This window comes from Solanum lycopersicum, chromosome 4 (genome assembly GCF_036512215.1).
Source record: "Solanum lycopersicum chromosome 4, SLM_r2.1".
In the NCBI taxonomy this organism is placed as follows: Eukaryota; Viridiplantae; Streptophyta; class Magnoliopsida; order Solanales; family Solanaceae; genus Solanum; species Solanum lycopersicum.
The window spans coordinates 25932896-26004984 of record NC_090803.1 but is presented as its reverse complement, the minus strand read 5'-3'; the positions used below and the strand labels follow the sequence as shown (position 1 = coordinate 26004984).

At 35.6% G+C, this 72089-nt stretch overlaps 3 protein-coding genes and 1 long non-coding RNA gene across 4 annotated transcripts; 2 read left to right on the top strand and 2 right to left on the bottom strand.

Moving 5' to 3' along the window:
* Window positions 1-31344: 31344 nt before the first annotated feature.
* Window positions 31345-32076, bottom strand: LOC138348034 (secreted RxLR effector protein 161-like). The gene has a single exon (XM_069296641.1). It carries the CDS (start codon window positions 32074-32076, stop codon window positions 31345-31347), a length of 732 nt encoding a protein of 243 aa, XP_069152742.1.
* Window positions 32077-35609: 3533 nt separating this feature from the next.
* Window positions 35610-37810, top strand: LOC112941348 (uncharacterized). Its single transcript, XR_003246488.2, has 2 exons — window positions 35610-36135; window positions 37608-37810. It is a non-coding gene; the product is annotated as an uncharacterized lncRNA (long non-coding RNA).
* Window positions 37811-39823: 2013 nt separating this feature from the next.
* On the bottom strand, window positions 39824-40720 carry LOC138348033 (uncharacterized). The gene is made up of 2 exons (XM_069296640.1): window positions 40138-40720; window positions 39824-40032 (listed from the first exon to the last, which is right to left on the bottom strand). Exons 1-2 carry the CDS (start codon window positions 40718-40720, stop codon window positions 39824-39826), a joined length of 792 nt encoding a protein of 263 aa, XP_069152741.1.
* A 744-nt stretch (window positions 40721-41464) lies between these two features.
* LOC101256275 (uncharacterized) lies at window positions 41465-71080 on the top strand. Its single transcript, XM_004237196.5, has 12 exons — window positions 41465-42330; window positions 45443-45599; window positions 46176-46253; window positions 46590-46664; window positions 46788-46907; window positions 49244-49408; window positions 53353-53878; window positions 54101-54257; window positions 60742-60851; window positions 67232-67344; window positions 68428-68785; window positions 70556-71080. The coding sequence occupies exons 1-12, from the start codon at window positions 41822-41824 to the stop codon at window positions 70861-70863; spliced, it is 2676 nt and encodes an 891-aa protein (XP_004237244.1). The 5' UTR covers window positions 41465-41821; the 3' UTR covers window positions 70864-71080.
* The last annotated feature ends 1009 nt before the right edge of the window (window positions 71081-72089 follow it).

Genomic DNA, 72089 nt, shown 5'->3' with positions numbered 1-72089 from the left:
CATTTACCCTTCCTACGGGCATCAACCATGTGATCGGGCGCCGATTAGCGGCGTAGGTCAAGGCTATCATGACAATTTTTTGTCAAACGTTTAGGCACTCCTCAAGGACCCTTAGGGTGGTCCTGGGGGAGTCCTACCTGAAATAGTTGACCTTAAACATTACCATATAGATTCTATGGTCACCTTCAATCATTATAAACTCCAAACGACACATCAAAGCTTTGAACAATGCACTAGCACACAAAAGACTAGTTTTCGGACGTCTTGGTAGTTTCTTGACGTTTAGACTCTAATACTTCTAAACCAAGTTAATTAAATTATTTTAGTTCTAGAAAAATAATTTTAATAATTTTTAACTCATTATTCATAATGTGAAGTTCTAGCTTAGGTCCTCGGATTTTCAAGGTGTTTGAGTTTATATCATAGTATACTTGATCATAATTAGGATTGTAGGAAAGAGGAACAAGACTCGACTCCAAAATTCATAAATCAAGTAATCACCTCCACCATAAGTGGATTAACAATTAAATATAAGACTATATAATAAGTAAACACCTCCACCATAATTGGATCAATAAGTCAACATTGAACTATAATTAAATTGAAAACCTTCATTCATAGCCTTCAAGGCTTTCTTCAAGATTCAACCCTAGTTTCATGATATTCATTCATTATATAATATATAATAATAATACAATATTGAATTACATAGAAACATACTAGATTCTTATCCTTCATTTATCAATCAAAGCATACTAGGGTTTAGATTTTACAAAGAAGGGAGATTCATGGTTCTTGTGGGAATTTGTTCAAAAACAACAAACAATACTTGAATTCGTCCATACACATTCATATAAATTATAAATAATCAATTTATATAAGTGGAAACAAATTTAGAAAGAGACCCACGAAATTGAGTGAAAACCTAAATTTTGGGAACTTTGAAATCCATTTTTTAGAGAGCCTCTTGGAGAAAAGATCACAAGAGTAAAGAGCTTCAATACCTTGATAATTGATGGAGAAAAGTCGAGTTCATGGAGCTCTATATAAACCTTGGTTTTCTTATTCAATTGTGCTCGTAGGGAGAATATTTTGAGAGAGTGAAGAGTTTTTGTCTTGGAGTTGCGAGTTTAGTTGAATTGACTATAGTTAGTTTTAAAAAGTTAATTAGTTAAATAATCACCTTGTTAAACCCTAATTAAAACTAACTAAACATAAGACCACTAAACTAAAAACAAAAATTGAAAATTGGGAAACATCTACGCCCCTCCACATATGGACCGTAGGTTGAGTTACTGCCCGTACTGCATCTTTCATAGTTCAGTTCAGAGGCTCCCTTTTTGGGATCCAAGATTCCCAAAACTAAGTTCCCATCTACGACCATGACCTACGTCCGTAGACCAGTCTACTAACCGTAGATGGGTCTCGTACATGTTGTTGTCTTTTGAAAACTTTTTAGGTCCTAGTTTGGGTCCTCCTCAAGGACCCTTAGGCTGGTCCTTAGGAGGGGAGGTCGTACCTTGATGTTTGGACCCTAAATATGTAGTTCTACATATTTATATCCTTTCTTAAAATATTCCTTCCTTCATACGGCACTTCAACACCTCCTTACAAGACCTAAGACCACACTAGTCCAACTTACTAGAATACGAACGTCACGGTTGTTTCTTGATGTTTATGCACTAACACTTCCATACTAAATTAGTTGCATTACGTTAGGTTTAAAAACATCATTTTCATTCTTTTTAAGTCAGTAGACATAATATGAGGCTCTATCTTAGGTCATCATATTTTTGGGGTATCACACTATCTCCTCTTGGGAACATTCGTCCCCGAATGTCGACCAAGATACTAAACCAAGTTAGGAAACTCTAGACCAACAGCCCAACCAACATACATATCAGAATGTACAATAAAATTTAAATGCACAATTCTTCATAAGCACTTATTCAAAGTAAAAGCTTCAACTCCAAATCAAAGCATATTAAAGCAACACGAGGAAGTAGGACCTACATTTACCAACTCAACATGCATTCAGAGATCATATATCATGTTCATGGGAGGAACTACCTTCTCCAATCAATGAAAAGTTCAAGATTACAATATGGACTCAAAATTTCACTTTAAAATACAATTTATAATATTCATAAATTCACCTCATAAATCAAATATGCAATTATCATATTAATCAAGAAATATCAATAAGAGGGACATATAATTCATGAGGAACAAAGGTAGCATTACATGCTTCTTCACATGGACACACACCACAAAAAAAATTATGGCAAAAACTCATACAATACATATAACCCCCAATTCACTACAAACTCAAGAGAAACTACTTACCTCAAGTTTGAATAGAAGTAGGAGGGAAAAGATGATGATAACGGGACTTCATATCAGCCTCAGCCTCCCATGTAGCACCCTAAACTAGATGGTTTCTCCATAGAACCTTAACGAAAGCTTCCTATTTATTCCTCAAGCTCTTCACTTGTCGGTCTAAACTCTCAATCAAAACCTCTTCATAAGCAAGGTTCTCATCAATTCCCAATCCTTCTAAATGAAGGATGGATACCGAATCAACTATGCATTTCTTGAGAATTGAAACATGGAATACCGGTTAAAGCGAAGCCAACTCATTTAGCAAGTTTAACTCATAGGTAACCTTTTCAATACACTTCAAGATCTCATAAGGCCAACATATCGGAGACTAAGTATCCGCTTTTTTCCAAACCTTATAACCCTTTTTATGGGGGAAATATTCAAGTACACCCTATCACATACCTCAAATTCAAGATCCCTTTTTTGACAGTCGGCATAGGACTTTTGCCAACTTTGGGCAACTTTCAACCTATCGATAATAAGTCAGACTTTCTCAACGGCCTCATAAATAATTTTGGGACCAATAAGGGCAAACTCACCCACTTCAAACCACCCAACCGAGACCTAAATCTCCTCCCATAAAGTTCTTCAAATGGATCCATGACAATAGTTGAGTGATAGCTATTATTGTAGGCAAAATCTATCAACGGTAGATGGTCATCCCAAATACCCTTGAAGTCAATGACACATGCCATCAACATAATCTTTGATTTCATACAAGGCCCATTTTAGAAAGCCTTACAAAAAGTGAGAAGCAAATTGAGTGCCCGTATCCGAGATGATGGATAAGCGAACCCCATTCGTCCTCACTATTCTACTTATATATATATATATATATATATATATATATATATATAAGATTGGAATATGTATTGTAATACCCCGTATCCAAAAAGACACCAAAATCATTTTTTCAAAAATTACAAGTGTAACCTACGATCACCATCTATGGAGTGTAATCTAATCTACGGCCCGTGTTGTAGGCTGTGGTTCACTACTGCAACCCCTCCCCAAAACCCAGCTCAGAAAATCGGTTAAGTCTAAACCCGCGATAGACCTACGATCCGCAAGTCAGACCACGATCCATGGTCTGTGTTCGTGGATCGAGACCCCTGTTACCCAGCCTCTGACATGAACAACAGACGAATATCACGGACCAACATTCGATCTACAGTTCATAGGTCAAACTATAAGTAAAGGTTAGAAGTCAACTAGGGGGAAATTACTGACTGTGTCGATTTCAAATGTTTATAAATCTCTGCATAAAATAAATTAATTGTTCCATAACCTATGATAGATAATTAAATAATCTTTCCAAAACCACCAAGTTTGCTAAATCTAACCTCCGAGTAAAAAGTTATGCTCATTTTAGTGAAGGCCTATCGAGCGGACTTGATCGACGGACCCAACCTATGGACCATAGACTAAACAACGACACATCAGTCCAGTCCATCGATCACTCCATCAATGATTAATTCAGGGTTCTTTTGTTCTTTTCTTATTTTTTTTAACCCCTAATACGTCGTTTAAACCCTAAATCATGATATTTTAGTCAATTTAAGAGGAGAAACATAATTAAAACTTACCTAACTCAAATCATTGATGAAGTCTTCAATAATTAGAAGAAAGAGAGAATGCAACAAGGTTCCATCAGTTCCTGCCCCCTAATCTAAAAGTTCCTTTGTGGAATTCATCACCAGGTATGTGGGATTTCACTAAAGGGTTCCTTTCACCCATTGGGCCCCCAGTTTTCAGTTAGTTTCTTGATTCTCTTATCATGACTAGACTTAGGGTTTAGAATTATTAGGTTCTTAGTTGTTAGAATGATCCAAATCAGATTAGTATGTTAACATTCAGTTTATCGTAAGAATTTTAGAACCCTATCAATGCATTTATTTAGTTCTTAAATTACACATACTATGTTAGATATTTCATTTATTCAGTCATACATGTTGAAGTTATTAATGCATCATTATCAGATTAATTGTTGCATTCTCAGTTTGCATATTCAATTGAGCTATCTAGTATTTATAGAAACTCAGTCATAATTAGTTAACCACTTAATTCATACGGAGTATAATAATACTGAGTTAGACTAGGGTTCAGCGTACCCAAATAGTCCAAGAATTACTGGCCAAGTAGGTTGTAAGTCCCCTCTATGGGCATCAGTTTGGTGATCACGCCAGTATGCCTTTATACCTCTGGCAGGGTAGATTTGGTCCTCTCGATGGGGCGTATACATCTTACTCCATATTTATCTCACGTGATATTATTATCGGTTATTAGTAGCTCCCACAGTTCAGTCAGACTCTATCGCACTAACCATATTTACAGTTCAGTTAGTATTCAGTCTCCGCATGTTATAAACTTGGTCATTGCATCCAGTTATCTCAACATCATGTGCATTATGTTCTGAATATTATACTTGTTTTTATGCTTGTTCAGTTACGTATTATTTCATCTTTACTCTATCATGCATGTTTAGTACCCTTCAAATACTAACGCATATGTCCGCTACATCTTATCGTGATAAAGGTTCAGGTTCTCAGTATCTAGATCACGCTTAGATCAATTCTTGATCTCCATTTCAGTAGAATCAGTTGTGAGTCTTCATTCCCCGTGGACAACAGTCATGAGCTTTTTTAGTCATTTTAACCCTTTAGTTTTAGTTTTCCTAGACTTATGTCACATCCCAGGATTTAACCCCTATATGTAACCGGCGTAGTCATCCTCTTTGAGGACTAGGACTAGCCTCTTAGCTTACATCATCACATTCATAAGTCGAATTTAGCAGAAAATTTAAAACTTTTATTATTTCTAATTGGAGGTTTACATAGACCTCTACATACACATAATATATATATATCGAGTACACATAGACCCTTTGTATAGGAAGGTTACATAGCCTTCTACTTTTATTTCACATACATATATAATATATAAAATAGTCTCAAAGATTGTCTCATCTCATACCATCTAAAGATCATAGCAATTGGGGCATAGCCCTACATCAATGTAAAGAATTCACATATAGGCTTATACAAATCGTACTCAAATGAAAGTGGAATAAACATAAGAATCTTAGAAAATTAAGCGAATCCATAAGCAAGATATTAGCCTCGCCCTCGAAAAGTGAGGACCTACCCACTTGGATGGTAGAGAATATCCAAGTATTCTTCAAGCAGTCTCAAATGAGCCTTCAACAACCGGAATCCAAATTATTTGAGAAAAACGGAAGAAAATGGGGTTAGTACGCCACTTGTACTAATTACGAGACCACAAAAAGGGACATTTTACAAAATAGGCATTTTTCCCTTAAAACCCAATGTACACATCCAACAAGACCATACCAATCAATAGTTCATAACTATTAAGCCATAGGCAAGTTCCTCACGATACAACAACTTCTGAATCTAGACAAGTACATACTCAATTAACTCCTTCTACAAGTCATATTTAATAATAATCATAAGTAAGAGTACATTTCATTATAACAAAGCAAGACAATTACTCATGCACTCCTATCAAGTCAACAAGTGCAATGACCAAGCAAAGCCACATAACCTTAATCAAATAACCCAACAAGAATCATGACTAACACCCTACTTCATATAATCACGGCATTTAGATATACATTTCATCTTACTTTATCAATATAAAACAACACGTACTCATAAGTGAACTAGTCAACATATAGTATCAATAATGTGCAAGTCCTTCATATACATATCATAAACCATCATAAACATAAACATACATAAGAACGGACTCCCCTAAAGGCTAACTATTGAAATGCTTAGGTAGAGTCCCATACCCTTACCTAGACCAAGCTAGACCCCTTAGGTTATCCTAGTTAGAGTTCAATACATTAATTCATTTTACCTTTTGGAATCATTTTGCTCTAACCGACATAGAGCACATGAGCTAGTGTGGAAACCTTACACCGAAGGAAGGCAGACTACTTGCCAAGGTAGTACCAAAATATAAAACATAGCAACTATGTGGATCCACTAGCTAGTATTCCTATGGGGACAACATAGTTAAAGAACAAGGATGGGACCATCTTTATGCTCCGTGCATTGTAGTCTTCAATCTCAAGAGTACTTTAGTTCTCCTACCTACCCTATGTGGGAAGGGACACTCCTCAATCTAGTTCACTCGGTGCTAAGCTAGAGTTCCTTTTTGAAATGTCTTTAAGACTTTAATTATCAATTATAGCTTAGTTTAGGTCATAGGGTCTACCCCTTGTATAATCATCATCATCAATATCTCAATAATAATTATATGAGTAAAAATCATTTCATTACAATTCATATAAGTGAGGTTAACACACTTACATCTCATAACATAATAATGCACATTGATAGTCATCACCTTCCTTATAACACATACACTTTAATCAACCTCACAACATAGTCAAGACATTTTAATTCAACATCATACCATCCAATCAATCCTACTTCAATATAACATCATGACATAACCACAATTAATCACAATTGGAAGTAAAGATAGAGATCATAAGACATACCAAGTCTCCTTCATAGTTCATTATTGAGGCCTTACCATAAACCCTCAATTCAATCCAATTTAGATGTAACACATCATAATTAAATAAGAAACATGATAACAATGCTAGAAGAGTCACTACCCCATAATTCAATTCTACATACAAGCTTAAGACAAGATACTTGTGTCAATTCTCATAACCTAGATCACTTCTCAAGAAACTAGTATCAAAGACTACAATTAATCTTACCTTTCTCATTATTGGTGTAACAAAATCATTTAATAGTGATTTAACCAATAATCAAGTCAATTGAATCAATCACAACCCAATTCTCATAAAGATCAAACTAGGGCTAAGGGTTAAGGATCATGCTCTTCAATTTAGATCAAACCATCACAAATTTTATCTAAACCATCACAAATTACCATAATCAAGTTAAAATACATTATAATCTATCCATTATATCCTAAATAAAACGTAAAAAATTAATTTTATAACATAAAAATTGTAATTGAATGAAACCACTTGAAAACCCAACTTTTAGAAATACTTTGAAGGAGACCTTTGAGGAAAGAAGTCTCAAAGGTGAATTATATCCCATACCTCAATGTTTTATGAAGATTTTATAGTCAAAGAATCCATTTACAGCCTCCAAAACCTCCACCTAGATATTCTTCAATGGTGTCTTCCAAATAGAGAGAGAAAGAAGAGAAGAAAGAGAGTTTATTTTGTGAAGTGTGTTTAGACTAATAATGGTTGGGGGTATTTACGTTGGGGCTTAATTAAATTAATTAGATTCCATTAAACCCCCAATTAATCATCTAACCCCTAACTAATTAAATTAAACCAACTTTAAAATGTGCAGGAAAGTTGCACGCATGTCGATGAGACCTCGACCGATGGGTCATTGGTCCATCGACGACCAGGCTTTCCTTCCGTACTGCACAACCGTTGTTCTTGTGAAAGACTATGCAATTGGGGTTTTTCATCAAAAAAATCTAAGTGTTGTTCAATTGTTAACAACGACGCACCATCAACCCACACACGGATCATTGACTACATCGTGTTTACACACTGCCCACGCAATGTTGACACCAATGTACAAGGGTTCTCCTCAAGGGCCCTTGGTTGGTCCTTGGGGAGCCGTACCCGGACGTTTCGGCCACAAATCATCTTAAAAACCTACTAACTACCATTCCACCAAATTTTATGAATTTCAACCTCCTAAAAGCTAGTCAAATAGGCTAAGGCACTCTAGTAACCTTTAGAACTAATTTCCTAATGTCATGGACTTTCTTGGATGTTGTGGTTCCTAAACTTCCTAAATGACCTACATTTATTAGAATAAGTCTTAAAACAGTGTTTAGACCCATGAAACCTATGTTAGGCTTTAAGAATTGTCTTGGATTTTCGAAACGTTACATTATCCCCCCTTAGGAACATTCATCCCCGAATGACACTAAAATTCTTTTGAAGGAAGGAATAGACTGAAGACTAGTAGCCCAACCAACAACAATACATAATGACATAATTCATATCATTCCAACAAGGAAAATTTCAAAACTTTAATTACCACATATAGGGTTCAACATTACTTGATGAGGAATATCCTTCTCACAACAACAACATGAGCTCAACATGCATTACATGAGTCAGTTAGCACAAAGTTCAACTTATCAACATGCTATGTATTATTTCTTAGAGAATCACTATATCAAAATTCACAGCATAACTCAAACAACCAAAAAGGCAAAATTTCAAGTTTTATACATCGAATTCACAGTAACTCACTGTAATGTGATTCAAAATGCACATTTTTGCAAGACTTCACCAAAAATCAAGAAACTTCAATTTTCTAGTCATATTTATGTTATTAAAAATAATGAATAGCGTTAATTATCAAAAAGATGAGGGTAATGTGATTTCATGTCGGCCTCGGCCTCCCATGTTGCACCGTCAACTAGGTGATTCTTCCATAACACTTTCATGGAAACCACCTATTTATTTCTTAACTTCTTGACTTGCCTATCAAGAATTTGAACCGGAACATCCTCATAATAGAGGTTATCCTTGAAACCAAGACCCTCAAAATGAAGAATGGACTCGCGATCACCACTACACTTTTTAAGCATGAAAACATGGAAAACCGGATGAACCGAAGCCAATTCACTAGGAAGTTTCAATTCATAGGAACCTTATCAACCCTTTGCAAGATTCTATAGGGACCCACATAACGAGGACTCAACTTCCATTTTTTTCCAAATCTAACCACCCCCTTCATAGGTGAAATTTTCAAATACACCTTATCACCTTCTTCAAACTTCAAATCCCTTCTCCTATGATCGGCATAAGACTTTTGCCAACTATAGGTCGTTTGCAACCAATTCCTTATGATATGAACTATCCCCAAAGTCTTATAAACCAAATTAGAACCAAGAAGCGAAGGCTCTCCCACTTCAAACCACCCTATAGGAGACCTACACCTCCTACTATACAAGGCTTCATAGGGAGCAACAGAAATGGATGAATGAAAACTATTATTATAAGAAAACTCCACCAAGAAAATGCTTATCCCAATTTTACTTGAAATCAATAATACAATCCCTAAGCATATCCTCAAGGGTTTGAATAGTACATTTTTCTTGACCATCCATTTGGGGATGAAAGCGGTACTCAACTTCACAATATTACCCAACCCTTTTTGGAATGACCTCCAAAACCTAGGTGTGAATTGTGCATCCCTATCCAATATAATGGATAACGGAATACCATGACGACACACAATCTCATATATGAAGATTTTAGCATAATCTTCCGCCAAATAAGTAGACTTTACGGGAATAAAGCAAGCCGACTTGGTCAACCTATCCACAAACACCCTATAGAGTCATATTGTCTTTGAGTCAGAGGCAAACCCACTACACACTTCCAAGAAGGAACTTGGATTTCTTGTAGTAAGCCACCCAAATTTTGATGTTCGGCTTTTACTTGATGGTAATTCAGACATCTAGCGACAAATTCCTCTATGTCCTTCATGCCTTCCCACCAATAAATTTCCCTTAGATCATGGTACATTTTCATCGAACCCGGATGAATTGAGTAGAGGGACCCATGGGCTTCCTCAAGGATCTGGTCCCTCAACCCATCTATATTGGGAACACATAGTCTTCCTTGGCATATTAAAATACCATCCCCCCTAACGATAATGTCTCGTTAAGCTTGCCAAGGACCAATTCCTTCAACTCCATCAATGATTTGTGAAGGTGTTGTCTAGAGTTCACCTCGACAACTAATGATGACTCGGAGTTATTATGAACCATGAAAACACCATCCGAAGAATCTTCTAACCTCACCCCTAACCTAGCCAACCTATGAACATTTCCTCACTAGGTCTTTCTTGGCTTCATCAATGTGAGATACACTACCTATAGTCATATGACTTAGGGCATCCGCAACAACATTAGCCTTGTCGGGGTGATAGAGGAAACTCATGTCATAATCTTTCAACAATTCTAACCATCTTCTTTGTCGTAGATTCAACTCCTTTTAGGTAAACACATATTGGAGACTCTTGTGGTCGGTAAATACATCAACATGAACCCCATACAAGTAATGACTCCATATTTTCAAGGCAAACACCATGGCCACTAACTCAAGGTCATAAGCTTGATAATTTCGCATGTGTACCTTAAGTTTCCTAGAAGCATAGGCTATCACTTTCCCATGTTGCATAATCACACACCCCAACCCCACTCGGGATGCATCGCAATACATAACGAAACCCTTTGTACCCTCTGATAAGGTCAACACGGGAGCAGAAGTAAGCCTATCTTTTAACATTTGAAAACTCTTCTCACATGCCTCCGACCACTCAAATTCCTTAATCTTTTAGGTCAAAGTAGTCAAGGGAGATGCAATGGACGCTAAACCATCCACGAACCTCCGATAATAACCTTACAACCCTAAGAAACTCCTAATATCCATTGTAGTTAATGGTCTAGGCCAATTTTTCACCACCTCTATTTTCCTTAGATCAACATCAACTCCCTCTCTCAAGATGATGTGACCAAGAAATGTCACCGACCCCAACCAAAACTCATTTTTGCTATACTTGGCAAACAATTGATGTTCTTTAAGTACTTGCAACACTACCCTCAAATGGTTCATATAATCATCCTCATTCTTCAAATATACCAAGATGTTGTCAATGAAAACAATGACAAATAGATATAGGTAAATTCAAAACACTCTATTCATTAGATCCATCAATGCCGTCAGAGCCTTATTGAGACCAAAGGACATTACAAAGAACTCATAATGACTATATCTATTCGGAATGTCGTCTTTGGTGTATCCTCACCTCTCACCCTAAGTTGGTGATACCCTGATCTCGAGTCAATCTTAGAAAAGTAGTTTGCCCCTTGGAGTTGACCAAATAAGTCGTCAATCCCAGGGAGAGGATACTCGTTCTTGATTGTGACCTTATTGAGTTGGCGGTAATCAATACACATTCTTAAGGACCCATCCTTCTTCTTCACAAACAAAATAGGAGCACACCGTGGAGAAATACTATGTACAATGAAGCCTTTGTCTAGGAAATCCTTGAGTTGTGCCTTCAACTCTTTCAATTCGGCTGGAGCCCTCTGATAAAGAGGAACTGAAATGGGTTTTGTGTACGCTAGCAAATCATACCAAAATCAATTTCTAGTTCGGGAGGAATATCGGGAAGGTCATTAGGAAAAAGCTCTAAAAATTCACTTACTACAGGGAACAACTCAATTGGAAGAATTTTGGAGTCTAGATCTTGGAATCATACAATATGGTATACACAACTCTTTGAGATAATTTTGCAAGCTTTTTGACAAGAGATAATACGACCGATAGGAATAGAATTTCCCCCCTTCCACTCAACAACGGGTTCATTTAGGAAGTTAAATCTCACCATCCTTGTCCTACAATCAATAGAAGCAAAGCAAGCATGCAACCAATCCATACCCAACATAACATGAAAATAAAGCATATCGAGTTCTACTAGTTCAACATAAAAAACTCTATTGGGAAACATTATAGGACAATTTCTATACACCCTTTTTGCAACAACCGACTTACCCACCAGAGTAGACACTATAAAAGGTTCATGCAAAGTATCGGGTAAAATATCAAACTTTTTGGCTACTAGAGGAGTAACAAAGGATAAAGTAGCATCGAGATCAAGTAAGGCATATACATCAATAGAAAAAACTTTCAACATACTTGTCACCATATCGGGGTAAGTCTCTTGCTCACCCCTAGAGCGGAGAGCATAAAAGCGGTTCTTCTTTGGAGCTTCATTTGAACCACTTCCTTGATCTTAACCGCTACCCTTGTCTTGACCCCTCACACTAGGGAAATACCTAACCTTGTGCCCTCTTTTACAACAACCATAGTGCTTCTTGCCACACTTTCCACAAGTTGGCTTCTCGGTTGGTGAATTGAAACCTTATCCCTTCTTGAACTTAGGGTTAGACACCCTATCAACACTAGCCTTTGGGAAATTTGAAGGAACTTTACTTGAAACCCGCTTCTTAAACCTAGGCTTTTCTTGTATCTAAAGCCTATTCTTTGAAGAACCATCACCAAAAGATCTTGCACTCTTAGCATCTCTACTATTCCTCCTATCCCTTGCCCCTTCCACATTCTTGGCATGCACCACAAGATGAGAAATGTTCATGTTGTCGTATAGCATATCCAAATGACACTTCTCTTGAAAATCATCTGACACCCCCGTCAGAAAGCGACTCATTTCATCTCTAGGATTGGAAACCAAAGAAGGAGCATATTTTGAAAATTTAGTGAATTTCAAAGAGTATTCATGAACACTCATACCTCTTTGGCGAAAGGTTGATGAACTCCACCACTTTATCCTCCCTCATCTCCCTAGGAAAGAACCGATCAAGAAAAGCCTTCTTGAATATCTCCCAAGTCAAAGGACCACCTCTAAAGGCCTATTATCTCTCCATTGCTCAAACCATGCTTGAGCCACGTCCTTGAGTTGATAAGTGGCCAACTCATCCTTTTCACTTGTGGACAACCTCATAGCCATAAGTATCTTATAGACTTCATCGATGAATTATTGGGGGTCTTCCTTAACCTTTGACCCATAAGAGGTAGAAGGGTTCATTCGAGTGAAGTCCCTTAGACAACAAGCTATATTAGTGAATTGTTGATGAGGACGGGGTACAAGCTCCCGGGTGGCTTGGGTCTACATACCTTGGGCTTAAACAGTGGCGGATTGAGCCAATTGACTAAGGTCAGCCCTTATATCTCCATCAGTCAAAGGTGGAGGATTGATAAGAGCTTTTTCCATATTAGCATCTTCTTCAAGTGGAGGAACTTGATCACCATAGGGAGGAGCTCTCGCATTTGCAATTTTCTCTTCAAGTGTTCGTGCTGCATTTTTTGAGTATTCATTCTTCCTTTAGGCACAATAATAGGATTCGATGCAAAATCACACCATAAGTATACTCTAATGGCACTAGATAAGATTTTCAAGAAAATGAGAGTTTCCTAGGCATCATGTAGGTTCTCGTCCACAAGTGTGGTGCACTTCACAATTATGAACACGAACTTACATAGTCGTGGTAGAGAGAAATCGACTCAAGATAATTCAACCTGATGCTCTGATACCAAGTTTGTCACATTCGCGATTTACCCCCTAGACGTAACCGGTGTTGTTGTCCTCTTTGAGTACTAGGACTAGCCTCTTAGGTTACATCATCACATTCATAAGTCGAATTTAGTAGAAAATTTAAAACTATTATTATTTTTACTTGGAAGTTTAGACCTTTACATTCACATAATGTTTATATCGAGTATACATTGACCCTTCATATAGGAAGGTTACATAGCCTTCTACTTTTATTTAACATACATATATAATAAAGAAAATAGTCTCAAAGATTGTCTCATCTCATACCATCTAAAGATCATATCAATTTGGGCAAACCCCTACATCAATGTGAAGAAGCCACATATAGTCTTATACAACTCGTACTCAAATGAAAGTGGAATGAACATAAGAAAAGCAAATCCATAAGCAAGATATTCGCCTCGCCTTCAGAAAGTGAGGACCTACCACCCACTTGATGGTAGAGAATATCCAAGTCTTATTCAAGTCGTCTCAAATGAGCCTTGAACGACTGGAACCGAAAATGTTTTGGAAAAGGAAGAAAATGGGGTTAGTACGCCAATTCTACTAAGTATAAGACCACATGCACATATATGATTAAAGTATGCTAAAAAGGGACATTTTATAAAATATGCATTTTTCTGTTAAAAACATTGTGTACATCCAACAAGACCATACCAATCAATATTTCATAATTATTAAGTCATAGGCAAAATCCTCACAATACAACAACTTCCAAATCTAGTCAAGTCAATCCTTCATATCATGCACATAGATACATACTCAATTAACTCCTTCTCTAAGTCATATATAACAATAATCATAAATAAGAGTACGTTTCATTATAACAAAGCAAGACAATTACTCATGCACTCCTATCAAGTCAACAAGTGCAATGACCAAGCAAATCTCCATAACCTTAATCAAATAACCCAACAAGAATCATGACTAACACCCTACTTCATATAATCACTGCATTTGGATATACATTTCATCTTACTTTATCAATATAAACCAACACGTACTCATAAGTGAACTAGTCAACATATAGTATCAATAATGTGCAAGTCCTTCATATACATATCATAAACCATCATAAACATAAACATATATAAGAACATCCTCCTAAGACTCCCCTCAAGGATAACTAGAGCAATGCCTATGTAGAGCCTCATACCCCGACCTAGACCAAGATAGACCCCTTAGGTTATCCTAGTTAGAGTTCAATCCTTTAATTCATTTTACCTTCTGGAAACATCTTTCTCTAACTAACGTAGACCACATGAGCTAGTGTGGAATCCAGTGTCATAAAACCCTACACCGAAGGACGGCAGACTACTTGCCAAGGTAGTACCGAAACATAAAACATAGCAACTATGTGGATCCACTAGCTAGTATTCCTATGGGGGCAACATAGTTCAACAACTAGGAGATATAGTTGGGACCCTCTTTATTCTCCATGTATTGTAGTCTCCAATATCAAGATTACTTTAGTGCTCCTACCTACCCCATGTGGGAAGGGACACTCCTCAATCTAGTTTACTCGGTGCTACGCTAGTTCCTTTATGAAATGTCTTTAAGCCTTTAATTATCAATAGTAGCTTAGTTTAGGTCATAGGGTCTACCCCTTGTATAATAATCATCATACATAGCTTAATAAGAATTGTATGAGTATAAGTCCTTTCATTCAATTCACATAAGTGAGGTTAACATATTTACATCTCATATCATAATAATGCACATTGATAGTCATCACCTTCCTTATAAAACATACACCTTAATCAACCTCACAACATAGTCAAGACATTTTAATTCAACATCATACCATCCAATCAATCCTACTTCAATATAACATCATGACATAACCACAATTAATCACAATTGGAAGTAAAGATAGAGATCATAAGACATACCAAGTCTCCTTCATAGTTTATCATTTAGGCCTTACCATATACCCTCACTTCAATCCAATTCAGATGAACCACATCATAATTAAATAAGCAACATGATAACAATGCAAGAAGAACCAATACCCCATAATTCAATTCTACATGCAAGCTTAAGACAAAATACTTGTGCCAATTCTCATAACCTAGATTACTTCTCAAGAAACTAGTATCAAAGACTACAATTAATCTTACCTCTCTCATTATTGGTGTAACAAAATCATTTAATAGTGATTTAACCAATAATCAAGTCAATTGAATCAATCACAACCCAATTCTCATAAAGATCAAACTACGGCCAAGGGTTAAGGATCATGCTCTTCAATTTAGATCAAACCATCACAAATTACCATAATAAAGTTAAAATACAAATTAATCTATCCATTATATCCTAAATAAAACATAAACAACTCATTACATTATATAAAATTTGTAATTGATTGAAATTTACTTGAAATCCCAACTTTTAGAAATACTTTGAAGAAGACCTTTGAGGAAAGAAGTCTCAAAGGTTAATTAGATACCATACCTCAAATTTTGATGAAGATTTGATGGTGAAATCGTCCCTTTCCAGCCCCCAAAACCTCCCCTTTTCTTGTCTTTAATGGTGTCTTCCAAATACAGAGAGAAAGAAGAGAGAAGGAAGAGAGTTTATTTTTTGAGGTGTGTTTAGACTAAATGAGGGTTAGGGGTCGTTATATTGGGGATTAATTAACTTAATTAGATTCCCTTAAACCCACAATTTATCACCTAACCCCCTAACTAATTAAATGAAACCAACTTAAAAATGTACAGGAAAGTTGCACGCCCATCGATGAGACCTCGACCGACGGGCCGTTGGTCCATCGACAGCCAGGCCTTCCGTCCATGCTGCAAAATCGTCGTTCTTGTCAGAGACTATGCAATTAAGGTTCTTCATCAAAAATTCTAAGTGTTGGTCGACGATTGACAAAGACGCCCCATCGACCCACACACAGATTGCCGACTGCCTCGTGGTTACACACTGCCACGCAGTGTTGACACCAACGTGCAAGGGTCCTCCTCAAGGTCCCTTGGTTGGTCCTTGGGGAGTCGCACCCGGAAATTTAGACCAATAATCATCTTAAACACCTATTAACTATCCTTCCACCAACTTTTATGAATTTCTGACTCATAAAATCTAGTCAAATAGGTTGAGGCACGCTAGTACCCCTTAGAAAGAGTTTCTGAACATCATGGACGTTCTTGGACATTTTGGTTCCTAAACTTATTAAATGACCTTTATTTATTAAAATAACTCTTAAAACAGTGTTTATACCCCATGAACTATGTTAGGATTTAAGACTCGTCTTGGATTTTCGAAATGTTACATTAGATGGGGTCTGTCCCAACATTTCTATTTAGTTAAAGGCTTATTTAATACATAGTTAGATTCATCTTAATATTAAGTTAATATATACTTTGTACTAAACTCATTATTATTTCGTTTATCCAAGTTATAGTATATGGGTATTCCCCATCTTTTCATTTTAATTGTGATTTAGCTTCCGCATCAGTTTATCATCTTTAGTGTGCTCATGATCAAGCCAGAAGGGTTAGCTTGGGATCAGTTGTAGTCCTAGGTCTTGTGTCCGCGTCTCAGGGTAGCTTGAGGTGTGAAAAACTTTGTATCGGAGCACTAGGTTTAAGAGTCCTAGGATGTCTGAAAAGACGCACTAAGTAGAGTTTTTTTCAAGGGTGTGAAGTGCCCCACATCTAATAAAAGGGAGGCTACAAAGTGCTAAAAGAAAACTTCATTTTTTTGTTTTTCTTATCATGCGTAAGGTATGATCTAATTCCATTCTAACTCATCATTTTACGTTTCAGTGTGATCATACCTCCTCGTAGAGATAACTCTAGGAATCGCGAATGTTAGGAACACTAACTAACTCCCCCAGCCCTAGATCAAGAATTCTCCAATACTAAATTCAGGAATGCCATTCTGGGTCCAAGCTCTTGTAAATGCTAATTTTGGATCAGCAACAGCAAGGGTCCGTGACTTTATTAGGATGAATCCGCCTAAGTTCTTAGTATCGCAGGCTAGTGAGGATCCCAAGAATTTCTTAGATGAGATCAAGAAGATCTTTGAGGCAATGCAGGTCATTGGAAATGATCAGATTGAGTTGGCATCATACCAGCCGAAAGATGTTGCTCATATCTGCTACACTCAGTGGAAGGAAAATAGGTGTATAGATGCAGCTCTTATTACATTGTATTGCTTCAGTGAGACATTTTTGGACAAGTTCTTCCCAATAGAGTTGAGAGAAGCAAATGCCCAGGTATGTTCCTCACATGAATGTTATGTTATTGGGATATATGAACATCTCTAGGCTTATGACTCATGCTTAGCACGTTGAGGGTGATAAGCTTAGGGAATAAACCAAGGATAATAAGAAGGTGAGGACTATGACTATTCTCAGCAGAAGTCAGGTAGTGGAAATCACTCGCAAAAGTCAGCAGAAGTTTTCAGTCCTAGACCCTTCCTCAGTTAGTGTCCCATCCTCCAAGAACAAGTATGATCAGAAGGGTAGGGAACCAGTCTCTAAATTGCAGGGAAGTGTTTCAGGCACAAAAACACCCCACTTGCCCTGAGTGTGGCACAAACCACCCAGGCGAGTGTCTTGTAGGAAAGGAAGGATGTTTTGGATACGGTCAATCTGGTCACAGTTTGAGGGATTATCCTTCTAGATAGGGTTAGGGAGGTTGTAATGGTAGAGAGATGTCTACAACTTCATCGCCGCTAGAAAGTTGCCCGATTCAGCATGGTAACTCATTTGGTACAGGTGGCGGTCAGCGCCAAATAGGTTGTATGCTCTTAGAGCTCGCCAAGATCAAGAAGGTTCTCCAGATGTAGTCACTGGTATGTTACGAGTCTTTGACCTTGATGTTTATGCATTATTAAAATCCATGGTATAATCTCTCTTTTGTAACTCTTTACATAGCACTCTAATTTGATGTTAGTCCAGAAACTCTCTTAGAACCTTTCTTAATCTCTATTTCAGTTAGTGACCCAGTTATAGCTAGACGATTATACAGAAAATTTCTTATCACAGTCTCTCAGAAAGTCACCTAGGCAGATTTTGTAATGTTAGAAATGGTAGACTTCGATGTAATTCTAGGCATGGATTGGTAACATTCCTGTTATGCCTCAGTCGATTATAGAACTAGGATTGTTCGTTTTCAGTTTCTAGACGAACCAATCTTAGAGTGGAAGATAAGTAGCTTAGCGCCTATGGGTTGATTCATTTTTTACCCTAAGGATAGAAAGATGATCTCAAAGGGTTATCTCTATCATCTATTTTTGGTCAAGAATTCTAACTCTGCAATCCCAAATCTTGAGTAAATTTCAGTAGTCTATGAGTTTCCAGAAGACCTTCCCAGAGTCCCTCTATCACAACCCGAAGCCATACCCTAGAAGTTAGGGTACAATATTAGATTGTAACTGGCGTCATCGAACTCTCGGAGTTCTTACACAAGCCTCTTTCATATCATTCATTGCATATACATAGTGAAAAGTAGTGTCAAACTAAAACTTTTCAGAAAGCATATATAGTCTCCAAAATCTCGTTCATATAAAAGTAATAGGAAATACTAAGTATCAATCTCATCACATTAAGACACAAGAATACTTAGGACATGGCCCATACTTCACAATACAAATATAGAAATACTTAGTCTATTACAATACTTCGAATGAAAACATAAAAGACATATATGCCCTTGAGTGATGTGAGGACATACTTCAACTTCATTTGAACGATCTTCTAAGTCCAAGATTCACTTAAGTCACACAAAGAGAGACTGCGCATACACTATCTCTAGATGTGCCTAAACGAACCTTAAGATTACCTATAATGAGTCACATACACACTTACAAAGCAATCATAAGTATCAAGGTAAGATTCTTCTACCAAAGGTGAACTCTAAGTCTCACTTGAGTGAGTTGTGAAACGACCGCCCATACAATACCTTACACACACACTTAAGAGATCCTATAGACTCCCTAAGATAGAATCATTCTCACTAAGTCACCAACACATAGATGATATGACATTCTCTTCCCAAAGGCTATCAAAAGACCCACTTAAGTAAATCAAAAAGATAACGTCCATAGTGACCTCTTTGAGATTATCTAAATAGTCCTTAAGGCTACCTAAGGGTTAGATCATGTCTGCAAAATCAACCAACTTCCCTAACTAAAGTCATCCTTAAGACTTCCAAATATAAGACATGAATATATCATCCCTTATGCCCTCTCCACACTTTAGCTAAGGAATCCCTAAGTTACTTTAAATTAGGTACTAATTTATTTACATACTCCTTAACATAAGTCATTAGTTCATTAGTTCATTAGGAATCATACATCACATAAAGGAAATTCAAATATGGGTCTTGGACAAGACCTAGCATCCACATAACACCTTCAAAGTCTATTGTGCAATGTCTAGAAAATGTCCCATACCACCACCTAAACATCATAAACTCCTCTAATGCTAATAGGTATTCCATATGATCAGAATAGGCAATAACCGACATAGACCATCATAGCTAGACATGGAATCCAGAGTTCTATACTACTCCGATGAGGTTGTTCTACATGCCAGCACATGGCTAAGGAATATGAAGGGCTTCTTTGTATTCTAGTCTCATACTTAACTAGAACTACTCCCTTACCATACTCACTCGGTGTTATCCTTCATTCACATAGAGTAATTCATGCATGTAGGTTCACATAAAAGGGTTCCATAACAAGTTCATAACCCAATCACATTTACCCTACCAATGAAGGTCCACTAGGGCTACATCACAATGGCGACAAGAAGCTTATGATGACTTTCCTAAGGATTAATATGATGATGTTCCATCCAACTAACCTTAAGTCCATCATTCCTTTACTTTGAAGGATACTATTACAGCTTACGCTTCACTAACCTTAACATTTCCCTTAAGTCAAGGTTTTCACATAAAAGACTCTCATACCATCATTCAAAGTCACATTTCATTCATACATTCAAGACTAAGAGTTCATGGAAGGATATCTTCATCCCTTCATCCAAACTTCAATTCAATGTCAATTCAACCGATTCAACATCACAAGGCCTTTATCCATGGCCATGAACAATAATTCAAAGCAATAACCATAAAACTCAATGAATCTACATTAATTCAATCTCGGTTTTACAATCTAAGATCAATGAGATATCAATTGAATACAATTCTTATATCATTAGAAAGCCCATAAGAAACTACATAACAATTCATCAATATTAGCTTAATATCAAGTAACCCAAATTATAGTCAAAAACTAGGGTTCATCCAAATTCGTAGGTTCATAGGTAATTTATGTTAAAATCATCAATACAATATAAATTAGATCATAATTCAATGTTTAGAAATCATTTATGCAAGAACCACGGTAGAATATGAAATTGGACAATTCACTTTAGAAAACTTTGAAAAACATGTTGAGAGTTGGGCTCCTTGATGAAACGAGTTTCAAGGATCAAAATCCATAACTGAAGGATGATAATTTTTCACTTTGATGAAGAATTTTGACAAAAAAACCCTTACCAAGCTACCTTTTCAAGTTGGACTTCAATGGAGGTTTTGGGATATTTTCTAAGAGTTTTGGGTTTATGATTTTGAAGAATGTGGTCTTCCATATGATTACCCTTTATATACTTAATTAAAATACACAAATAAACCTTAAATAAACTTCCACTTAAATTCACCCCTAAGCGGATAGCATCCTGTGCAGGAAAACAGGTGTGTGCGACGCCTGCCCTTCACAGGGCGTCACAGCCACGATGGGGCGTCACAGCCCTCCGTCGTTAGATACAGTGGCTAGACAAGCTTAAATTCTTCACACAAGAATAATTACCTCATAGAGGGTTCCTTTGACAGGGCGTCACAGCCATGACTGGCCGTTGACTGCTCCATCACCAGGGTCTGCATGGGACAACCAGCACACTGATTTTGGGTCTTCCTCAAGAACCCTTTGGTGGTCCTTGGGGATAATTTCCCGGACGTTTACAAACCAAATAAGATATTTTATAAGTTTAAAACCTTTTAAATGAATCTCATCTAGAACGAACACGTAAAACTCGATGAAACTCGCCTAGACGTACAAGGTCAACTCAAGGCATATCTTTCGAACACCTTGAACGTTCTTGGTCGTTTTACCTCCAAATTTCATGAAAATTTAACCACCGCATATAAGTTCTATATTAACTCAATTAATAAAATTAAAACATCATTAAACACACATAAACACATAGAATCGCATTTTAGACATTTAGGTGACTTAGTCGTTAAACGTCTTAGTCATCCCTTGACATTTGACTTCCAACACCTCTAATACTTTATATACTACCTATATACTATTTATTATACATATTAAGGACCTTATAATATCAATACCAACATGTTATGCTCTATTTAAACCTAGGTCATTTTCGGGGTCTTCCACCCTCCCAAAAGGGAGATTGACTTTGGAATTGATCTCCTTTCAGATGCCCAGCTTGTTTCTATTCCTCCTTACATAATGGATCTAGTAGATCTTAAGAAATTTAAATATCATTTGAATGAAATTCCATATAAAGGATTTATCAGACCTAGTATTTCACCATAGGGTACACCGGTGTTGTTCGTAAAGAAGAAGGATGGCTCTCTCAGAATGTGTATTACCTATAGACAGTTGAACAAGGTCACAATAAAGAATAAGTATCCCATCCCCAATATTAATGACATGTTTGACCAGCTTAAGGGTGCTAGTCATTTCTCAAAGATAGACCTCATATCGAGTTATCATCAGCTCAAAATTAGAGATAGTGACATTCCAAAAACTCGATATGGTCATTCTGAATTTGTAGCTATATCATTTGTACTAACTAATGCTCCTGTAGATTTTATGGATGTGCTGAAAAGAGTGTTTAAACAGTACTTTGACTTGTTCGTTCTCGTCCTTATTGATGATATCCTCATTTACAATAGGAATGAGAAAGAACATGCTAGTCATTTGAGAGTTGTTATACAGACTCTCAAAGATCACCAGTTATTCGCTATGTTTAGATAATGTGAGTTATGGTTGCAATTCGTCGCTTTGCTTGGTGACATTGTATCTAGAGAGGGGATCTAGATGGATTCGTAGAAGATAAAAACAGTGAAACAATGTCCTAGACCTACCTCTGCTTTAATATCAGAAGTTTCTTAGGTCCAGCAAATTATCACAGAAGGTTCGTGAAAGGATTTTCATCCATAACCTCGCCATTGACTAGGTTAACTCAGAAGATGGTCAAGTTTTAATAGTCAGATTATTGTGAGAAAATCTTTGCAAAATTGAAAACTAGATTGACTAGTGCTCTTGTCTTGACTCAACTAGATGGTTCAGATGGTTATGTGATCTACTGTGATGCATCCAGAGTTGGCCTTAGGTTGTGTGTTGATGCAGTGAGATAAGGTTATAGTTTATACTACCAAACAACTTAAGGTGCATAAGAAGAACTATTCAACTCATGACCTCGAGCTTGTAGCAGTGGTGTTTGCACTCAAGATCTGGAGACACTACTTGTATGGTGTTCATGTAGATGTGTTCACTGACCATAAGATCCTTTGGTATGTGTTCACACAGAATGAATTGAATCTTCTCTAGAGGAGATGTCTTGAGTTCCTTAAGGATTATAATATGAGTGTGCATTATCATCCTGGTAAGGCAAGTGTAGTAGCAGATACTCTTAGCAGATTATCTATGGGTAGTTTAGCCTATGTTGAGGAAGAAAGGAAGGAACTAGTGAAGGATGTTCATATGCTTGCTCACTTGGGAGTTTGACTTATGAGCATATCAGAAAGTGGTGTAATAGTTTAGAATAGGGCAAATTCTTTTTTGGTAGTGGAGGTTAAGGAAAAGAAACAGAGTGACCTAATCTTGCATGAACTAAAGGGTGCAGTCCACAATCAGAGAGTGGAGGTTTTCTCCCAAGGAGGAGATGGTGTACTTCGCTACCGTGTATTCTTTATGTGGGTGAGTTGAGGCAACATATTATTATAGAGACCCATAAATCCAGATATTCTATTCATCTAGTTTTCACTAAGATGTATTGTGATATGCAAGAAGTCTATTAGTGGAATGGCATGAAGAGGGATAAAGCAGATTTTGTGAGTAAGTGCCTCAATTGCCAGCAAGTCAAGGTAGAACTTCAGAAACAAGGGACATTCCTACTTGGAAGTTGGAAGTGATCCACATGGATTTCATCACAGGGTTACCTCGTACTCGCGAACAACTTGACTCCATTAGGGTGATAGTTGATAGAATGACTAAGTCTTCTCGCTTTTTGGCGGTCAAGACTACAGATTCGACTGAGGACTATGCCAAGCTTTACATTAATAAAATTTTGAGGTTGCATGGGGTTCCTTTGTCTATCATTTTAGATAGAGTTCCTCAGTTTACCTCTCATTCTGAAAGTCATTTCAGAAGGATCTTGGTACTCAGGTTAACCATAGCACAACATTTCATCAGCAGATGGAAGGACAGGAAGATCAAACCATTCAGACCCTACAGGATATGTTGAGATCTTGTGTGATCAATTTCAAATGTAGTTGGGATAATCACCTTACTCTTATTGAGTTCACCTACAACAATAGCTATCAGTCTATCATTTAGATGGCCCCGTATGAGGCAATGTAAGGGCGTAGATGTAAATCTCCTATTTGTTGGTTTGAAGAAGGTGAAACAACTTTTATAGGACAATATTTAGTCCATTATGCTATGGATAAAGTGCAACTCATTAGATATAGACTTAAGACAATCCAGAGCCTTCAGAAATCTTATGTAGATGTAAGGAGAAGGGAACTAGAGTTCCAAGTTAATGATTGAGTTTTCTCAAAAGTGTAACCTATGAAGGGGTGATGAGATTTGGAAAGAAAGGGAATATCAGTCCTAGATATGTAGGCCCTTAAAAGATCTTGAAAAGGGTTGGAAAAGCGGCATATGACTTAGAGTTTCTAGTAGAACTAGCAGTAGTTCATTCGGTCTTCCATATCCCACTTTTGAAGAAGTGTGTGGGTGATCTAGACTCCGTAGTGCCATTAGAGATTGTGGTTGTGAAAGGTAGTCTTTCTTATGAGGATTTATTAGTTGAGATTCTTGATCGTCAGATTAGAAGGTTGAGAAACAAAAAAGTCGCTTCAGACAAGGTAAGCATCCATGAAAGTCAAGAATCATCACCTTTTCCCTTCCAATTTCATTCCAGCTTGAAGTAATAGTTCCTCTTCAATTTTTCAGTCATTCATGCGTAAATTTAGCCTTATAATTATGTTCCCTCAGTTTGTACTTGCATTTTCCGCATAATTGCATCTTCTTGGAACTCAGCTCAGTCAAAAACTCAGTTCTCAGTGTTTAGTGGTAGGGATTGTAGCTCTCTCCCTCTATTTCAGCTAGTTTAGTCTTCATTTGAGTACGAATATTCCCAAAGGAGAGATAATGTAACACCTCGTATCCAAAAATAGACCAGAAATTAGCTTTTCAAAAATTACAGGTGTAACCTACGGTCACCATCTACGAACCGTAGTTTGATCTACGACCCGTGTTTTAGGTCTGTGGTTCACCGCTGCAACCCCTCCCCAAAATCCAGCTTAGAAAATCGGCTAAGTTTTGATCCAAGGATAGACCTACGGTCCATCAGTCAGACCACAGTCCATGGTCTGTGTATATGTATCGAGACCCTTGTTACCCAGCCTCTAACATGAAAAACGGCTGACTAGCATGGACCATCTTTTGATCTACGGTCCGTAGGTCTGACTGTAAATAAAGGTTAGCAGTCAGTTAGGAGGAAATTGATGATTGTGTCAACATCAAATTATTATAAATATTAGCACAAAATGAATTAGGTGTTCCACGACCTATGATATGATAGATAATTGAATCCTCTTTCCAAATCCACCGAGTTTGCTAAAATCTTACCTCCGAGTAAAAAGTTATGCTTGCTTTAATGAAGTCATGTCGAGTAGACTTGATTGACAGACCCAGCCTACGAACCATCGACTGAACGACGGTCCATCAGTCCAATCTGTCGATCACTCCAACAATAGTTAATTCAGGGGTCTTTTGGTCTTTTTCTATTTTGTTTAACCCCTAAGATACGTCGTTTAAATCCTAAATCACGAGGTTTTAATCAGTTTAAGACTAGAAACATAACTAAACTTACCTAAGACAAATTATTAAACAAGACTTAGAAAATTAGAAGCAAGAGAGGAGAAAAAGGTAAAGAATCCTAGTTCAAGAACACAACAAGGTTCCATCGATTCCAGCCCCATAATCTAAAGATTTGTCTGTGCAATTCATCACCAGATATATGGGATTTTACTGGTGGGTTTATTTAACCTATTGGGTCCCTAGTTTTCAGTCAGTTTCTTGATTCTCATATCATGACTAGACTTAGGGTTTCTTGAATGTTAGAATTATTTGGTTCTTATCTGTTAGAATTCCAATCAGATTAGTATGTTAATATTAAGTTTATTGCATGAATGTTAGAACCTTAGCTATGAATTTCTTTAGTTCTTGAGTAACACATATTAGGTTAGATATTTCAGTTATTCAGTTATACATGTGTAAGTTATTAATGCATCATTATCAGATTAATTAGTGCATTCTCAATTTGTATGTTTAGTTTGAGTTATCCAGTATTTACAGAAACTCAATCATAATCGATTAACCACTTGATTTGTTGAGAGTATTATAATACCGAGTTGAACTAAGGTTCAGCATACCCAAATAGTCCCAGAAATACCAGTCAAGTAGGTTGTAAGTCCCCTCTGTGGACATCAGTTTAGTAATCACGCTAGCATGCCTTTATACCTCTAGCAGGGTATATTGGATCCTCTTGATGGGGCGTATACATTAGACTCCACATTTAGCTCATGTAGTTTTATTATCGGTTATTAGTAGCTCTCAAAGTTCAGTCAGACTCTATTGCATTGACTATATTTACAGTTCAATTAGTATTCAGTCTCAGCATGTTATAAACTTGGTCATTTCATCCAGTTAGCTCAACATTCAGTACATCATGTTCATAATATTATACTTGTTTTTGTGCTTGTTCAGTTATGTATCATTTCAGCTTTACTCTGTCATGTATGCTCAGTACCTTTCAAGTATTGACGCATATGTGCGCTACATCTTCTCGTGATGTAGGTTCAAGTTCTCAGCATTCATATCACGCTTAGATCGATTCCCCATCTCCAGTTCAGTAGAATCAGTGGTGAGTCCTCATTCTCCGAGGACAATAGTCATGAGTTTCTTTTCAGTATTTTTAGCCCTTTAGTTTCAGTTTTGCTAGACTTAGTTGGGGTCTTTCCCAACATTTCTAGTCAGTTAGAGGCTTATTTCAGACATAGGTAGACTCAGCTTTATATTGAGTTAACATTCCTTTGTACTAAACTCATTATTATTTCATTTATCCCAATTATAGTATATGACTATTTCCCATCTTTTCATTTTAATTATGATTTAGCTTCCCGCACCAATTTATTATCTTTAGTATGCTCATGATCATGCTACAAGGGTTAGATTGGGATCACTTGTGGTCCTAGGTCTGTGTCCGTGTCTCGGGGTTAGGTCAGGGCGTGAAACTTTTTCTTTAACAAAAAGTTTAGTCCCATTGGATTTTCCTACTATGGTTTTAAATGAGGCAGCACTCAGAGTGTATTACAAGATATATGTGCTTTTTTTCCTTCATTAGATTTTTTTATTCGATTTTTCCTAGTAAGATTTTAACGAAACGCATTATCTATGGACATCCAAGAGTAGTTTTTATAAATGCATTGTCGTGGATGTCTCCGTAACTCTTTTTGAAGTTCATGTACGAGATAGATGAACACCATTTACTTCATGTAACTTGAGAAGACATTTTCCACTATAAATAGGTGATGATACAAACGAAAAGTATAGAAGAACTAAGAAAAAGAGCTCTCTCATATATCTTGTCTATATATTTATTATCTTGTATAACTTTATATTGCTAATATTTCAAAACAATAATAAACTAACACTCTTACTTATTAAATTTATTCTTATTGACTTATGTAGAAATAATATATATATTTAAGATTTTAAAATCAATTAAGTTTTATTATTAATTTTTCTCATATTTAAATTATTTTGAAATGGATTTGTAAATTATGATATACGTAATAAATTAAGAGAAAACTACACAAACTAGACCCACTCAAAAATTATTTACTCAAATTGAATCTGACCATATATATTTACCCTTATTGAACTCACTGTCCAAATATTTACTAGCCTGCCCTCCTCCACCCCACTTTATTTTATTTTATTTCAAAAATAAATAAAATATGTGTTGTGCGGTTTCTTCCACCCCATTTTGTAAGGAAAAATAATTTGATATTTTTTTATCATAATTTGTGGTCCTTAAATTGTCCAACCAACTTTTAATTGTCATGATCCAAATTCACCATTGATTTTTTTCGAAAACTCTATCCTAGTTCTACGGTTCCCTTCCTATGGGCTATAGGTATAACTTGTAAAATCATTCTTGGACAAATTTTTCTGCATTATTGTTTCCTTTCAAGTTTTAAGCTTTCGAGGTGTTATAGATTGCATTGTAATCTCAAAACTGCAAAATTCATAATATTGAACTTGCTCTATCAAAGTGATGTGTTGAATAAACAAGACTTGTGAAATATTATTAAGACAGTGAATTTGGATCGGGTGTCAGAGCCAACACAATATTTTGGATCGAGCGTCACAAGCCAATATGATATTATTGGATTGGGTGTCACATTACTACACGATATCATTAAAGAAAAACATATTAAAATAACTTAATATACTCAATCTCAAAGAATCCATTTTTCAAAAGAGTGTGGTGTGGAGGTCTGGGTCCTTTACGTACTTGCTTCATTGTTATCATCACTTGTTCATGTTTGTTGTCCCTTTCCACCTGCTATGTAATATAGTTGATTTTTTGTTATTACTTTATGCATATTAGTTTCTATTTAGAGTTGACCAATAATACCGACTACTTGTATTTTTTTTTCTTTTTGTGGAATACAACAAGTGTATCAACGATGACTCACCCTCAACTCTAGCCAGTCTCCCGTGCAATAGATTTCAGGTCGAGTCATTCCTTCTATGTCATATTGGATTCTCTTAGTCATGGCATGATGTCCTTAATTTTTGGACACAAATTATTTTACTTATCTCTTCTAGTGTTTTTATACTCTCGGGCTTGGTAATTTAGGATTAAATGTCCTTGATATGATGACTTTCAGGTTTTGAAAGATGATATGTAGTAGATTATAGAGGATTTTTGTTTCTTACTTTAATAAAATTTAAGTTTTCTGTATTATTGTCATATTGCATAAGTTGAATAACTATTACAAGTTTAAGTCTTCATTGTTGGTTCGTCCACCTAGAAGGATAAGTGTGTTTGTCACTGATAACCTGTTTTGTATTGTAACAGTATCATTGAGAAATAATGAGTTCATCTATTGAAGGAATGTTTATTAGTCAATAATACTATGTTATTATATTTATAATGTGTTAGTATCAATGAGAAATGAGTTGTTTTGTACATGCATGAGTGTAGGAAACTTCAATGATATCATAACAGTATATGCATATTCTATTATGGTATAATTAATGATAATTAGTATTGTGGATGGATGAAGGAAGAAAAACCTCAATGTTACCACAATAATATATTAACATATTGTGATGGTATATATATATATATATATATATATATATATATATATATATATATATATATATATATGTCGAGAGAGTGTGCACATTCGCTATGTCATGTTAGTGTTTATGGTGTATTCGTTCCGTTTTAAATTAGTTTAAAAGGATAATAATACCCTAGTTAAGTTTAGATTTGTCTATGATAAAATAGAGGTACTTATCTCTTGTCCTTAATATTATTATGTTACCCTTTGAATTTCATTTTTGAAAAATAGCTCAAATTTTAAAATTTTCAATTTTATATTATATGTTACCCTCTAAATTTCATTTTTAAAAGATAGGTTAAATTTTAAAATTTTCTATTCTTGTTACTCTAGTCAACCCCTGACTATCCTACTTCGCCCACTACTAAATTTTTTAAAAAGTTTGTTTTTGAAAAAAATAATAATAAGTATGTAAAAAGTTTCAATTTTTCATTTTCTTTAACTCACACTTATCCCAACTTTATACCCGCCCCTCGCTCACCCAAAAAGAAAGAAACTAAAGTTATTTTTAAAAAATATTTTTAATTTCTATTTTTTTATCCACCCCTACACCGATCGCCCCCTACCGCCCCGCTCCCCTAACCCCCACCCCTATAAAAAAAAAACCTTCGAAGATTGTTTCTATAAAATATTTTCAACTTTTTTTAATTTTTTAACGCAACGTACCCTTACCCCCGTCTCCACCAGCCCCCTCAATAATATTTTTTCGAGAACCGCCTACAATTCAACCTCATATCTTTTTCGGGGCGTCCCAAATTAAAATTGAGAAGGATTAATTTAAAATTTTGTTTTTAATTTTTTTTTCAAATCTAAAATTTTGTTTTTTGTCCCACCCCCTTAACCACCCCTCCTAAAAAAATAATATAATTAAAAGTTTATTTTTGAAAAATTATTTTTAAATTTTTAAATTTTGATTTTTTACATAGCCCCCTCCCCCAACCTCTACACACACAAACAAAATTTAAATTTTTTTTAAAAAAATAATTAAATTTTGGTTTTAAAATTAAGTCTCAAATTAGGTGTAATTTGATTACGATTCGAAAATTGAGGTTTAAATTTAAATTCGAAAGTTAAATTTTAATTCTCGCATCAATGGTTGATTGTTGGAGTTAAATTCTTATTTAAAAATTGAGTTTCAATTTAAGTGTTAAATCGCAACTCGAATTAATAAATTAAATGTCGTCAAAATTTAACCAGCAACGCACCAATGTTCACCTATGAGGCAAAATGCAACGAAAATTTTGTTATGAATATTCAATAAAGGAATAAATTATCAATATTATAAATTTCAATTAATTGAAAAAATTAAACATACTCATACAACACAGCGGCCAAAATCGAAATTAGCATTAATGGACCAAAAACAAAATTTGCAAAATACATTATTTCTATTAATCGTGTATTATTATATCCCTCTATTTTTTAAAAAAAATGACGTATTTTTATTTTTAGCTTATTTAAAAAATGATTTTTTTGGGCTACATTTTAATTTCAACTTTTGATATGACATATTTAATGTCATAGCCTATAAAAATTAAAATTTGTTATAAAACTATAGAATAAGAAGAAGAAACTAGAGAGAAAAAAGAGAAGACTTATTATTTCTCTTGATGAATGAATTTACAATGAACGGGAGCACTCTATTTATAGGAGAAATCTAACTTGGTCCCCAAGTAGGACTCTTTAACCATATCCTAAAAAGGACTCCACATGATAGACATTCACTATAATACAAATACTTTATAACACTCCCCCTGAATGTCTAATTCATAGATGACGTGCCTCGTCAAAAACCTTACAAAAAAAAACTTTAAGAGAAGAAAAACTCTAGTAAAGGAAAAGAGTACACATATTTATTAATACGCATCTAGGCTGCCTCATTAAAAACCTTACAAGAAAAACCCTGTGGGACAAAACCTCATAAGGAAAAAGAGTACAACGCGTATTAACTCCCCCTAATGAGAACATCAATCCAGAGACTTGAATCTTTGCATTTCAAGCTTGTGCAACATCTTCTTGAAAGTTGCAGTTGGTAGAGACTTGGTGAATAGATCAGTCACATTGTCACTTTAACGGATCTGTTGCGCATTTATATCATCATTCTTTTGAAGTTCATGTGTATAGAAAAGCTTCGGTGAAATATGTTTTGTTCCATCTCCTTTTATGAATCCTCCCTTAAGTTGTGCTATGCATGCTGCATTATCTTCATATAAAATGGTGGGTACTTTATCACATTCCAAACCACATTTCTCTCGAATGAGATGTATCATAGACCTTAACCACACACATTCTCTACTTGCGTCATGAATATCTATTATTTCAGCATGATTAGATAAAGTGGCTACGATGGATTGCTTTGTAGATCTCCAAGATATGGCAGTCCCCCCACATATAAACATATAGCTTGTTTGGGATCGAGCTTTGTGTGGATCAGATAAATATTCTCCATCAGCATAACCAACAAGATTTGGGCTACAATTAACAGAATAAAATAAGCCCATATCAGTTGTCCCTTTAAGATATCGCAAAATGTGTTTGATCCCATTCAAATGTCCCCTAATAGGAGAAAAATTATACCTTGCTAACAAGTTAACAGTAAAAGCTATATCAGGCCTTGTAGTATTAGCAAGATACATTGATGCACCAATTGCACTAAAATATGGTACTTCAGAACTAAGAATTTCTTCATCCTTTTCTTGAGGTCGGAATGGATCCTTATTCACATCAAGTGAACGAACAACCATCGGAGTACTTAATGGATGCGCTTCATCCATACATAATCTTTTCAACACTTTTTCCATGTAGGCAGATTGATCAACAAAAATACATTTCTCAAATGCTCAATTTCCAAACCAAGACATAATTTTGTCCTTCCCAGATCTTTCATCTCAAAATCATTCTTTAAATAATCAATTGCCTTTTGAAGCTCTATTGGAGTTCCAATAAGATTTATGTTATCAACAAAAAGAGCAAGTACAACAAATTCTGATAATTGTTTTCTTTATAAAGACACATGGACAAATTGCATCATTTGTATAACCTTCCTTAATTAAATACTCACTAAGATGGTTATGTCACATGCGCCCAGATTTCTTCAAACCATATAGTGATCTTTACATGATTTAGGCATCGCAAATCCATCAGGAACTTTCATGTATATCTCATTATCAAGTGATCCATAAAGGTAGGTTGTAACCACATCTATCAAATGCATTTCAAGTTGCTCATGGACTGTAAAACTAATGAGATAACGCAATGTTATTGCATCCATAACGGGTGAGTATGTCTCTTCATAGTCGACGCCAGGCCTTTGAGAAAATCCTTGTGCCACAAGGCGTGCTTTATACCTTTGTATTTCATTTTTCTCATTTCTTTTTCGCACAAAAATACATTTGTAACCAATAGGTTTAATACCATTAGGTGTTTGAACTATAGGTCCAAAAAACTTCATGATTGGCAAGTGAATTCAACTCTGATTGAATTGCTTCTTGCCATTTGGGCCAATCATTTCGTTGCCGACATTCTATAACAGATTGAGGTTCATGATCCTCATTATCTTTCATGATATTTGTTGCAACATTATATGCAAAGACATAATCAACCACTATTTCTGATCGATTCATATTAGTTTCAACATCTCTTAAATTTATGGATAGTTCATTATTTCCTTGAGTTTCAAGTTCATTGATTCTTTCATGAATATCAGACTTATTTAAATTTTGAACTTCCATATGAGATTCTTTCATAATGTCATCTTGACATTTAATCTTTCTTTTTCTAGGATTTTGATCCTTAGACCTCAATGGTCTACCACGCTTTAGGTGTGTTTTTGACTCATTAGCTATGACCCTTGTGGATGGTCCTTTAGGGACATCAATTCGAATTGGGACATTCTCTGCAGGAATATGTGATTTAGTAATTCTTTTCAAATCTGTAAATGCGTCTGGCATTTGATTTGCAATTTTCTGTAGATGAATAATCTTTTGTACTTCTTGTTCGCAAGTAGAAGAATATGGATCAAGACGAGACAATGATAAATTTTTTCACAAAATTTCTCGTTTTATTTCAATATTTTATCCCCCTAATTTTAGGAAATTGTCTCATTAAACCGACAATCTGCAAATCTAGCAGTAAACATGTCTCCAGTCAATGATTCAAGATAGCGGATAATGGAGGGTGACTCAAACTCAACATATATTCATAACCTTCTTTGAAAGCCCATCTTAGTGCGGTTTGGTGGTGCCACAGGCACATGTACAACACTTCCAAAAATTCTTAGATGGGATATATTAGGTTCTTGACCCATAACCAATTGCAATGGAGAAACCTTATGATAACTTGCCGGTCTGAGACGAATAAGTGTTGCAGCATGCAAAATTGCATATCCCTACATAGAAGTGGGCAACTTAGTTTTCATAAGTAATGGTCTTGTTATTAATTGTAAACGTTTAATTAATGACTCAGCGAGACCATTCTGAGTATGAACATGAGCAACGAAGTGTTCAACTCTTATCCCAATTGCTAAACAATAATCATTAAATGATTGGGATGAAAACTCTGCAGCATTATCAAGACGAATGGACTTAATCTGATTATCAGGAAAGTGTGCCCTTAACCTTATTATTTGTGCCAATAATTTTGCAAATACCAAGTTACAAAATGACAATAGGCACACATGAGACCATCTAGAAGAAGCATCTATTAGAACCATAAAATATCTAAACGACCCACTAGGTGGGTGAATAGGTCCACAAATATTCCCATGTATACGTTTCAAGAACGCAGGGGACTCAATCTTAACTTTCATTGGTGATGGTCTCACAATTAACTTGCCTTGATAACAAGCAGTACAAGAAAATTCACCATTTAAAAGAACTTTTAGGTCTTTTAGTGGATGTTCATTCGAATTTTCTATAATTCGTCTCATCATTATTGACCCAGGATGTCCTAGACGATCATGCCAAAATACAAATGTATTGGAATCAGTAAACTTCTTATTTACTATAAAATGTGCCTCAATTGCACTAATTTTTGTCCAATACAAACCAGAAGATAAGGCAGAGAACTTTTCTATAACACATGTATGCCCAGAGACATTCTTGGTGATACCAAGATATTCAAGATTTATTGCATCCATTAATTGGATATGATAACCATTTTCACGGATATCATTAAAACTCAACAAGTTTCTCTTAGATTTTGGAGAAAACATTGCATTATTAATGATGAGTTTAGTTCCATTGGACAAAATTACAATGGTTCTTCCAAAACCCTCAATCATATTAGTACTATCAAAAATTGTAGTGACATTTATTTTACCATACTTAAATGAGAAAAATATTTCTTATTTTTGAATATCGTATGTGTTGTACCAGAATCAATCAAACAAATATCTTCATATTTCGATAATATGTTCTTAGAATTATCCATATCTTCACATGAAATGACATACACAAAATAAATATATATTAAATATTAGTGTTGTCAAAAGGGTACAATATATTCAAAGGAATAAATTAATAATTAAATATTAGATATTGAGTCATAATTTATTGTCTCCTCTAAGTCAAAAACGAGTTGTTAGGAAAATAAAATAAAATCATTATTGAATCCTAGTTAATAACAGACTGCATGTTTTTAACATTAGATCAAATTAAAGACCTAATATAATACAAGCACATGATAAATCCTAGTTAATATCATAATTTATGTTTTTTAACATTAGACCAAGTTAAAGACCTAATATAATACAAACACGTGATAAAGTTTAGTATTTGACTAACTTTATTGTTGACACCCAATTTTGATTGACCTTTAACCATTTTTAGGAATACTATTCAATTAAATACGTATTTTAAAATTTATTTAAAGTTAGAATTTTTAGTCGATTTTGCCTGGAAATTATATATTTTAGTATGTTTTACTTTATTAAATTATCGTAAAAATTATTAAAATATTTTAAAATTTAAATGATTTTCAATTATAAAAATATTTTAATATATGTAGTATTTTAATTAAATAGTAATTCCTACACTTTTCTTAAAATTATTTAAATTCTAGCCTATTCTATCATAATTTCTTTCAATTCTAGCCACTCCATTTTAAATTTTATTCCAATCGTAGCCACTTTTTCATTTCAATTCTAGCCAATTTAATTGCAATTTTAGCCATTCCAATCCTCAAACCAATTTGATTTTAATTTTTCATCTATTAATCTCATTCATCCATCTTAAAAAATAATTCCTAGATCGAATCCTAAACATTAATCTCTTATTAAATCAACGGTTGTGATTAAATCTCCTATTCTCTTTCTTCAACACCAAAAGACCCCAAAACCTAAAACATTTTTTTTCTCCTTCTATTCCTCCCCTCTCTCCAGCCCCCCCCCCCCTTCTTCTCCCTCTTCAGTCGTCCCTCTCCCCCTTCTTCTCTCCCTTCTCCTGTCGCTCTCCCTCTTCTTTTCCTTCCCTCTCCCCCTTCTTCTCTCCCTTCCCCCGTCGCTCTCCTTCTTCTTCTCCTTCCCGCTCCCCTTCGCGTCTCTTCCCTCCCTTTTCCTCTTCCCCTCTTTTGTAGGTACCACGAGGCAACGCCGCCAGTGAAGGAAACAGCAGCACCGGCGAGGACCACCATTACTGGCAGAAGCCCCCACCGGCGAGGAAGACACCGGCCAGCAGCTGCACGAGGTGGTGAACGACCAGCAGTAAGGCAGCAGAGGCAGCAACTTCAACCGGTAGTAGCACCTAAGACCACCAACATCTCCAAACCAGTAAACAAGGAGAGCTCCGAAGGAGTTATTGAAAGTTTCAAGAAGTTCAAAAGACGGATCTTTAATAGATCCGTTCGGCTACATCCCTTTTAAAGTATTATCTCGCTTTTAGCATTTTCTATTCTTCTCTTTTACCTGCAGTTCAATTTAAATTTTCATGGAAGTTTCATGTATGGTTATGTGAAAATTGATATGCATCTTGCTTAAAATGTGTTAATCTTCTGAAATTTGTTCATTGTTATTAGTTAAGTATCTTCTAGGCTGCCATCTATTTGAATGTCTTGTTAAAACTTCATTTAATCTCCCAAGATATGTTCATATGATTAAATGTTAATATGCTTTGAGTTTTATTATTGTTGGACTTTTTTGATGAACCCTCATCAAAGTTTTCTTTTATCGATCTTAGACGTAAACTTCCTTTGTTCTGTTTGATTTGATGGTTTAATTAATGGTTTGACTCATTATGCAAAATATGTCAAGGTTTCTTTAAGTGTAGTAGTCTTAACCTTATTGAGTTTATTGTGAGTAAGTTTGTCTGTTGAGTTAATGATTGCATAATTTTAGCGTTATTTGTATCTTTCTAAGAAATTATTGCTTGAATATTTCTCTTCTTCCCTTGATTTAGTATCGATTGTTAACAAACCCTTTTTTCATAAATAAACTGGTAGATTCTTGCTCAATGTGTATTAGTAATGATTTGTTTAATTGAGGAATAAAAACAAAAGTATATTAATAGTCAAATTAGTTCTCCAAGTTGACTCTTTTTTATTTAAAGGAAATTAATATTACTCTCCTTAATTTTATTTTACTTATTTATATTTGGTAATGAAATATTATTATAATTTTGATTTTGGCTATTCTGAAAAGGAAAATAATATTAATTGATCTATTTTTCCTTGTTTGTAAGTTTATTGATTTCTTACTCGCTTATTTATGTTAGAAGAATATCTTTCTAATTTTGGCTCCTCTTTATTTAAGGAAAAAATATATTACTCTCTATTAATTTATTCTTACTTGTTTATATTTGGTAAATAAAATATTTTAGAACTTTCTGATTTGGTCCTCTTTTATAATAAGGAAAATAAATATTAATTGATTCCTTAAAAATATATGTTTACCTTATTTGTTCCCCCCTCTTCTACTATATAAGAGACCCCCTTTGCATTCTTTTAACACATTCACATCTTTCATAACAAGTTCTCTCATTCACACACACATTCACTCTCATTCACAAGTTCTCTCATCACTCCTCATTCTCTCATTGCGCTCTTGCTACTCTTAAACGAAATAAGTTTTCGGTAACTTTCAAGTGCTACTTTGCTACTTTGCTTTTGTTCGAGTAAAGGTTGGATCAACTTGTTTTCATTGCTACCATTCCTAATCTGTTTAACCGGTTAGTATTCTTAAGTAGCATTTACATTATATTTTTCTTTTGTATTCATACATTTGTATAAGCTCATTGTTCTATTTCTTTTGTTATGTATAAGTTGTTAAATAATTGCATATGTGTTTCTTCTTGTCTAAAATAATTTGATTACTTGTGTAGTTATGTGATTGCTTTGACAGGTCTCAAACTTGAAGTTCAAGTTAAAGAAGAGAGATCATTTGTCTAATTCGTATTTGAATATATTCCTTATGTATTTATTTTTTTTTTTTGTAATATTCGTATAACAGTGAAGCTCTCATATATGATATAAGATTTGGGGGATTGACTATAAGGGGAGGGGGATATATATATATATATATATGCTAATTGTTTTCTTTGCTTATTATGTTTTTTTACTATGTGATTGATATAAATTTTCCGTCTATTACTAATGTAATTAGAATAGGCAACATATTGGAATCACCCAAATAATCTATTTAAAATCAATTATTTGTTTGTCTTGTTTAATTAGTTTGAACCAATGGGAGCTTGTAATATTAATAAAGTTAGTAATCTAGATCTTAGCTTTTATATTTTAATAATTTTTAGCATGCCAATGAACTTAACAAGAGAAAGCGAACCTTGTAAAAGTATCGATGTTATGATTGTTAATGTAAACCTTATTTATTTCCACATGTTCACTTAGAAATCATGTTTGTAGGTTTGTAAATAAATTTTTTAGCATACCCACTCCAATAAAATTTGTTGTGCATACTTTTGTCTCCTTTTAAATTAGCTAATATTATTAATTAGTAATTTTATTTGTCCTTTTGAAGATTTTCGCACTTGATGCAATATGTTGTTTTCTTAAAATAATAATAAAACAAAATAAAATCTTTTCATGCATTTAACAAATTATTTGGCTTTTAAATATATTTCATGGTAAAATCTTTGCAATTAATAAATTTACTACATTAATCTTCTACTAGTTTTCTTTTTACAAAATTTTTTGCAATTTTTTTCAAAAGTCATTGTTCAATACTCCTTTAAAATTCTGGATTGATTATGACATTGTTTACTTTTAAAAATAAATTATAAGCACTATCTCCTAACCTATCGTTAGTGGGAGAGTCAAAGAAATTACGAGGTCTAGTTCCAATTTTTAAATTAAACCGACGCGTCCCCGGAAGTACCACTTACCCATGATTTTAAAAGGAATTATGTGTATTTATATGTAAATATTCATGTGCCTATATGCAAACTAAATCTTTTAAATCATTTTCAAAAATATAAACTATTGTTATTTTTTCTAAGACCGACCTCAAATCAAAATTATTTTTATGGTGGAGGAGCGCGATTAACAATATCGTGGCATCATCCCTATAAAGAAACAAACATTTTTTTAATAAAAAGATTTCTATTCAAAATTTGCTCATTTTTTCAAACTTTATTCTCGCACGTATTATTCTTGTTTGGTGTGACATAATAAAATCGAGCTATCTTTTATATCTTTTGTGCATATTATGTCTTTTGTTTATCTCTCTATTAATTGCTTAATATTTGCAATATTTGTTTATCACATAGGTCGTATACTCTAATAAAAAATAATTGAAGTAATCTTAATTGTTTAATAATTTATTTGGGGTAACTTAAAATAAAAAAAAATAAATTATTGGCTTATTTATTTGTCTATTTTTGTCTCCTCGCTTATCTTTATCTAATTGATTAGTATTTATTGTGTTTGTTACTTCTATCACCTTTTAGCATGCTTAATATTAATTGAAATAATAACATAAGATATTTGTTCGATTTGTTCATAACATGGTTTCATATGTTTAAATAAATAAAAATAAACTTGATTATTTATTTATTGCTATCATCTAGCCTTGCATGTTTAAATTAATAAAAATGATAAAATAGTCTTAATTGTTTTATATTTGTTATCACTTAGCAAGCTTAAATAAACTAATAAATGAAGTGACCTTGATTGTTACTTGTAACTCCCACATAGATTGCATGAGATACGGCCGGGACCCACATTTGTGGACCCGAGAGATGCCTAACACCTTCCCCTCGAGGTAATTTGAACCCTTACTCTAATCTCTGGCTCGTTGACCTTAGCTAGACTTAGTTAGGTTAGATAGGTGACCTAACGCGCCTTAATTCGTTAGGTGGCGACTCCAAACTCAAAATCCCAAAAGAGTTGTTAGGTCGTGCACAAAATCCATTTTTTGCGAAAATAGGGTGCGACATCTATCATATTAGAATCATATAAATAAATCAATGAAAAATATATATTATTTAATTAAGAATTAAGGAACAAGCTAATGAACGACTAAACTAATTTAAAATACTAATACTCATGCAAACAACTACTATTACATGAAATTTATTAATAAATACTACCCAAAAAAAATCACTCTTCCATGTTCACAGAACCATCACCAATTAAGTGATCTATTTTTCCTTCAGGATGTGCGAAGAAATCTGCTACATCCAAGTGCGTGATGTCAACTTGATTTTCAGAGATAAAATTTGTCTCAAGATTTTTCTCTTTCTTCTTTAGTGATTCTTGATAAAGCTCAACCAAGTGTTTGGGAGTACGACAATCACGTGCATAATGACCTCTTCCACCACATCAAAAACAATCTTCCCTAGTTGCTTCACGTTTCTCATCCTTTATTTTTTCCTTTTTATTTGATGAATGATTAATGCCAGGAATAGAATTACGTTCTTGACCATAATCACGACCACGATCACGATTAGGACCGCGACCTTTTTCACACCTAGCATGGTGGGTGTACGCCTCATTCACTTCAGGAAGTGGTTCAGATCCAATAGGTCGATTCTCATGATTTTTCAATAATAAATCATTATTTTGTTCGGCCACAAGAAGATGAGAAATTAGTTCAGAATACTTTTTGAAACCTTTCTCTCGATATTGTTGCTGCAAGAGCACAATCGAGGCATGGAAAGTGGAGAACGTCTTTTCCATCATATCAATCTCACTAACCGTTTCTCCACATAACTTCAATTGAGAAGTGATTCTGAACATGGCAGAATTGTACTCATGTATAGACTTAAAGTCTTGTAGCTTTAGATGCATCCAATCATATCGTGCCTTTGGATGTATGAACATCTTCAAGTGGTTAAATCTTTCTTTTAGGTTTTTCCACAAAACAAGTGGATCCTTAACTGTCAGATATTCAATTTTCAGAATCTCGTCAAGATGATTACGCAAGAATATCATTGCTCGTGCACAGATTTGGTTTGATGCCTTATTTTCTTCTTTTATGGTGTCTCCAAGACCCATTGCATCAAGGTGGATTTCAGCATCCAACACCCATGAGAAGTAGTTCCTGCCCGAACTTTGAAGGGCAGTGAACTCTAGTTTTGTAAGATTGACTATTAAAATTAAAAACAAAAGAATAAATAATACCTTTATTAATTCTTCAAATCTAACCTTTAGTTTTGAGAAATTCGAGTCTTGTGCTGATAACGTGTTATAAAACTATAGAATAAGAAAAAGAAACTAGAGAGAAAAGAAAAGAATACTTTTTATTTCTCTTGATGAATGAATTTACAAAATAGGAACACTCTATTTGTAAGAGAAATCTAACTTGGTCCACAAGCTTTAATCATATCCTAAAAAAGTCTCCACATGATAGACATTTACTATTATACAAATACTTTATAACAATTTTTTTTGACATATATATTTAATATAATTTTAATTTAGAACACAAAATTGAAAAATCATATTTATATTCTTAAACTTTTGCCAAGTCAAACTAGATTTTTTCTAAAATATATATGGAGAACAACTTTAGTAGTAAGAAAAAACTACTTTGTTTTATTTGGACTTTTGATTGAGAGTCCAATGTAAAACTACGCTAACTTCTTCATATTTTCCCAAAAAGAAAGTGTTTTAATTGGGCAAGAAAAATTGTAAAATTTCAATTTTCGTAATATTTGGATAACCATCAACCTAATTCCTACCTTACCAGTATGGAAGAAATATTAATTCTATACCTGAACAAATTATAATCCTTAAATTAAGAATCCTAATTCTTAAAAAATTAAATAACAATTTGAGAAAAGATGATTTTTTCTAAAACAAAACCTTTTAAAAGGACAAACGGTTCATTTTTTAATAGTATAAAATTTTTTAATCAAGATTCTACTTTTGTGATTTTTTTATTTGTTCAAAAGAAAAAAAAAGTATAATAGGAAAACCCCCTAAAATGCCCTTGACCAAGAGAGGTCCCGAGTTCAACTCTCTATTTTAGTTAGAGCAATAGATGGAGCATGAAAATATGACAAAGTCAGTTAGGTTTTTGAAGTAGTACTCCATATTTAGGTATTTAAGATTGTTGAGTACAAGTCATATTTTTATTCATATCACCCAAAGACAATGGTGAGGCAGAGGATTAATCGGGATAGTGGAAGTGTGGTTCTAGTAGCTAAGAGGTCAAATTATGTGATTTTGGCTTTGTTTGTGGCAGCTGTATATGGGAGTTGGTTTGTATATGAACAGCAGTACCTCAATCTGCCTACACCACTTGGAGCTCAACATGTTGGTAAAAGGGGTTTTTCTGAGCATGAAGCTATTCAGCATGTTATAGCCTTAACTCAATTCGGTCCACATCCTGTTGGTTCACCTGCACTTAATCATGCCTTGCAGTATGTGTTGCAAGCCGCAGAAAATATTAAGGAAACAGCTCATTGGGAAGTTGATGTAGAATTAGATCTTTTTCATGCTAAATCTGGTGCTAATCATATGGTTGGTGGACTTTTCAAAGGGAAAACTCTGGTTTATTCTGATCTCAATCATATTATATTAAGGATTTCGCCAAAATATGCTCCTGAAGCAACAGAAAATGCTATTCTTGTATCTTCCCACATTGATACTGTGTTTTCCGCGTATGTTTCTCTATTTCATACTGTTGTCTTCAAAATATATTTGTATTTTTACCTACCTGTTATAATTGACACTAGCGTATGCTACAAATGTTGTTCAGAATCCAGAATATTGTTGATGTTAAGTCTATTTTTTTCTTAATTTAATCAGTTTGAATGCTAATTCAATATTTATTTGCTTGCACTTCTCATTCTAAAGCTATGAGCTCTACCTCATTATGTTTCAAATTATAATCTAGAAAGAAGTTCTGATTTATTCATAGCATAACATTCAAGTGTATTGATACAAGTTCCTCCGAGAAGTAGATATTCTGACCCAAGTAGATGTTCAAATAAAAATATAAAACACTTTTGGTTTAGCAGTCGGGGGAGGGGGGGGGGATGATGACCATCTCATACAGTGTCTGCTAGCTTTGAGGGGAAATCTTTGGATTTTTTTTTTGGGTGATACCCATGTATTGTGAAAGAGGTCATGTTCAACTGGTACTGTGGAAGACAGAGAAGATACAGGACACGGAAGCTTGTGCCGCTAGCTTTTATGTGTGTCATTTGGAGAGAGAGAAATATGTAAGTGCTTGAGGGTGTAGAGATGAGTTTCGTACAACTGAGGAGTAGCATCTTATCCTTTATTTCCTTTTAAGTGCACCCATGAAGTTTCTCTATGTATAAGAGATTCAGTTTCGTCTGTAGAAAACAAATCTCTTGGAGGTTTTCTACTTTTTGGTATATTTCTTGTAAAGAGGCGATCTTTTTTGTCTAAACATCGCAAAATGCTATTACTTTATAAAAATAGGTTTAGTTGAGGATCTTTAGACCATCGAAGATGTACTTAATAGGTACTTTGAAACTTTTAGGAAATCAATTCAGTAGGATAAACCACAGGTGTCTACATTGCTTCTTTTTGGTGTAAGAACTATGATATAGGATAATGCTGAAAAACTTTTATATTTGAAGCATATGCAGAACTGATAAGGGATGCTACTGGGATTTTGTGAGCATCAGTCAGGATATGTTAACTTTTCAAACAAAGAGGAGGTAATCCTGGTCATTCTAGGGGAATTTTACCTGGACAATGAAAAGCATTAGATCTGAAAAAGCAACTCAAATGAAGTCCTACAATCTCAGTGTAGGTGGACTAATAAGATGTTAGCTTTTATTACAAGTTCTCGAATCAAATCACCCACATTTGCAGTGAAATATTACTATCTTATTAGTACAATATGTGTGGGATCTTTTTTAGGTCTCTTTCATGATGATATCTTCCCTTGACTAGTCTTCAACAAGATTTAGAGCTCAATCTCTCATGGATATAAACTTTGTCTTCAGCTTTTGGAAGTAGCTTGGCCTCTCTTTGTTCTTGGGGGCGATTTATCCTCTCTTCTCTTTTCTCTATTCTTCATTCTTCATTAATTCCCTTTCTAATTTGGAAAACTAGTGTGCTTCAAACCTTGCACATGATACCATTCTGAGATTTCTAGAGATATCAGCTTCAACAGGCAGTTCATTGGTCTTCACATGTATTTGTATCACTGCTGTTACTTCTGTCACGAACAAATTCTCTCCAACATGGGTGGCTGATATTTAAGAATGTCCAGGTGCCAAATATTATCAGCAAATATCGTTTCTATAGTAACTCACCAAAGATTCTAAGTGCCAAGTGACTTGCTTCCTTCATATATTGTATATTTGTGGAACAAAGCATGAAGGAGGTGATTGGGCATGCTAGTAAGAATGATGGTCTTTATTGTTTAGATTTTCACAATGGTGACAGTACAACTACAAATTTCTTTCTCTAGTTCACTCTGGTCTGAATCTATTATGTCCAATAAAGAGAAAGTTTGGCTCCACCATCGGTCCTTAGGTCATTCATCTTTTTATATAACCAAGATGTTTCGAGTCATCTATATTTTCACTCTGGTGCTAGATGTTTTGACTCACTCATCGGTCGATGATTAAACAAGTGTAAGGTGGATCTATATGTTTAAGCAAAAATCAGATGTTATCTATATTCTTCCTACTTTTTTTAGTCTGAACAAAAACCCAATCTGATATGCGAAATAAATGATTCCTTTCTGATAACACCAGGGACTACTTTAAGCAATACCTCTTTTTTTCTTCCAAAAAGAGGGGAATTATTCTTGAATCTTCATATGTCAATGCTCCTCAAAAAAATTGGATAGCAGAGAGAAGAATGGCCAATTGTGGTATTATTGGATCACTATTGCTTCACAAAAGGGTTGCAAAACAGTCTTGGGGGAAGTGTCCTAACAACTGCACATCTTAGTAACAAATACCATCAAGAATTCTGAACTTTAAAAGCTTACTTGATACTCTTAGAAGTCTCCCTGAATTTTGGATTTTTCGATAAAATGGTTCCTAGAATCTTCGGGAATGTTTCCTATATTCACATTCATCCTCAAAATCAGGCAAGTCAGATCTGCATCCTCTTAGGTGTGTTTTCATAGGATATTTTCCTGCTAAAAAGGCTATAAGTTTTACTAACCGTCGACCAAGAATTTCTATGGGAGTCAGTCCTGTCCTAGTCGTTTTTACATTCAAGGGGCGTTCTTACATCCAGGGGGAGTCAGTGAATGGAGAGGGAACTTTAGACTTACTGCTATGTAAGTTCTCTATCCTTGCCGAGTCAAATCCTTATCCGAGTCACCATTTTTTAAGTCAAATGAGTACTTTGTATTGAGTTTCATAATAAAGAAAAGTATTTTTTCTCTCCCTCTCACATCTCTGAAGAGTCCAGAATAATAATCAGCAGAGGGTTGGTCTATGTGCATACCGTTTATGTTTGGTTTGTCTTGCTGTCGTACATTATTTTCTTCGTCTTTTTCAGAGGATAACGTGTGACAGGTTGGTTCAATATCCTTTATATGCAGTACCTGTATATGCCTTTGCTGTTTGATCTTTTAACTATTTATGCATTGGTGCCACTTATTGTTTTGCAGGCCTTTTTTTTTTTTTTAAAACTGTTATGGGCAATTTAAAACAGCCTTTTGTTTTAATCTAATCTAATGATTCAATAATGTATATGCTTTCATCTGCATGCAAAGTTGAAGTGGTACTTGCTAATATTGACCTATCATGTTGGCTTATTTTCCTATAGTGAAGGGGCTGGAGATTGCAGCTCATGTGTAGCTGTTATGTTGGAACTTGCTCGAGGAGTGTCTCAATGGGCTCATGGGTTCAAAAATGCCGTAATTTTTTTGTTTAACACAGGAGAGGAGGAGGGCTTAAATGGTGCTCACAGTTTTATAACTCAGGTTTTTGTCCCTTTTAGACTTATCTCGAGATTTTGTTGACCTATATAGTACCAAATCTTAACTCCTACTAGGAAAGGACGAGGATGATGCCTTGCAACTCAGCTTATTAGGCATTTAAGATTAAACTTAATTCTTGTTTGTATTTGAACTCTATAGATGCCTCTTAATCTTTATCATGATGGGAATGACTCAAGTTTATTCTATCTGATGTATAACCTATGAATTGGTGGTATTTCTTTTCATTTTTTTCTGCAAGTTTTTAACTTATTGGTATATAATTGATGTATTAAGTATGACATACATAATTATAATTTCATGCTCTATTCTGCTTGTATCCACTTTCTCAAGATTTTGGTCTTCTTGTTTTGATCACTCCATGTTATGTATGACATGACACTAGTGTCCATGTCTATGCCACCTGGGATAGATTTACGCATTTTAACTTGATGGCTATTTTCGCTTTTCAGCACTCACAAGGGATGTAGTATCAAATAGCAGAAATTGACTGCTAAACCTAAAACATTTAAAATCTCATTATGAGTTCTGTTAACTTGCATAGTTATTTCATTGATGCAGCACCCTTGGAGTGACACTTTAACAATGGCTATTGACTTGGAGGCCATGGGTGTTGGAGGGAAGTCGGGAATATTTCAGGTTTGTATCTACTGTTACAGTCCTTTTCTATCTCTTCTTCTCGTTTGGTGACTGAATAGGTGGTGTATGGATGTTTATGAGATAAAACAAGTTGCTGCTTTGCTATGGTTTTCTTATCCAATTTTTGTGATGAGCTAATTTTGATCAGATTGGCATGCATATGCTTCTCCTTTTTAGATGAACATGCCCGAACTTATTTATGATAAAAAAGGTCTTTTTGGGCACTTCCTCTTTACAAGAAAAACACTTTTCCTCAAATAATCGATATATCAAAAGTTCCTTTTCTCTTTATCTTGGATTCTTATTTTTGGCTCACCTATTGTTCTTTAATTACAGGCTGGTCCTCAGCCATGGGCAATTGAAAATTTTGCCTTGGCAGCACAATATCCATCTGGTCAAATAGTTGCACAGGTCAGTTTGCATTACTCAAAGAGAGATAAATATTTTTCCTGAAACCGTTGATGTACCATTTATATTACTACCCTCTGTGGGTTAAGGTTCTGAACTTACATTTAACTGTCTTTAGTGCTGCAGGATTTATTTAAATCCGGGGCAGTAAAATCTGCTACTGATTTCCAAGTGTACCAAGAACTTGCTGGCCTTTCTGGTCTGGATTTTGCATATGCTGATAATACTGCTGTATACCACACAAAGGTACTTAATATGCCTCCCAATGAACTATTATACTACCTTTTTGGCAATATGCTATTTTCTACTTACAAAGGCAATTCTGCAACACTTATAATTCAGGCATGCTAATGATCAAAGTTGTTCATAATTTTTGGACAATTTTTTGTTTTGGAATTTCATCACGTTTGAGTAAGGGGGTGTTTGGATTTAGCTTATTTATGTGTTTTGACTTTGAATCACTTTTTTAATTTTGGAGGTGTTTGGAAAAGTTGAAGAAGTGCTTTTAAGCACTCACCTCTAGGCCAAAAAAGTTCTACAATAAGCCAAAAGCAAAAAGCCAAAAAGCCAAAAGCAGGGCATCCCCTACTTATTGCTTTTAACTTTTGACTTATTAGTTACTTTTTATTAGCTTATCCAGACGGGCTTTAAGGGCTTGTTTGGATGGGCTTAGAAAAAGCAACTTATAAGTCAAAATCTAAAAGTCATAAAGTAGATGATACCCTACTTTTAACTTCTTTTTTTCTTTTAAAGCCAAAAAGTAAATGCTTAAAAGCACTTTTTATATTTTCCAAACACCTCCAAAACTAAAAAAATACTTTAAAGTTTAAAACACTTAAAAATAAGCTAAATCCAAACGGGCACCATGTCTGGAAACTTAAAGAGAATCTTCTGTAATTTTGTTGCATAGGTAATTGTGCAATTTCTGTTGTAGTTGAGGCCCCATGTTTCATGTGGAAGCTGTGTTTGAGTATGCTATGTATCAACTCATGTCAGCACAACATATTAGCTCATTCCGTGGATGATGCTCTTAGTTATGCGTGACTTTCTCCATTAGGAGTACTAATGAGTTTCCAGCATCATAATATATGGAAGTACTTGACAAGACTACTGTACGAAAGCTTGCATTAAGAAAGAAAGCTGATTAGGTCTTCTAGTATTATGTATAAGGGAACTGCTGATGGGACTTCGAACCTCATTATGAACTACTTTGCTGATGTGCAAACTGGAAATGGATTTCATGGACCTCGTCTTCTATTTACAGTGATGGAAACAGTATCAGGTGACTCCAGTTTTATTTAAATTGATTGATCTGTCACTTTAAGTGATGAGGCGATGCAAAATGGTGGGTCCTTGCTTTGTATGTGTGAAGCGAAGCAACTTCAAAGAAGAATGTGCTTCACAGTTCACATACTAAGTCGCAAAACTATTCAAGCAAGTGGCGGTCCCTTCTTTGAGTTTGATGGAAAAAGAGAAAGAGGAGGATAGAATAGGGACTTTTGCTAATTGAGTATCAAAATTCCTCTTTTAGACATGTTTCAGTTAAATCTGATTATCAGTGTTGTTGCTAAAGCAGTTATACATAGAGAAATAGGAGGATAGAATAGGGCCTTTTGTTAATTGAGTATCAGAATTCCTCTTTAGATATGCGTCAGTTAAAGCTGATTATCAGTGTTGTTAGTAAAACAGTTATACATAAATGTCTCTGACTCATTAATTGAAACTCCAACTCTTATTGAGTAATAGAATTCTTCTCGAGATATCAGACCTTATTTTGTAAATAGCTCTGGAGGTTAAATAATGGGAAATAAGCTCCTTGGGAAGCGGTGGTTGATGTCAAATATAAGAGAGAAGTTTCCTGGGCACCTAAAGTAGTTAAGATGCCATATGGAGTAGCTGGTTGGAGACAGATCTGCTGCTTATAGGAGGAATTCAAAATGTTGGCTTGATGGTGGCCAATGGGAAAAAAACTTTGGAAATATAGTTAGGATTGTCCTGGTTTGCTGAAAGATCAATTTTCCACCTATATAGACTGGACAATAATTCTGAAGTCGTTTTAGGAGATATATTCTATGATGTTGGACTGAACTTTGAATTCAGAAGGAACCTCTTTGGCCGAGAAACACAGGAAGTTGATGTATCGATTCAGCAAATGCAATCAGTAAAGTTGATTCCAGAGAAAGAAGATGGTCTGTTTTGGAAAGCCAATAGAAAAGTCTTAGGAGTTTTGTGGTCTAAAACAAGCCATAGAAATTGTGGCCACACATCATCTCATTAAGTGTAAAATGGAAGTTTAAGATAATTGTACTTACTAAAGAAAGATGTCCTTTTTCTGGGACTGACTAAATAGGAAAAATTGCCCCATAAATTGGAACAAAGAGAGAGATAGAGAGAGTAATTAGTTTTGATGTTACAAGCTATATTACAATTGTTAGGTAATCATTGTAAATTGTGTGCTTTAGTTTGAAGGTGTTTCTTCTTGCACAATGCCCCAACAGACTTGTCGCTTCTTTAGGCTTTTTTTGGCTTTTAACTGGGAGTCTTTTATTTTATTTTACAAATGTGGTGCCTTTTGCGTGCAGAATGACAAATTAAAGCTTTTAAAGCCTGGTTCTCTTCAACATCTTGGAGAAAATATGCTTGCTTTTCTGCTTAAGGCTGGAACTTCTACAAATTTGCCCAAAGGCAAGGGGACAAATTCCAGTGGAAAGTCTGGCCAGGATACTGCTATATATTTCGACATTTTGGTATGTTCACGAACTGCAGTTCTTTTGTCGTTGGTTGTTAATATACCCTTTTTACCTTGAAATTGGTGGTGTATTTCACTAATGTTGCAAGATGTGGTGTATTTAAGTTCAGTTAGTCAAGTAAATTGGTGTTTTTAAGGCTATTAATAGTTCGAAGATGATCTTGTAATTTGCGCCAAGGTTTGGGATGTTATCAGTACTTCTCTCTATTATTCATGAAACATGAAGAAAGAGGATGGGTACTATATATCTAATTGTAACCTGTCAGATTGGGACTCGACTTCTGCAATCATTTGATTACTTAGAAAGCCTCGATATACCTTTCTTACCTTGTAATTGGTGTCTACTGCAGGATGAATTATATTATTTATGAAACATAAAAAAAAGAGGATGGGTATCGTACATAAGACTTTTAAAAGGCAGGAGTGTGAGGCGAGACATTTTATGTAGTATGGGGCGAATGTAAGTCCCATGGATCTATGACGCATAGTCTTATGCATATTCAATTTTATAATTTTATTACTAAGAAAATAGTAAAAGTAAAACTTTCAATGATTTTACAAATAAATTTTAATAAATAATCGATAATATATAGAAAAAATTATCATGATTTTTATTTGAGATAGGTATTAATAGCAAATAATGAAAAAAAAAGGTATTAATTTGAAAAGTTCATTATACCAATAATAAAATATATGATTTAAAGCCATAAAAAGGCTCAAAAACCAAAAAAATAAAAATAAAAAATTAACTTGTGGGAGTCCCTTTTTACGCCTAGGACTAATGTTTTTATAAGCCCCAAATTCTAGGACTTGCACCCTACGAATCTACATTATAAATTCGCACCCCAGAGTGTTTTTGGTACGCCTCGCCCCAAGACTCGCCCGAAAATGTTTTTGAAAACACTGCCATAGATTTTATAATAATCTGTTAGATTGGGACTTGACTTCTGTGATCATTTGATTACTTAAAAAGCCTCGATTTACCACTTCTACCTTGAAATTGGTGTCTACTGCAGGATGCATCATGTTATATTTGAAACATGAAAAAAAAGAGGAAGATCGGTACCGTAGATCTTATAATATTTGCTTTTATCTTGGTAAAACACCTATGTTAATTTATGATTACTTCTCACAATACAGAATTGGGGACTTGTTGACGTGGGCCCCATTGGCACACAAATGTGATTGAAAGAAATGGCAAGGGGCTCTGTCATATCGCTGCTTGGATGTGACAGGGTGTTTCTAAATTATTGAATATTACATGAAATGGAAATGGAGCAAGATGATCAATGAGGATTCATATATCGATTCGAACTAACTTTGGATTGAGGCGTAAAAGTAGTAGTTGTTTGGTAAATTGTCTAGGTGACAATGATTTAGATGGATTTTGACTTGGATTACAGATCACTTTGGCATCTGCTTTGATGGACCTATTACCTTTAGTAGTGTACGTGAGCAATAAGATGTTGTAACATATAGGATAATCTACCAGCAATTTGGAAGCCAAACTAAATGATTTGTCTGATGAATGAAGAAATTCAGAGTTGAACTAAAAATTAATAAGATTGCTGTGAGATTTTAGTCAGCAGCGAAAGGTAGCATGTAAAACATTGGAAGTCGAGAATTATTAAGAATATTGTGTAAATTATTCTCAAGAATTGTGCTATGATGAATTGGGCCCTAGGGCTTTGTTCCAGTGGTAAGAGCACAACTTGTGATGTGTGAGTTAGGTGCACGTCATGGGTTCGAATCCCATCATTGGCAAATGTATTTAAGTGAAGAAGGGTAGAGTGGTGGACCCATCATCTACCGAGTTTCAACCCTACGCCACTAACCCTCTTGAGTTTTTTCAATTATAAAAAAAAATGGTTGCACCATAATTACTTTGGATTCCATGAATTAGAAAATTTTCCTTAATATCATGCAACTCAATGATCCTATTTAAGGAGATGATGTTAGACCACCAATTCAATAAGAGTTGCCATAATAATTTTGAATTCCGAGAAATAGAAAATTTTCCTTAATATCATGAAATTCAAAGCTCCTCTTTAAGTAGATGATGTTAGACCACCAACTATTTTGTTTGATGTTAATTATCAATTTCTGAATGGAGTTCATACAAAATGTACAGATTTCAATAGTAATTAAAATATTGTATCAAAGTGTTTTTTTAGATAAGCTTCTTTGTATTTTTTTGTGGCCTTAAACTTGGAAAAAGAGATCAATGGTTTATATCGTGATGGTAGTATTCCGAAAAATTAATTTAGACTTAAGCAGTTAGAAGGAGGGCTTTCCAAGGTTGCAGGTCGATTACCAATTTCGGGCCACACAAGTCTATTAGGTGTTTGGTGTGGGGAAAAAAAGAGCCCAGTTGAGCCAAGTGCAACCAATATAGTAAACGTTTGAGCTGGTTGAGCAGGCAGTTCTGTGGGGTGACTAGGTCCTTTTGCCAGGTCTATTATATTAGTACTACAAGAGTAGAAAAGCCATGTAGGATAACATTTGGACATGCAATACTTGAATGTGCTTGTTTGGCTTAGCAGAGGAGAAAAGATAGAAATATAAGTCGTACTGCAAATTCATTGTGAATGAAGTAGTTTATTTATCTAGCATTCTCTACTCATTGCACTGATGAAGCCAATGTCAAAAGGTGGAAACAATAGGTTGTGGACAAGTTGATTGTGAGAGTAGAAAAGTCATGTAGGCTAATATTTGGACTCGCAATACTTGAATGTGCTTGTTTGGCTTAGCAGAGGAGAAAAGATAGAAATATAAGTCGTACTGCAAATTCATTGTGAATATAGTAGTTTATTTATCTAGCATTCTCTACTCATTGCACTGATGAAGCCAATGTCAAAGGGTGGAAACAATAGGTTGTGGATAAGTTGATCCCTGGTTTTATCCATACATCAAATTGTAACCACAGGTAATGGAAATTGTAACGGCAGATATTTAACACAATTTGAGAAGCAAGACGGTAGAAATGCAGGTCCAAGCTTGTGAGATAGAGAGAAGCCCTTAGCTGAGAGTAAATTCCTGAATGAACTGTTATGGAGTATCTTATTCTTCCAGTCTCTTGTCTTCTTCCAGGAAAGGAAAGAACTCTTTATATGGAAATATTTGATGCAATCTGTACTTCAGAATATTGGAAATGCCTCTGACTTGTTATGGATTGGATGCGAATTAAAGCAATTCTCCTAGGTATGAAAATGCAAGCGATGGTTTCTGGTGCATTCGTCTTGAAGTTTGTGCTAAATTTCTTCAACCTTGGCATATGCCTCTACTACCTTATTGACGGGATATCGATTTTTTTTTTTTTTTTATAAACATGCGGAGTAAGATAAAATGTTTTTCCCAGTGGTGTACCTTTAGCCTGAAAACCACTTTTTACTATAACTGTTTTTCTCTTTTCTTCCATGATGCTAAAGGTCATGATTATTCTGTGCTTTACCTTTTCCTTTTATTAATGAATTTATTTTCTCATAAAAAAGGACACATAGTTCCGTACAATTGATATATATCTGTTGTTTCCTCGAATAGTTTCTTGTGTCTGACCCGATTCAGAGTCTGAATCCCTGTGTTTAGGATCAGTGAGCATAATACATCATTAAGGACGGGGAGTCTACTGACAAAAGATTCTCTAAACTGCTGATGACAGTTATTTAATTATTGTTTGATGAAACAAAGGAAAGTTATAATAGAGTCTCAGTGCTTTATGATGAATATTGATAATCTCCTGTTTGGAGTTTGTTAAAGAATGACAAAAGTCCCAAATTGGTGTTTAATGAGATAGGTGGACTCCTTATAAGGCTTGGACAATCCTCCTCCCTTTGAGCTAACTTTTGGGGTGTGAATTAGGCCTAACACCTAATTTAACAGAGTTTATCCTGCACCCTTTTTGCACAACAACTTTGTTTCCTAATGCATTTTAACTGATTTCAGGGAACATACATGGTCGTATTCCGACAGTACTTTGCGAGTTTGCTCTACAATACAGTGATAGTGCAGGCACTTCTAATATGGACGACATCAGTAATTATGGGTGGACGTTCTGCCATGGTTTCCTTGGCCTTATCATCCTTGAGTCTCGTGCTCATGTGGATGTGCGCTATTGGCTTCTCTGTATTTGTTGCTTTTGTTCTTCCCCTCGTATCATCTTCACCCATTCCCTATGTTTCAAGTCCGTGGTTAGTGGTTGGTTTGTTCGGTGCACCTGCCGTGCTCGGGGCTTTCATTGGTCAACATCTGGGCTATCTCATTCTGTTGAAGTATCTGACAAAGACATTTTCAAGAAGAAACGCAAACTTGCCTTTGGTTGTGCAAGAAGATCTGGCAAAGTTAGATGCTGAGAGATGGCTCTTTAAAGCTGGTTTATTGCAGTGGCTTGTTCTTTTGATTGTGGGGAACTTTTACAAAATAGGATCATCTTATTTGGCTCTTGCTTGGCTAGCCTCTCCTGCATTTGCATGTAAGTCCACATTTATTTCATTCCTTATTGTTGCCGTTTATGATATGGACATGAGAGTCCATAGTCTCCATGAACCTAATGACAATCTAGATTTAGTTAACCATATATTTTGGGCAGATACTTGTAGTGTGGATGATGTTAATGAATTGTCCTAGTAGAATAACTAGAATTTCTTGTATCAGTAGTAAGCGCTGTTAACTGATCAATGCTCTGAAAATCTAGATGGATTGCTTGAAGCAACTTTGTCACCAGCACGGCTGCCAAAACCACTCAAAACGGTCACCTTGCTGATTGGATCATCTGTGCCTTGCTTGCTTTCTTCTGGCATAATTATTCATTCGGTTTCTACACTAATTGGCAGTTCAGTTCGACTAGAAAGGTAAATCTCCAAGATAGTTTTTACAAAGAAGGCCCTCATTTTATGGTTACAGATTTTCCAGTTCATTAATATCTATTTACTACCCAAAATGGAGGCCATCACTGATACTTGACACCCCCTTTCCTTGAGGCGAACCTATGATCACTGATCTCAATTCTCAATAGCACAATTAACCCAATCATGCAAAACATATAAGCATATTATATGTATATACTCGACAACTAATAATTATCAACCATCAATAGCGTATCAACGACATGGTAAAACTCAAAGTAGACATACCATAACACCTCCTAAGATCGTATAGTAAGTACATGGAGCATATACTCTAGAGTAATAGTATTAACAACACAAATATCACCTACAAGCATCTGTGGGTCTCACTAGAGCACTTTCTCAACCCCAATCGACTGAACTCTTGGCTTAGATTTTTGAGCCCACGTCAGGAAACGTAGTAAATGAGAAGTGAATAAATTGATTTAGTAAGTTACTCAATTCGAGTCTGAATTGAGACATTCAAACTTTAGAAAAACATGTTCAATGAAATGTGTATGTGTGCATTTATCAAAGAGAAGTTCTTTGCTCTTTTTTGAAATTAGTAACTTTGTATCATATCAGGGATCAAAACAATACTTGGGTAGTAGTAAAACTGAAACCATATTTTACAAGGGAGCTGCTCTAGGATATACTATCTCTATCTATAACGAATCTAAAGCATCAATGGTAGAGACAGACACACAATATCATTAAAGTAAACACCAAAAACATAGCAGTATGTGATGTGATTCTAGGAATCTAGATTCAAGAACAATAAATTGAATCACAAGTAAACATACAAGACAAGATACAAAGATATGATTACGAAATTAAAATTAGAGGGCATAGACTTCAGAATATAGAAGTGAAATATCTAACAATTAAAATAAATTGACCATTAGACGTAATCCAAGGGAGAAAAGAAATGAACTTATACATGGAAATCTTACTTACAGTATCCAAGAGAGGTTCATTGAAGAGATAAAGGGAATCCTCCCAAAAATTCACACCAAGAGTATTTTCTCTATCTTCAACTTAGCTAACCCTAAATGAAGACCTTAAAGACTATTTATATTAGTAATGTAAAAATAGCAATTTACAAGAATGACCAAATTATTAAAATAACCACTTGATGACCTATGTGGTTGTCATCTCTTCACACATAAATCTATTTGAGCATGTTATGAACTTTCAAAGCTCTTTTAATTGATCTTCCATGACACTTTGAGCCCTTTGTGGGTGATTGTAAACTTTCATATCCAAGATGACCCTCACCCTCCTTCTTGATATCAATCTAGCTATCTTAATTTGCATCACATGACAATGATGAATAGGAAGGGAAACCGAGGGTCTCCTTGATTGAGACCCCCTCAAGTAAGCTGTTTTGATCATATTGTTGAGTCCATACATGACACTGATGAATAGGATGGGAGATCGAGACTGAGCCTTGAAAAAACCTGCAGTGATCCATTAATCAGCACAGAAAAGCAACTGTTGAAATACGTAATCTAATCCACTGTATCCATTTTTGACCAAAGCTCATCTATTCCAGGCTACATAATCATAGGCTTTTTCTATATCCAGTTTGCATACGATACCATGATTCTTTTGTTGCTACCTTGAGTCTAATGCTTCATTAGCCACTAAAACATCCATGATTTGCCTTCATTTGATGATGGCTGTGAAATTAGGTCTTAGACCTAACTTACACCCCAAAAGCTAGATCAAAGGGAGGAGAATTGCCTAAGCCTTATAAAGAGTCCACCCATCTCATTAACCACCGATGTGGAACTTTTGTCTTTCTTTAACACCCACTTCAGGCCCAGTGCTTAGCATATGGTGCGTGAGGAATTTTTCATTTTTGGGGTCCCAACATTGGGTGAGACGGGCTATGTGAAATTAGGTCTTAGGCCTAACTCACACTCTAAAAGCTAGCTCAAAGGGAGGAGGATTGCCCAAGCCTTATAAGGAGTACACCCGTCACATAATCACCGACGTGAGACTTTTGTCATTCTTTAACAATGACCATTTGCTGAGCATCAACCAGTTTTAATATCACTCCTTTCAACCTCTTTGTCAACACTTTGGAGAACATTTTGTAGATACAACCTATTAAGTTTATTGGCCTGTAGTCTCTTAGTTCCTTGGCACGTTTCACTGTATCCATTTTTGACCAAAGCTCATCTTCTCCAGCACACTTGGCAAAAATTTCCAGGTTACATAATCATAGGCTTTTTCTTTTGTCCAGTTTGCATAAGATACCAGGATTCTTTTGTTGTTACCTCGAGACTACTGCTTCATTAGCCACTAAAACATCCATGATTTGCCTTCATTTGATGATGGCCATTTGCTGAGCATCAACCAGTTTTAATTATCACTCCTTTTCAACCTCTTTGTCAAAACTTTGGAGAATATTTTGTAGATACTGCCTATTAAGTTTACAGGCCTGTAGTCTCTTAGTTCCTTGGCACCTTTCTTCTTAGGGATAAGGGCTATGAATGTTGCATTAAAACTTCTTTCAAATACTTCTTGCTCATAGAAGTTTTGAAAAACATTCATGATATCCTGATTCATGCTCTCCCAGCACTTGATCTGGACCAGGGGCTTTATTTGCTGCACACCTTCAAACACCTTAAAACTTCAACCTCATCAAAGTTCCAATCTTTCATTGTCCCCAACTGTGAGAGTTGGACAATTAGTGAACAAGCTAATAATAGGTCTCCAGTGAATAGTTGACGTATACAATTATGGTAGAATTCGTTAATGGCAACCTCAATTCTAGCTGGCTCCTCTATTATTTCACTCTGTACCATTAATTGATCAATGTGGTAGAACTTGGTGTTCCTATCACCCTCCTTCAACCATAAAGCCCTTGACTTTTGTCTCCAATAGACTTTTTCATTCTTGATCAGTCCCTCAAAGTCTAAGGTTAAAGCTGCTTTCTTGGTTGATTCTTCCTCTATTGTTTTTGATGTCTTCTTTCTTGGTTGATTTGACTAATTCCATGGCGTACCTGCCACCTTCCCCATTAACAGGTACCAGGTTACCCTGTCCCCCAAGGATAGGACAGATGGGACACTTGGTGTTCTTGTATTCTTCCTCTATAAATGGTCTGCTCCAAGTATCACAATCATATCTGCCGCAGTTCCTTTAAAAGTTGTTCCCTTTGGACACTAGGTTGCCAGCCTTACTTCTGCTCTACTTCTTCTGCTTGGATTTGGTGCTTTTTATTTACACGTTAGCACATAGTTCGGCCATCTTGTAAAATTGAAAGAACTCCACCAATCTTCTATCCCTATCACTGAAGCCTGTTGTTCCAAGCCACCAATTTTCGAGTTCAAAGTAGTTCTTTCTTTTTGATCCAAGAGCCCCCTCCCCCTGTAAGGATTAGGCATGTGATCAGAGGCCAACCTTTGCTATGGGAACTATTTTACTTTATATTGCTAAAACTTCCCTCTGTTAATCCTGGAAGCTGTCTTGATCATCCCTCTTGAACCAAGTATAGCTGACATCTTGTAGCTGGAAAGTGTTCTAAGCCGCTTCTGACTGTTCTACATTCTTACTCAGGTCTTGGCTCCATCGTACATGCCCTTAATTACCCTAGTGTAAGCCACTGGTACACCTCTTGACTGCAAACATCTCCATAGATCATTTTAGGAACTTAATCATACACCTTTTCTAAGTTAATGAACACCATGTGTTAGTCTATCTTCTTATCCCTATACTGCTCCAACAGTCTCCTTACAAGGTGAGTGAATTCTATAATTGATCGCCCTGACATGCCATATTGTTATCGGAGATAGCATACCCATCCACGTCCTCACCTTAACTACCCTCTCACAAATTTTCATAGTGTTGCTTAATAAAATATCTTGATAAAAAAAGAAGCAGAGGTTCCCCTTTCTTATTAAGAGATGTTTCATTGTAAAAGTTGAAAAATCTCCTGATAATATATATGACTAATACTACTTTCTTAGTTCTATTATTCTCTTTACAACTTTTCAGCATACTCAAATTCATATCATACAAGATCATTGCAAATCTTCTAGCAGAGAGACTCAAGAAGGTAATACATAGCCTGGTGGATAGACATCAGATGGCTTTTATCAAGGGCAGTCATATTATGAAGGCCGTTTTGATAGCTAATGAATGCATAGAGACCAGCCAAAGGAGTAATAAGCCAGGAATTGTGTGCAAGTTGGACATACGAAAAGCTTATGACTTCTTAAAATGGGACTTTCTTATACAAATGTTGGTAAGTATGGGTTTTGGGGCCAGGTGGATAAGATGGATAAAACATTGTATTGGCACTGTCATGTTCTCTATTCTTGTGAATAGAGTACCCACTGGCTTTTTCCCTTCCAAGTGCGAGGCCTGAGACAGGGGGATCCTCTTTCCCCAATTTTATTCATCTTAGCTATGGAAGGAATGAGTAACCTCATTAATACTACAAAGGGAAAAGGGTGGATCAAGGGGTTCCAAGCATGAGAACTTTCTAGTTTAGAGATAACTCATCTACAATATGGAGATGACACATAGGTATTTTGTGGAGCTGAGACAACAAATACTGATTTTGAGGGTCATTTTTGTCATTTTTGAAGCTCTCTGGTCTCCACATTAACTGGGAGAAAAGCTTCATCTATCCTATCAATAATGTGCTTAATACAGAAGTTTTGACCAGAACACTAGGAGGCAAGGTTGGGGAGCTTCTAACCACTTACCTAGGTATGCCTTTGGGAGCTAAAAGCAAGTCCAAAGGCATATGGAATGGGGTACTGGAGAAATGTGAAAAGAGACTCACCAGCTGGAAGAGTCAGTATTTGTCCTTGGGAGGAAGATTGACTTAAATTAACAGTGTGATGGATGCATTACCCTCTTATATGATGTCAGTCTTTCCTATGCCTGCTAATGTATCTAATAGCATTGATGCTCTTAGAAGAAATTTCTTATGGCAAGGCAGTGAAGATAAGAAGTTTTTTCTTGTTAAATGGAAAGAACTGATGGTGAGTAAAAACACAGGAGGCCTAGGCATAAGAAATATGAGGAAACAAAACCAGAGCCTAATGATGAAGTGGTTGTGGAAGTTTGCAAATGAAGATAACATGCTCTGGAAAGAGGTCATCATAGCAAAATATGGCATGGAAGATAAGTGGATGACTAAAATGATAAGTACTCCATATAAATGCACTGTATGGAGGGGAATCAGAAATCTATGGCCAGTGCTATATCACAAAACCAAGATAGAAGTGGGAGATGGGTCAAAGACATCCTTCTGGGAGGATAAGTGGAATGGGTCTGTCCGCATGAAACAGCTGCATCCTGAATTGTTCACTTTATGCCAACATCAACAGGCCACTGTGGCTACAATGTGGACTGGACAAGGATGGAATTTGTTCTTAAGGAGGAACCTTCAGGATTGGGAGATTGACAAAGTGGCAGAATTTCAAGATTCAGTAGGCTCTTTCAGCAACCTCACTGAAAAGGACTTGTTAGTTTGGCAGAATGATACCAAAGGTCAAGAATGCTGGACAGGAGATGAAATGGACATGGAAGATCATCTGGAAACCAAAAGTACCCTACAGAGTAAACTGCTTCATGTCGCTATTAACAAAAGAAGCAGTTATGACTCGTGAAAATCTAAAGAAAAGAGGCTATCAGTTGGCTTCGAGATGTACTTTATGTGGAGAACATGCTGAGACAATTAACCATCTTTTTTTGCATTGTACATGGACAGATCAATTATGGAGAATGTTCATTTGTCTAAAGGGGATAAGATGGGTGAAACCAGAGAGCATTAAAGGAATCCTGAGCAGCTGGAATTGAGATGGCAATGCTTCTAACAAGGAGAAGAGATGGAAACTTGTCCCGGCATGTATTTGGTGGACAATCTGGAATGAGAGAAACAATAGGAGTTCTGAAAATTGGCAGAATAGCTTACAGAAGATCAAGATGGACTGCTTCGCTCTTTTCTATTTGGTGTAAACAAGATATATTAACTAGGACAATATATCTTTGATGTGCTAGATTGTTTATGGGTAGCAGTTTAGACTGACTATTTTATTCTGTAAGTTGTAAAACCTTTGAAGGGGAACTACACTTTTGTTGTAGTATACCTGTGCATATATAGACTAAAGTTACCAACTTCAAAAAAAAAATTCATATCATGCAAAATCAGCAATTTTACTCGTTGAAGGTCTTATGTCTCAGATATAGAAACTGGTCTCTGCACAAATAGTAGGCATAGGAGAGGCCCATGTAACGGGAATCTCACCAACCTTTATTGCTTTTAGGTCTCGTGAAAATTGTGGGGATTATTGTCCAATTTATTCTAAAAGATACACATTGGTATCGTTGTTAACAATTTGTTGTGTTTGTTGTTGGATTTGTGATCTTTATATATCTGGAGAATAATCAGCGTGTTGCATTCTTAATGTTTCACATTTTGTAGGAGTCCTGGCAGCAACCCTGAGTGGCTGGGCAATGTAATAGTTGCAATGTTTATTGCTGCCATAGCATGTTTGACGCTGGTGTATCTTTTGTCATATATTCATATTTCAGGTATGTTTGCAAAGTTGCTTTTCTATATTGTTTGTATGCTAACGCAAATGTGCTAATATTACTATCAATCTGTAATAAGTACTTCTTAAAGATATTTCTGCACCAACCCGGGAGGGGTGGGGGTGCGGGCACTTTCAGAAACATGACTTTATCATACAGAGTTTCCCAAACTCCTCACCTTACATAATTTTAGGGTTTTTCTTTGTGTAGTTTTTTTTGAGAAAAGATAACGTATACTACATTAAAGTAGCCCCCTCCAAAAGTATTACAAATTAGACTGACTCCACCTGTGCTTTTTGTCACAAATAGTCTATAACATCAAAAAGTTCTTCTGCCTGTACTAAAATTTTCTGTTTACACCAAAAATAATAAAGAGCTATACAATTCATTTTGAAATTCTGCAAATTGTTCTTCTTGCCCTCAAAACATCTTTGGTTTCTTTTTTCTACACTGTTTACCATATACAAGCTGGGACAACCTCCATCTCTACTCCTTAATTGTAGTATTGCCTATATTGATCCAACAATTCAGGAGTTATGCTATGTTTCTTGGTTTCACCCAAATGATCTTCCTAAGGCTGCTGAATATCATCCATAATTGATCTGTCCATTTGCAATGCAGGAAGAGATGGTTGACTGTCTCTGCCTGTTCCTCACACAAAAAGCATCTTGAGCATAATTGGAACTTTCTCTTCTTTAAATTTTCTTGTGTTAGCACTGCTTCCTTTGCTAGTAACAGAAACAGTTTACCTTGTATGAGATTTTAGGTTTCCATATCATCTGCCATGGCTAGAACTCCTTCCTGTCATTGAATTTGAATGATTGAGATCTTTGTAAGCTGACTTGACACTGAAAACCCTTTTGCTGCCAATCTTCCACACAACCTTGTCTTCTTCCCTAGTCAGATTACTGAATTGTGCCATTGTATCATGGAAGGCCACTATGGTCCCCATCTCCCAATCATTTAGATTCCTCCTAAGCTGTAAGTTTCACCCCTGTCCTGTCCACATTCCAGCCACGGTTGCATTTTGTTGCAAGCTCAGTGTATATAAGTCTGAGAATAATTATTTCAGGGTTCTTTGGGCTATCCATCTGTCCTCCCAAAATGACACCTTCATTCCATTACCCACTTGGAATCTGATTCTAGAACGAAACTGAGGCCAAAGATTTCTTACTGATCTCCAGATACCACATCCATATGGTGTAGTCACCATCTTTGTCATCCACCTATTCTCCATTTCATATTTTTCCCTAATCACCTCTCTCCAGAGCATATTCTCTCCTGTCATAAACTTCCAAAGCCATTTCAGCATTAGGCTTTTATTTTTTTTCTTCATATTTCTAATCCCCAGTCCCCCCTCTTTCTTGTTTTTTATGACCTCTTCCCACTTGACTAGATGAAACTTCTTTTTGTCTTCATTTCCCTGCCAAAAGAAATTTCTTCTCAAAGCATCTATCCTCTGTATGACCTTGTCTGGTGCTGGAAACACAGACATCATACAAGCAGGTATTGCATCTAGCATACATTAACCATGGTTAATCTACCTCCCTAGACAGATATTGGCTCTTCCAGTTGGTTAGCTTCTTTTCGCATTTTTCTATCACTCCATTCCATATCCCTATAGATTTGCTCTTTCCTCCCAGTGGCGTACCTAGGTATATTGTTGGTAGTTCCCCTACCCTACCACCCAAAACCCCTGCCAGATTTTCCACCTCAGCCACTTCATTTATGAGATAAATGAAACTCTTCCCCCAATTGATATGTAAACCAATGACTGCTTCAAAGATGATGAATATTACTCTTAGGATCAACATTTGTCCCGTCATTGCTTCACAAAAAAATGAGAGTATCATCTGCATATTGTAGATGGGTTATATGAAAGCCATTTTGGGCACCGGTGTCCACCCTAACGCCCCTTATCCAACGCTTCATCTTTGCTGAGATGAATAAAAAGGGTGACAGGGGGTCACCTTGTCTCTGACCCCCTTTGGGATGGAAAGAAAGCAGTAGGAGTTCTATTAACTAAAATATAAAACTTAACTGTGCTTATGCAGAATTCACCCATCTAATCCATTTGGCTCCAAAACCCATCCTTTGCATCATAAGTAGTAAGAAATTCAATTTAAATGATCATAGGCCTTTTGTATATCAAGCTTGCATAGAATTCCAGGGCACTTGCTTCTCTGTCTAGACTCAACACATTCATTTGCTATCAACACTGCATCCAGTTTGTCTACCTTTTATGAATGCCATTTGTTGGTTGTCTACAACCTGTGTAGCACCTTCTTTAACCTTTCTTCCAGCAGTTTGGCAACGATCTTGTAAACTCCCTCAGCTCCCACTTCCTTAGGAATCAAAGCCACAAAGGTGGCATTAATTCTCTTCTCAAACCTTTCTGCCTTATGGAACTGCTGCACTGTAGCCACCAGATCAGGTTTAATGATGTCCCAGCATTGGTTGAAGAAAGCCATAACCATCTGGCCCTGGTGCTTTGTCCCCTGCACATGCTTTTATGCTCTCTAGAATTTCCTGCTCCTCAAAAGGTGCCAAGAGTAATTTGTTTTCTTCTTCATGAATCATAGGACAATTTCTCATCTCCAGGTATGGTCTCCATTCTTCTGGCTTAGAGTATAGTTCCTCATAATAAGTTTACTATCTCCTTCTGTATCTCCTCTGGTTCAATCAAATTTTCTCCTCACTTTCAGCTTTGAGATTGTATTCATTCTCCTGTGTGCATTTGCTGTTCTGTGGAAGAAATTAGTGTTTCTATCCCCCTGCTCTAGCCACACTGCCCTAGATCTTTGCCTCCATGCTATTTCCTCCCTTTTAGCTATGTCTTCAAACTCACTGATTAATGTTGTTCTAGAGATTATCTCTTCTGGCCTCATGGATCTGTTCTCCTGTATCTTCTCTAACTCAGCTAGCTGTTTCAAGACATTTTGTTTTCGTATTCCCAAGTTTCCTTTTTCAGTTTTGCTCCATTCTTTCAGCTTATCTTTAAGTGCTTTGAGCTTTGCAACCAAAACATAGTCAGATTTCCGAATGAAACTGAAAGAGTTCCACCATCCTTTGATTCTGTCATTGAAAACCTCTATGTCCAACTACTAGTTCTCAAATTTGAAGTATGACTTTGTGTTTTCCCACGCTCCGCATTGTAACATTATGGAAGACTGATCTGATGTCACTCTGTGAAGTATGTGCTGCCTTATATTTCTAAATTTTGCTTCCCACTCTTCCGAGAACAAAATTCTGTCAAGTCTGGTTGCTGTTGAAGGCCTGTCTCCTTTCTTCCAGGTGTATTTTCCCCCAGATAATTCAGGATCAACTAACTCCATGTCTTCTATGAAATCTGAGAAATCTGTCATTCCTTTGTTGATTTTGTTGCAATTTTTCTTCTCCGATGGGTACCTCACAGTGTTGAAATCCCCACATAGACCCAAGGTCCTTCAATCAACCCCCTGGCAGCACCAATTTCCCACCAAGTCTCTTCCCTTTCTACTAATCATTTGGAGCATAGACACCTGTGAGTTGCCAGCTGAAATCTTGACGTATCCCTGTGAAGCTGCAGGTGACAGAATGCATCCCTACACTGCTAATTTCTCCTTCCCACTCCCTTTTGTCCCACATAATAACGATGCCTCCCCTGGTTCCACTGGCTTCTACCTGTGCATAATTCACCCATTTATTCCCCCATACTTTCTTCACAATATTTTCAATTTCCCCTTCCACCTTGGTTTCTTGGAAACAGACTACATCTGCCCAGTTCTTCATAATATTTTTTTAATCACTTCCCTCTTTCTAAGCACAGTTCACCCCCCTTATATTCTATGACACTATGTTTAGCTTCATTATTGTTCTATTGCCAGGTATCCCCCTCTACTTCTAGTGCCAAAGCTCATAAAATTTGTATCCAGTTCCAGGCTTTTCAATTCGTTTGCTCCTCTTTTTTTTTTTTTTGTGACTTCTCTCTTGCCCCCCTTGTTCCCTTGCTTATTATTGTCAATTTTCATAAATAGCTCTTCTACTTTCTCCTCACATCCTCTAAAATCTACCCCAAATTCAGTGCTCAATTTGAGTATGTGTTGTTTAATCCAGAGTGGAGGATTTTTTTCTTTAAAATTGTCTCCTAAAGGCAGTTGAATCATTACATGTTTCGTTGAAATGAATAATTAATAAAAGAGGCCCTAGTTTTCATCCACAATATTTTGAAGTTGCTGGGATATTGTGACCTTCTATGTTCTCTCGAAGCTTTTGAATGGAATCTGGAATGAAGGATAAGGCCTTAACCGTCTGGGTTTTCTAGAATCTAAACAACAAACAAAGATAGTTCCTATTCTAACTCTGGTTATATTGTGTGCAGTAACAGATGGATAATCTTAACTAATAACCTTATACACATGACTGAACAGGGAAGGGCTTACAAGTGACTAAGACCTTAATACGTTTAAATCTGAATTCATATTTGAATATTAAGATGTGCATTAAGTTTAGATGTTTGAATCTTAATACACATATGACTATTTACGACATTGTATTAGGATCTGATTACTAAATAATTAAGACGGTCTGTTTTCAACATCTAAATGTATCATTCTTGTATTTGCTTAAAAGTAGTAAATATAGAATTCAAACAAACTACTAAATTAATGTAGTACTACATCAGTAAAGCATCTCTTAAATATTATCAGGTGTTTAATGGTGGTGGCGGCTAGCGGTGGTGGTTGTTGGTGCCAATTGAGGATGATGTTTAATGACTGTTGTTGTGGATGGCGATGGTGGCATCTGATAGTTTTGGTGAATGATAGTGATAGTTAATGATGGTGGTGAATAATGATATTGGTTGACGATATATAGTGGTGATCGTTGGATTGGTGGTAATGGTGATTAAATAGTGGCTAGTGGTGGTGATAGCTGATTGTAGTGATTGCCACTGGTGGTGATTTTGATTGAGGATGGTGATTGCTGATAGTTGATAATGATGGTTGTGTGTGGCGGTTGCGGGTAATTAATGATGGTGGTGGCGGCGACAGTGATGAACGGATGGAGTATTAATGAATTGTTATTTTAATTTCTCAGATCTTTTCAGACCCATGAGATAATTGTAAAATAAAAAAACACAAACTCACTTATGTAATTCAATGGTGGAAGTCGATACACTTTATTCATGAATATGTAATGAGTTTATACTTATACAATGATTCTATCCAAGGAAAGACATTAAAACCAATAAATAATAATAATATAGTATCTTATATATATGCCTATTATATATATACTACTCATATTCTTTAACATGACTTATTACGATTCAGAAGTAAAAGAAAAAGAGATTTAGTGTGTGTTTGGAAGAAATTAGGAAGTAACCTTGTAACTACACCGTATAATTACTCCCTCCCAATTACACTCAATTCCCTGCTAACCAAGTAATTACTTGGCCAAACATTCATGCCAGACTGTGTAATTAAACTCAATTCCAATTATTGGTGACTTTCCAAATAGGCCCTTAAATGATTAAGATTAAGACCCTTCTTATAGTGCAAACAAATGAGACCTAAATAACTAAACACTGAATGGTTGTGGTATTTTTCGTGAGGCACTCTGTTAATTATATTCCTTGAATGTTGGTTCAAGTAAAAAGCTGAATGGATAATCATGTTTCTAAGTTAAAAATAATCTCAGATTTCTTTTGGTTTTGTGGGTGATTTAATTGTATTGAAGTGATACACAGGACTTGAAATGCTTTAGAGTGGTTAAGTGTGCAGCACATCTTGGATAAAGATTGGTTCCAAATAACAACTCAGTCTGGTGTAAAATTAGTTGCTTTTTCGTATATTTGATAGCTTCTGTTTATATCCCAGTCTATGTTTAAAATGCACTTTATTTTCTCTACCAAGATTTAGCATATTGTTTTGCTTTCTATTGGAATCAGAATTTCATTACGATCTTGACTGCTGTCTATGTGTCATTTCACTCTTGATCCTCATACTCTTATAGGTCTTGCCTGTATTGGTGTTTCATCAAGCAAGGGTTTAGAACCTAAGGCACATGTTTATTTGATTCAATACCAAGAAGAAACTTAACCTCATATTTAGAATTGAACAGTGGCATGTTATAGCCTTTAAATTAGCAGTATCCAAAAACAAATTACTATCATAATCCAACAAATAATCACCAGGATTTTGTTACAAGATCCAGCTACTTATCCCCCTTCCTCCATTGAAACAGTTGCAAGAAGACCACACGACTGACAAGAATCTCATCTAAAGTTAATTACTTAATTTTCAGCAAGTGCAATTAAAATCACATAGAAATACCTAGGTGTGGCTATTATTTGGTATGTGATGCATAACTTTAAATCAAAATCTCATTTTGAGTTTCAGGTGCAAAGGTGCCACTTATCATAACGACCTGTCTTCTGTTTGGCATCTCGCTCACCGTGATTCAACTAGGTGTTGTTCCTCCATTTACTGAAGATACTGCCAGAGCTGTAAATGTAAGTTGATGAATTATCAATCTTCCATGCAAAATGCAACATAATAAATTTTGATTTTGAATGACAACTCAGCTTAGCCTTATCCATCAGTTTTAATTGAATGAGTAGGAGTAATATATTGAACACATTTAAGGTGCCAATTTTTACCTTGGTTTATCCATAAGTTTGAAGAATCATGATATCCGGTCAGTGCTGATGATTGGAAGCATCGTGTATAAAGAGTCAACTTTATGTAGGATTCTCTACTTGTATACACTATAGATCAGGGGTTGTTCCCGTCATATCAAAAAATAATTATCTTCATCAAAAAAAAGTTGGAAGAACAGTGAGATGCTCCAATTTGTTTTTTGTGCTTTCATTAATGAAATAATCAATGTCCACTGATTATTAATTATATTGTTTGATTGTTTCATATCTTCCTTATCACACTAACTTCCCTATTGTTTTAATATTCTAAGCTGAGATACAAGAAAAACACTCGCTGCTACCATTTTAGCACCATATATAAGAGCTAAAATAGGACGAGGCCCCTCCACGGCATCAGGTTATCATAAATGAAGGGGAATTAAATGGATTTAGTCTATATTTTTCATTTTTTAGTTTTACCTCATCACAACAGAATTAGAGAGATTTGGCAACTGTACTGGAAAAGGAGAGAGCAACACGACCGTACGTTTGCTGGACTCTCTAGACTTCACTCTTCAGCAGTTGAATACTAACAAAAGGGTCAGGCGTGCCCCTCTTCCTGTCTTTCAAGTGTATGATCCACCTATTCACTGAGTGACTTTTTCTACTGCTGCGCCTGGAGTCCCCATCTCCTTACGGTTACGATATAATACACAAAATCATTTTAAATTGGATAAACTCTTTGTGCATAGTCATACTCCACCATGTGAATATGTGAGGAGTATATTACTTCAAAAGTTCTGCACAGGACATACTTATAACCTTAGCAAAAGTAGCTTGCAAAACATTAAATATTTCTCTAGTTTGTTGTCCAACTCTCCTTAAAATAAAAATGATATTGAATTTTGAATAGATACCATGTGAAAATCTGATGACTATTTGAACTATTGTTTTCAGGTTGTGCATGTTGTAGATATGGCAGGAGCCAATGGCAAAAAGCAAGAGCCAGCCTCTTACATTTCTTTATTTTCAACTACTCCAGGAAATCTAGTTAAGGAAGTTGAACAGATTGGAGAAGGATTTACTTGCGGCACTGTTAAGCCTCTTGATTTTGTAACATTTTCGGTCAAGTATGGTTGTTGGAGTGACAAAAATGCTAATATTGGCTGGCATGAGACAGATATTCCTCTGATTCATGTTGAGAATGATATCAACGGTGACAATAGAGTAACTCATGTATCCATTGACACTAAACTTTCCACACGCTGGACTCTGGGTATCAACACTGATGAAGTCGAGGATTTCCAGTTGAAAGGTACTTACAAATACTCGTGAAGGTTGTCATTACATTTTCTTATCTACTTGCTCAGATACATTATTTCAGTTCACTAGCTGTCAAATTTTGGGAGTTTCAGAGGCCTACATTTCTCTCTCCTTGTGAATTCTCTTGAATAGTTCTCCAAAGAACATGCATCGCAAAAAAAGATTCAGTTACATGGTGAAAAATGCTTTTCCATAGAACTATCCTATCAGTCTATCAAAAGCGAGAAGTTCAACAAGGCTCTAAGGTCCGTTGGGTGTTAAGCACAAAAAAAGTGTATGGGCTTTAATGAAAAGGCACAAATGGAGAAAAAAATACAAATATATATGTTTAGTCCAAGACTAATAATAATATACATGAATAACAAATATATGAACAAAGAAATTGTTTTTTTTTTGCGGTAGCGTGAAATATTATTTGTTTAGTGCCTCCTCCTAGGAGACGCTTATTGGCATGGAAAAGTATTGACTTTTAGCCTTGATGATGACAATGAGCACACATTAAGCGAGGCGAAGCACTCAACATGTTCTACGCTTCGCTTCAGGGCTTAAGCACGTCTTTGACAACATTGATTCCTATTCAACAAGGCTAATACACACTAGAAGCTTCTTTCTGATCATGCTTTTCCCATGTTGTTCCACAGTTCATTGTTTAACACAGTTTTTATAGCTTTGTCTATCTGGAGAGATGATTCACCTTTGACCCACCCTTTTTTTAAAAAGAAATCTTTTTATCTGGACTAAGTAAGTTCTTCATATGCCTGAGATATCATGGACCTTCATCAGGCTTTTGCCCTTCACCTAAAAAGGTCACAAAGATTTTTATCATTGTTCTTCTTTATACTCTTGTAGATAGATGACTAGTTTCTTACAGAGGTTGCATGAAATTAATAATTTGGTCTGTTTTATTTTCATTTTCCATCTTGACAAGATTAAGATTCTAGTTGAGGCCTTGCTAGTATCTTATCATGCTAATCAAAAGTTTTTGGGGATTTGCTTCTGTTAATTCTATAATTCTAGCCTGGTCTGACTTTGTGCTCGTATCAAACTATTTCCACTTTTTGATATCTCCAGTCAGAATTTAAAGGTAGATATTTTACGTAGTCTTCTTGACTTATTAGAAACAATTTAGTGAATTTTGTTGTGCTCAAGTTGTGCATTGTGCCAAGGAAGATTCCATTACTAGTTCTTAGTTTCTCTTGGAGTTAAAATTGCTCATGCTATAACTTAAATGCATGGCAGAACAGGTATTAGACTTGGTCCATGTAGCCTGGTTGCTTTACACACTAAAAAACAATGCTCACTAGAAATGGTTCTATTGGGTGGCTGAGGTCGTTAATGCCTCTCATGATGCTCTCTAGACCACATTGTTTTGCAGGACTAGATGAGGCAACAAGTTTGCAAAATAAGTTGAGAAAATTACATTTAGTGGTATACATAGGGGGAGGGGGTGTTTGTGACCTTTGTTTGAATCATGCACATAATTGTTGAGAGAGACAACTACTTTATTGACTTGTATAGATCTAGAAGGGAAGGAAAAATATATGAGCTAGGACAATTGGTGGAGAGAATTTTGGTTTGTCTATAAAGCTTCTGAGTACTGACTCAGTCGTGAATAATGGATATGTTCTTTCTTTAGTGGAAATAGTCGCGCCCAATGACAAATTACGGCTATATTATTAAAAGCTTGTGTAAGAATGGATTTCTTTCCAGTGTTGTTCTGATCTTTTGTTTCCCCTATTTTGTGGGATTGATGTTGGTGCAGACGGTCCTGAGGAGTTGGTTCCAATTGGTGACAAGAGCAATGCAGACTCATGGCACATAATTCAGTTTTCAGGAGGGAACAAGGCACCAAGGAAATTCAGTCTGACTCTTTTCTGGGCCAACAATCAAACTCACAAGAAGGATAGCAACACAAAGCAACCTTTGCTAAAACTACGGACAGATGTTGATAGAATAACTTCCCCAACTGAAACAGTACTTGGGAAGCTTCCTCAGTGGTGTTCTTTGTTCGGGAAGTCCACGTCTCCTCTTACATTAGCTTTCTTGACTAGTTTACCTGTTGATTTTTAGGGTTACTGCAACTTTTACTGGACATAAAGCAGAGTAGCTACAGCCTACAAGACTTCGATATGGTGGCTGTAGTGCTTCACTGGTAACAAATTACAACAGGTGCTCATGGTTATTATTGTATGCCAGAGTAAATGTTTGAACATATAACAGCCTAAAAATTGCATTCAAAACTTCAATCTATATCAAATCAGCCTAAAAATTGCATTCAAAACTTCAATCTATATCAAATCCATCTTCTGAATTCAATTTTCTGCTTGCTGCTGAGTGCTGACACTTCCATCTCACCAATTGTCTCGATTATCTATCAATCAGCTAAACCAAATTAGAACTTAAGGTGTGTTTTGTGTGGTTGGAATTTTTTTCAACTTTTATATGCTTGGTTGGTCAAAATGGAAAATGTTCTCGTGTACCTTAAAAATTGGGAAATATAATTTCCCTACGGAAGTATGGAAAACAAGTTGCACAAGTGGCATTCGAGATATATTGTCTCTTCCCCACACATCCACCCAATTCTCCAAACCCTCACCCCTTGACCACTCCACAACCCCTACTCCTTGTTCCATTCCACCTCAATAGTGTTCTGTTAGATTATATATATAAAATAAAACACAAATTAAAAGAAAAATGTTACGATAATTGTGAAAATAATTCAGCATACAGTAAAATAGGTTGTAATATAATATCTGAAAATTTATTAGAAATAGAAGAGTTAGAAGATTTAGATGAGTTATATAAAAATTATGTCTTAATAGAATGGCAACAGAATTATATAATTTTAAAACAGGAATTCAGAAAATAGGACAAATAAAAACCAACAAGACTTAGATAACATTACAAAAATCCTAGATCAAATTGAAAGAATAGGTGAAAAGCCTTTATAACATTGGGAGAGAGAGAGATAGAGAGATAGAGAGAGAGAGAGAGAGGGAGGGAGGGAGGGAGGGGGGAGAGGGAGGGAGGGGGGAGGGAGGGAGGGAGAGGGAGGGAGGGAGGGAGGGAGAGAGAGAGAGAGAGAGAGAGAGAGTTGTAAATAGCGTAATAATTATGTACCTGATGGTGAGAAATGAGAGGGCGTACAATTGCCGAATAAAATCTGAAATATAGAAAAAAAAGATATTTAGCAAACTGAAGGAAATCTTCATAAATTAAATATATATTTTTGAGAATTAAAATGAACATAAGAGGAATAAAGTAGTTACCAATCAACAATATATTATATATTCAAA

What these genes read in the sequence shown, in the direction of transcription:
- LOC138348034 (XM_069296641.1), bottom strand. Translation starts at nt 32,076, where the DNA reads ATGGAAAAAGTGTTGAAAAGATTATGTATGGATGAAGCGCATCCATTA.
- LOC138348033 (XM_069296640.1), bottom strand. Translation starts at nt 40,720, where the DNA reads ATGGGTCTTGGAGACACCATAAAAGAAGAAAATAAGGCATCAAACCAA. An exon ending in TCGTGATTATGGTCAAGAAC is followed by an intron (nt 40,033 to 40,137) that starts GTAATTCTATTC and finishes GTGGTGGAAGAG; the next exon opens with GTCATTATGCACGTGATTGT.
- LOC101256275 (XM_004237196.5), top strand. Translation starts at nt 41,822, where the DNA reads ATGGTGAGGCAGAGGATTAATCGGGATAGTGGAAGTGTGGTTCTAGTA. An exon ending in ATTGATACTGTGTTTTCCGC is followed by an intron (nt 42,331 to 45,442) that starts GTATGTTTCTCT and finishes ATTTTCCTATAG; the next exon opens with TGAAGGGGCTGGAGATTGCA. An exon ending in CTATATATTTCGACATTTTG is followed by an intron (nt 49,409 to 53,352) that starts GTATGTTCACGA and finishes AACTGATTTCAG; the next exon opens with GGAACATACATGGTCGTATT.